We start from the raw sequence: 64,528 nt of genomic DNA on the forward strand, positions 1-64,528 counted from the left end.
AGTGTTTTCATCTAACATTTTCTTTTCTAATTTTACCCCTACTTGTATTTCACACTAACGTTCTATTGTTTTTTTTTTTTTCTCTTCTTTTGCTGACTATTTTTTTGGTCTTTTTACATTTCTAACGTCAACCTTGTCTACTCATTTCTTTCCAATCTTCTCCCTGATTTTATAAGGGAATTCAACCATTTTTGTTTCTCATTTTCCTTTGCCACCCAGCTATTATTGTATTTTTACATTTATAAAGATATCGCTTCCACCGATTGAAAATATCGACCTTAATATTATCATTCACTTCTGCTCTTCTTTATTCCTAACTTTTTCACACAAAATTGTTCGTGCCTTTCCAATTGCTCTTTAGGTTTCTCAATCTACGCATTCCCTAGGTATGCTTTCCATTATTTCTTCTGTTAGCCCAACATCTGTGAATTTTTACACTATCATCAGATACATCATATGCATATAGACGAGAGGAAAGAAAATTTACCCAAATAGTGTTAAATACATGTGGGTTGTCGTGGGTATAATCAGTAGGGTAGATCTTCACTTGTATTAAACATTGTTTGGATAAATTTTATTTCCTCTCGTCTATATGTTCTGTTCAGTGAACAAAATCTTCTGATTTTCATAACTTCAGTAAGCAAATCGCGCTCATATACATAAATTATGTGTACATATGTAAAGAAAATTTCCCTCTACAGACAGAGAACTCTAGACAAAGCGCCTCAATAGACAGAGAACAGAGAAGAGATTAGAATTTTTTGGAGTTAGATCTACATTAATAGATCCAAACATTCTATAAAACCTCAAAATATACGAAAAAGTTGAAAAAAATCTCACCTTTGGGAAGATCTGTAACACCCGGGTCCAGAAGCCGTTTTCTAAAATTTTTGTTTTTGAATTTATATGTGAAGAGCCCAATTAATTTTCGAGTATTATTTTTGTATATTGGTGGTGGGTCCAAATTGTATCTTGGTGGATAACAAAATTTTTTTTAAAATGGGCTTGCAATTTTAGTAATGTCCTTCAATATTTTTAGGTTGAATGAAAAATCTTTTTATGGATCAAGGATTTTATGCAATAAATATATTTTTTAAAAGATAAGTCAAGGCTCAAGACAAAAAAAAAAAAACCGATTTATTAATAGTTTATTTTTTTCACTGCGAAACATGCGTCAAATATTTAAAATGGCCAGTGTATTTATCAAGCCGAAGCCCGTGAGAATGCCATGACTCCATGCCAAATGCCATGCACGTCTCGATTTTCCTACTACAACACTCAGCATGCACATTCCCGCACGTCCCCGCGTGTCCAAGAAACAAGCACGGCAGCAAACTTGCCACTGCCTCGATCTTGCCACCGCCTAGATTTGTTTTGGGTGAAACAATTTATGCATGTTGTTAACCAGCCAACACCGAGGCCAAACAAAATAAATTGCACCGAACGCCATCCTCCGCACCGTAGCATCACCAAACTCATGCACGTTCATCCTTCCTCCGCTAACACCTCCATAAGCCAACCACCATAGCCCAGTGACCAGCAACCATTTCTCCTAGCGTTAACCACGAGACCACCGTGAACGACCCATGCTGTCCCAGCTCCACCACAGCCCGGTTTCCATTCACTCGGAGACAAGAATAAAGTTCTCCACCACACGGTCCCTGCACCACCAGCTGACACACACAGCCTCTGTTGAGGATCATGAGGATTCTCTGCCTTAATCTAAGGCTTACCATCTATGTATTCATTGACCCGTAATTATAGTAGCTCAATATTCTTTTCATTTATTTGTAAACATTCCATACATGTAATTACCATCTACGAATATGTAATTTCTCCTATAAATGAAACGTTTCACTACTGAAACAAGTGGTGGTTTTCAAATACTTACATGGTATCAAGAGCCCGAGTGGATTAACCTCCCACGATCCCACCTCCCTTCCCATGGCTGCCGAACCATCCTCCATTCTTCTCCCCTTCAATACTCTCATCCACATGGTTACAATCAAACTTTCCTCCTCCAATTATCTCCTATGGACGAGCCAATTGCTTCCTCTCTTAGAGAGTCAAGAATTAATTGGTTATGTGGATGGAACTCTTGAGCCCCCACCCCATTTCACCCCTGCGGATTCTCAGACACCAAATATCAAACACATGGCATGGAAACAGACCGATCAACGCCTCCTTAGCCTATTGTTGTCCTCCCTCACCGAGGAGGCTATGGCTGAAGTTGTGGGACTCTCCACCTCACGCAAGATTTGGATTGCTCTGGAGAACACCTTCAGCCATCGCTCCAAGGCCCGAGAAATTTGACTCAAAGATGACTTGCAACTGATGAAACGCGGCTCTAGAATTGTTTCGGAGTACGCCCGCGCCTTCAAGGCCATCTGTGATCAACTTCATGCAATCGAAAGGGTTGTTGATGGCACTGACAAAGTGCACTGGTTTCTCCGAGGCCTCGGCTCTAATTTCTCGACCTTCTCCACGGCTCAAATGGCCCTCACCCCTTTACCCTGTTTTGCAGATCTAGTGACCAAAGCAGAGAGCTTTGAGCTCTTCCAAAAATCATTGGAGCCTGCTGTGCCGTCCGTTGCAGCGTTCGTTGCTTCCAGTCGCACCTATTCAAAACCGAATCAACGGAATGGTTCCACACGCCACTCTCAAGGTCGCGCTGGTGGCCACAACAGAGGAAATGGACGCTCCATTGGTAGACATCCCCCGCGTTGCCAGATATGCCGTGTGGAAGGCCACTATGCGGATCGCTGTAGGCAACGGTATGATCGCCATGGTCATGCCCCTAAAGCTCAGCTTGCCGAAGCCCTCACTTCTTCTTGTTCTATTTCTGGAAATGAGGCATCTGATTGGTATTTAGATACAGGGGCTTTGGCCCCATCTAATTTCGATCAGTGCACTTCCTATACGGGTAAGGATTGTGTTATTGTCGAAAATGGTGCGTCCCTACCCATTACTCACACTGGTACCACTTCCCCTTCCCCTGATATTAAATTATTAGATGTTTTAGTTGTTCCTCATATCACTAAAAATATTTTGTCCATTAGTAAATTAACGGCTGATTTTCTGGTCTCCGTTACATTTACTAATAATTTTTTTACTGTTCAGAATTGCCAAACAGGAAAGGTGGTGGCAACCGGTAAACGAGATGGCAGCTTATATGTGCTAGAACGCGGAAACTCTGCTTTTGTCTCTGTCCTAAAAAATAAATCGCTTTATGCTTCGTATGATTTATGGTATGCTCGCCTTGGACATGTGAATCATGCTATTATCTCTTTTTTGAATAAACAAGGACAACTTGATCTTACCTCTTTATTGTCATCTCATGTGTTATGTAGTACATGTCAAATTGCAAAGAATCACCATTTGCCTTATACTCGTAATCACCATCGATCCTCTAAAGTGTTAGATCTTATTCATTGCGATATATGGGGCCCTTCCCCTGTCAAGTCAAATTTAAGTTTTGCATACTATGTTTTATTTGTTGATGATTATTCCCGCTTCACTTGGCTTTATCCATTGAAATTGAAATCTGAATTCTTTACTATTTTTCTTCAATTTCAAAACTTTGTGGAAAATCAACATTCTGCTCGCATAAAACTTTTTCAAAGTGACGGTGGTGCAGAATTCACTAGCAATTGTTTTCAAGCACATCTTCGTGCCTCTGGCATTCATCATCAACTCTCTTGTCCCTATACACCTGCACAAAATAGTCACACCGAAAGGAAACATCGTCATGTAACTGAAACAGGTCTGGCTCTCCTTTTTCATTCTCACATTCCCACTCACTTCTGGGTTGATGCTTTTAGCACTGCGGCTTACATCATCAACCGTTTGCCCACACCGCTTCTCCGAGGTAAGTCTCATTTTGAGCTTCTCTATGGCTCCTCTCCAAATTATGAAAATTTTCATCCTTTTGGTTATCGTATTTATCCTTGTTTACATGATTACATGACTAACAAATTTTCTCCTCATAGTATTCATTGCATTTTTATGGGTTACAGTTCCTCTTATAAAGGCTTTCGTTGTCTTGACCCCACCACCTCTCGCACTTATATCACTCGCCATGCTCAATTTGATGAGCACCACTTTCCCTTCCATAATACTTCCCAGGCTCAACCCATGTCCTCCCTTCAAATCTCAAATTTTCTGGAATCGAGTCTCCCCCACACAGATATGTCCCTGCCTTCTCCTGCACCCCATTCTCGACACATGCCTCAATCCGGATCCACCCCGTGTATTATTTGTACTAATCTTGTGGATAAGTCTGTGCAGGCCACTACTTCTCATGCAGGTCCATCTCTGCCATACTCGGACTCCAATCCGTCTTCTCCTGAGCCCATCACTGAGTTGCCTATCACTGCTCGCACTCCTATTTCTGCTGCTCTGCTAGGCTCTCATCCTATGCTCACACGAGCCAAGGCTGGTATTTTCAAAACTCGCCACCCGGCGCATCTCGACCTTGTAGGATCCTCTGGACTTCTTTCTGCTCTTCTTGCATCCACTGAGCCAAAAGGATTCAAAACTGGTGCTAAGAATCCTGCATGGCTTGCTGCCATGGATGAAGAAGTTCAAGCCTTGCAAAGTAATCATACCTGGATTTTGGTTCCTCGACCTACCAACACCAACATTGTGGGTTCCAAATGGGTGTTTCGAACCAAATACTTGACTGATGGTTCTATCGAGCGTCTCAAAGCCCGTCTTGTTGCCAAGGACTACACACAGGTACCTGGTCTTGACTACACTGACACTTTCAGTCCTGTCATCAAGGCTACCACTGTCCGTGTTGTTCTCTCTCTTGCTGTGACCAATAAATGGCCTCTTCGCCAACTTGATGTCAAAAATGCGTTCCTCAACGGGCATCCCACTGAACATGTTTATATGGAACAACCTCCTGGATATATTGATCCTCACTTTCCTGATCATGTTTGTCATTTGCAAAAAGCTCTCTACGGCCTAAAGCAAGCCCCTCGTGCTTGGTTTCAATGTTTCAGCTCCTTTCTCCTTCAACTTGATTTTTATTGCAGTCGTGCTGACACATCCCTTTTTGTCTTCCATAAGAACTCTGATCTGATCTATTTGCTTCTCTATGTTGATGATATCATTATTACAGGCAACAACTCCTCTCTTCTTGACAGTTTCACCTGCAAGCTCAATTCTGAGTTTACCACTAAGGATTTGGGTTCACTTAGTTACTTTCTTGGTCTTGAAGCAACACCCACCAGTGATGGCCTTTTTATCAGTCAGCTAAAATATGCCCGTGGCATCCTCACACGCGCTCAGTTACTTGATAGCAAACCAGTCCACACTCCCATAGTTGTTTCTCAGCACCTGTCTGCTGATGGTCCTCTGTTCTCAGACCTCACGCTTACAGGTCTCTTGTTGGTGCTCTCCAATATTTGACTATTACACGACCTGATATTGCTCATGCTGTTAACTCTGTCAATCAATTCTTACATTCTCCGACTGACAACCACTTTCTTGCTGTTAAACGCATTCTTCACTATGTTAAGGGCACATTGCATTTTGGTCTTACTTTTCATCCATCTATTGCTCCGGATGCTTTAGTTGCTTACTTGGATGCTGACTGGGCTGGATGTCCTGATACTCGCCATTCTACCTCTGGTTACTCTATTTATCTTGGTGACTATTTCATTTCTTGGAGTGCTAAGAAACAACCTACTGTTTCTTGCTCCAGTTGTGAATCTGAGTATCGTGCTTTGGCTCTCACTGCTACCGAAATTCTTTGGCTCGCGCATCTTCTTCGTGACCTCAAAGTTTCTCATTCACAACGGCCTCTACTACTATGTGACAACAAGAGTGCAATTTTCTTGAGCTCCAATCTCGTCTCTCACAAACGGGCAAAGCATGTTGAGCTCGACTACCACTTTCTTCGTGAACTTGTTCTTGCTGGCAAGCTTCGCACCCAGTACGTGCCTTCTCATCTGCAAGTTGCCGACATTTTCACCAAAAGTGTGTCACAACCTCTCTTGGAATTCTTCCGCTCCAAGCTTCACGTTCGCTCAAATCCTACTCTCAGCTTGCGGGGGGGTGTTGAGGATCATGAGGATCCTCTGCCTTAATCTAAGGCTTACCATCTATGTATTCATTGACCCGTAATTATAGTAGCTCAATATTCTTTTCATTTATTTGTAAACATTCCATACATGTGATTACCATCTACGAATATGTAATTTCTCCTATAAATGAAACGTCTCACTACTGAAACAAGTAGTGGTTTTCAAATACTTATAGCCTCCACTTCACGGCACAACAGCCCCCAACAACGTGACGAGATCTCCCTCGCAAGACAGAAGCCTCAAGGCCACTGCCTTAAACCTTCACCTCCCACCACCGCCGCCCAACCTAGCATTGCACATCCAAGTGGCCTCTGTTTTTACTCCTCAAAACAGAGGAAATTATTGCTTCCACCGAGTGCTACAAACCAACCATCCCACGCCGCCAACTCCCACCTCCACGTCGCCACCGTACTTCTCGGCCGCCACCTCAAGCAATTGCTCTCTCTTTCTCTCAGTAACATCTTCTTCCTCATGCCGTGATCACTCTCTCTCCGTTCTCCCATCACTTTCTCTCTCTTTCAGTGCGCCGCCGTCGGGTCAGCCACCACTTTGACGTTCGCTGCCTCTCGCTCTCTCTCGGTAAAATTTCTTCTTCCTCCTGAAGTCCAGCTTTGTTCTCTGGTTTCTTATTTCCTTAGAAACGCGTAGGAGTCTTTGACTTTTGTAACATAACTTTTAATTTTTTTTCAAGTCTGATAAACATGGCCTCCCTAATATTTACAAAGACTGCCATTAAGCTTTTTGTGAAGTGATTTTCCGTAAAGCAATCAAGATTTCTTTTGAATGATTTTAAGTTGGAAAATGAAAGGATTCCATTGGAGGATTCTGCTGATGACCCGCTCAATTTTTTTTTAAAAGAAATTTTTTACATAATAATTAAGAAAATATTATTTAATAATATTATAAATTTTTTATTTTTTTAAAAATATTTAAAAGTTTTAAAAAATTGATGTGAGAAAAATAGTTTTAAATATTTTTTATTTTTTTCACATCATTTTTTTTATCAATTTTAAATATTTTTTTAAAAAAGTAAAAAAATTTATAACATTATTAAATAATATTTTTTTAATCACTATGTTAAAAAAAAGTAAGAAAAAAAATTGAACGGATCCCTAACATTGTCCTCTTACGTTATTGACCTTAATAGAAGTCTTGGCAGAATAGTTATTTGATTGCGATGGGCGTGACCTTTAAAATTTGCACAAGTATTTTTAAGTTGGGCTTGTGTACGTACTGGTCTCATTGTTTTTTGAGTGGATTGGGTTTGATTTTCTGGTATGAATTGTGATTGAGTTGAAATTAGAATTAAGTAAATTTAATAGATATTGATGGATTCGAGAAATGATGGTATTTTAGAATAATGAGAAGTTTTGTACTTTGAGAAATTAAAAAAGGACAAATTTTTTTAAACAATTCGGCTTTAGATATTGAAATACCTTAATTGGAAATTTATGGAAGTTACGTGACTGTTTATCTTTTTTGTACAAAATGAAGACGAACCGACAGACAAAAAACTGGAGAGAAACCAGTTGAGGAGAGCAGAATAGGCACGGGGAGATCTTTTGCTCGTGGTGTGTTCATTTGACTGTCTGGGGAGAGAAATTGAGACAAACGGAGACAAAATTAGAGAGAAATCAAGATAAATGTCGAAGATGAAGTGAGAGAGAGAGAGAGAGATAGAGAGAGAAAGAGAGAGCTTTTTGATAAACTGAAGATGATGATGTCAGAGCAAAACTAAAGAAGGAGATGCAAGAAATGGGAAAAAAAGTAGGGTTTAAAAAGGGAATAAATCTTCACAACATCCTCACACTCCACACTCCACACTTCATATTTTTTTTATTTTTTATTATTTTTTCTTTTATCAAATATTTATTATATGAATAATAACTAGAAAATTTGAAATAATTTAAAAAGAATAAACTCAAAAAAAAATTAAAAATTTAAAAATTTTAAAAAATGTGAAGTGTAGAGTGTAGAGTGTGGTGGAAGTTGTGTAGCAAAACCCTTAAAAAAGTAGTGGAATTCGTGGGTTGAACTTGAGTGCTTCTTTTGGGTTCTATAGACCAATACATTTTAGGAAGTAGTCTAATTTTTTGTTAATTAAATCTAATATAAATAAAATCTTAAAAGAAGAAAATAATGTTGTACAACATTTTATTTGCTTTTCTTTTCTTTTTCTTATATGTTTTACTAAAAACAGTATTAATAACAAATTTCATTTATTGCATTATTTCTTTCCTTCCAATTTTTTTCCCTATAAATACCGAATTTATTTATTTCATCTGTTATTATTGTTAATATATTAATATAGTCCTATTTAACAAATATAACTATACAATTTTTCTGTTTATTTTTTCTAATGTATTTGTTTTCACATATTTGCTGCTTTTGTTCTTACTTTACTGTTCTTCAATTTGGTTATTGTCAATTTCTTCTATTTTCACTGTTCATTTACTTGTCGTCTACTTTTTGCTACGTTCTCTTCTATATCATCTGAGAAAATATTATTCAATTTGAATAGATTCTTTATATTCTAAGATGTACTCTCTCATTTGGTTCATTTAATATAAATTGTATGAAATTATTTAGAATTAAACAAATAAAACTATACAATTTTTCTGTTTATTTTTTCTAATTTATATATTTTTTTTTTACAGATTTGCAACTTTTGTTCTTACTTTATTGTTCTTCAATCTGGTTCTTGTCAATTTCCTCTATTTTCACTATTCTTTTATTTGTCGTCTACTTTCTGGTACGTTCTCTTCTATATCATCTGGGAAAATGTTATTCAATTTTAATAGATTCGTTCTATTCTAAGATATACTATCTCATTTGGTTCATTTAATATAATCTGTATGAAATTATTTAGAAGTAATTGTTTTCTTCTTTTGCTTTAGCTATATGTATCATATTCCCTATATATACATATCTACTTACATCTTTGATATGTTCTCAAATGTTGTTTAGATTACATTCTGAAATCGACGTAGAATTTATAACCATCCATAACTTTATACCGATTGGTAAGACGACATTATGAAAGGCAGAAATACATTTAAACATTATTAACGCCAATTCTTTTCATTTTTATCAAACTTCTTCTATAAATAAATCTTGAAGAGCGTGAAAATATCTAGTAATAACAAATTGGTATGCTGCTCAATCATATCAGAAAAAGGAAGAGATATGCTAAGTTGAAAAATCCTCCAAATAATAAAATTCGAATGCAAACACAGTCTCAGCATACTATCTCTTCTCGTTTAAACAACAATGAGGTCAACTGTATAAGAGAAATTAGATCGTCTTCGAATGTTAATTCTTCTGACATTAATGTCTGTAATGATGCTTCCGCTTTAGCAAAGATAACACTTCTTACTTCCAATAATATCATTGAAACTTCAACGCTTCATCAAAAGATTGGAAAATAAAGATGCTCGTTGTAGAAAAATATCAAAACGAATGGCACAGAACTCGCCAACAAAATATCAAAACTTCACACAGATAGATCCTCAGGTATTAATCATTTTGTATTTGTTATATTTTATACATTTCGTTCTATAAATATTTTATTCTATTGTATTTGTGTAATTCAATAATTTGTGCTCTCGCGAGCTAGCTCATGAATATATATATATATATATATATATATATATATATATTGTGGATTGTGGTTATGCGTATTAATATTGTTGTAGCTAGGTAGCTAGGTTTTGCCTTCAAACTGGAAATTAACCCGAGGTCAGGTCGGTTGAATCAAGAGATCATATATAACAGTGCACATGCACACACACTGATATATAATCTCATGAAGTACATGGGCTATGCATGCATGCATGCTCCATGACCATAGTCTGGATCCCTCAATCTTTGCCACGTACTATGAAATCTTTTGTTCATCGACACAATTGCATCATTCACATGGTTGCATTGTTTATTTTCTTGCAGGGAAATCAATTGTAGGCAGTAATATTTGATAAAGATATTGATCTACGCGATGATGCATTGCATGTTTATCAATCTTATTATATAGGCAATACATATGTAAAAGCAATATATTCAAGACATAAGATAGAAGCACATGAATATCAGTAGATAATTAATTTGAGGACTTGTTGAAGATTTTGAAGATGACGAAGCAGCGTTAAAACCTCCAGAATACAAGATCATCTCTTTCAATAAACTTGATGATTATAAAGATACTGATTTGAGATAGGTAAGTATTATATATGTTTATATGCTCTTCTTTTCTTATAAACTAACAACAAATATTTTTATAAAATAGATATTTTAATTTTTGTAATCCAAATGACGACATCAAAAGAAGTCAACACTATGTATGAAAAAACAACAGTTCAAGGTATGCATGTTATCGATGAAAGGTTTAAACACATCACCAATTACATTTATAGCAGTTTTTATTTAATATTTTATGATACTTTTACTATTATAAATTTAATTATATTTCCAATTTGTATAGCAAGCCTTTACACCTAACAATGTGGGCTCAATTTGTTCATGACGAGTATAAACAAATTTCAAACATTATTACAGCAAAACCCATAATATTATTTTTAATTATATTAATAATAATTAATTCTATTACAAATTTAATTCTATTTTCAACTTGCAATAATTAAGATTAATATTATTTTAAATGAGAAGTATTATAATAACCAACTTTAATTCATATTCAAAAAAAATGTTAGGTGAAAATATTATTCATCTAACATTTGCGTTTATATATATAATATATATATATATATATGTGTGTGTGCGCGCGCGCGTTTTGTGTGTAAAATGATTTACAAAGTATTTTTCATGTAATATTATTTTATAATAAAATTCTATTTTATATATAATATAATTATGAAATATGTCTAGTGGTATCATTACTCTTCTGTAAGCATTTCTCGAATTGAAAATATTTGTTAAAACGATCTCCCCCGGCCCGTGCCGTGTGTCGCATGTGAATGTCACGTTTTTGGCCGAAAGAAAACAAAAGGCGTTGATGTCACAACATTATCATTTTGAGAAGTTTTAAACACCAAGTTTTGTCATTTGCCGTTTGGTTATATGCAGAAGGCACGAGCTTGAGGTGCGACGTGTCTATAGATATGGATCAACATGCATACAGTTGCTCATGGGATAGGAGATGATGCATGCCCAATCCAGACTGCAAAATCTAGGTGATGATGGAAACATCATACAGAGCAGAATAACTGACTTTGAAAGGGATAAAATATATAAACAGTGCCTTTTTCTTATGGTTAAAAGTGCCTTTATTTTAAAGTAGCGTTATTGGATTAGCTAAAATTAAAGGATAATTTTGATAAATATAAGATAAATTTAATTTTTTACTATTCCATCCATATTAATCTCTACATTGAAATAGCTATTTTTTCATTATATAATAATAAAATAATATAAGATGAATTTGATTTTAATTATTTACATTAAATCTTCACATTAGATTATACATTTATTCATTATATGGTAATGAATAACTAATAATTTCAAAAATATTTAATTTTTTTAATTATTAATTTATTTAATTTTATCATTTTTTACTATTCTACTTATTATATATTAATTAATAATCATGTTCTTATTAAATTAATATATCACTAAGTCAAATTAATATATTAATTGTGATAAAATATGTGATAGAAAGAAAGAGAGAGAAATAATTAATAAAATATGTATTTGATGTATGTACAGTAACCTTCAAATTTGGAAAAACTTTTGAAAGTCACTGTAGCTAAATTCCAAATATTTAGAATTTGACTAATCCAATGTGAGTATATTTTACTCTTTAATAGCTAAATACTCATTGAATTTAATTTTTAGCTAATCCAATGAGAGTGCTCTAATGAAACAATCTGTGCAATTATTCGATTGATACTCACTCGGATAAGTTCGGATCAAGCTCAACTGGTAGAAAAAAAACTTGATCATAAAAGTAGAAACTTGTTCAATTGGTAAATCATACATATTTGATTAAACTTGACTCAACTGAATTAATTCTTTTTAACGTCCGCTCATTTATGCTCAACTCGATTAGAGCTTGTTTATATATCTATATATATAAATATTAAATTTAATAATATAAGTGTAGGATTAACGTTTATAATTAAATATGTAACATGTAGCCCAGTTGTAAGGGGATTTTCTCCTCAACCAAAAGGCCCAATTAAGCTCGACCTCGAGCAAAAAGTCATTAACCCGAGCCACTAGGAGGCTCCTCCGTACACGACCTGTTGGAGGAATGGTGCTGTAAAGGATGAGACTCGTCGATCTGAGGACCCCTCGGATAGTGTCCAGTCCTCGAGTGCCCGCCCACACAACAGACATGATATACGGGGAACCGTTGATCTACTGGCAGAGAAGGCATGAACGGACCAAAAGAGAGATAGATTGAGAGAAAGAAGTCGGATAACCACTTCGCATTAATGACTCACCACCCGGACAACACACCACATTCAATGATGCAGCCACAGAGCCACATCATATTAATGACATCGTCGCAGAGCTACGGCACACTTAAAAACGGTGACACAATGAACAGTACGAGGAACACAGACGTCATGGTAGCAGGCACTGTTTGCTCCTCAGGCCTGTAGAACAAATAGCAGATTCGAGGTACGAAAATATATTTCTGATCCCTAGACTCTCTTATTTATTTACTATACTCTAAGAATATTTACTAACTTTGACATTGGAAGTTAGCTAGCCCCGAGACCATCATCTCAAAGCCATACTTTTTTCTATCTTGTGTAGGACCTGTTTTTAAAGATCTGAGTTGTCAAAACTTGACTTAAAGGCATGCGAAACACGACATTAACACCAGTTATTTATCCCAATCATTTGTGTCTACATATTAAATATAGTCCATAATTAAAAGTCAGTTAGTTAAGTACGTAAGCAATTAAATTATAGTTATACCTATTTTATAGTATGCATAATAGTTAGTATGCATGACTAAGTAGTTTTAATGTTTTTATAATCTTATAGTTCAATATAAGTCTATATATTAGAAGTAGAATTTTCATTAAATTTAATACTTTTTTGTAATTTTATATTCGTATTTATTCAATTTCATTGAAAAATAAATAATTCCTTCTAAGAGGAAGATCAGAGCTCAAGAGTAATTCAATTCGACTCGAGCACGTTAAAGAGCACGACTAGAGACTAGAAATAAGTTGAATCGGTTCCTACTTATTTGTTTCTTCATTTGATCAGGTCTTTATGGGTTTAATGGGGTTGGTTTGGCACTTGGCAGTAACATCAAGCATCAATGAACCTCAGTAAATCTCAATAAATATTAGAAAGAGCAGATTACCACATTTAAACCCGAGATATACGCGCCTTTGCAAGCCAGGGCAGCTGGCCTTTAAGATCAAGGCATTAAGGCCTTTACCGTATGCCCCTGAGTAATAAAAGCCCTGCGGCCCTGCCTGAGAAAAAAAAAAAGAGAGTAATGAAAAGCCCTTATAAAAGTGGTATTAAAAGGTTTCAAAGGAAATAAATGACCCTAAAATATAGTACGAGGCCTGCCTCAAAAGTTAGTGACTTTTAACGAGTACAGTAAAATGTCATGAGTTCTTGCTCCAATTTTAAGATTTAGAGAAACGAGAAATGTAGATATATAAATTAGATTCTATAGAATTATAGCTTTTTTTAGTAAAATTTATCTAATATATTAAATGTTGAATAAATATAAATATATATCACTGTAGGCGTATAGTTAAGATAAAAACTCTAATGAATGCAATTTCCGCAAAGGAAGTGAATTTAATAACCAAATGAAAGTTTATTTTATTTATAATTGATTTGCTAAATAAGTTTAAAAACTAAATTTTTTATAAATCAAATCTCCTCATGTAAGGGTCTAGATTTGCATTTATCCTTATCAAGGAGTTAGCCGAAGTGGTGAGATGGATGCAAATAATCACCAAAGGCCTTTAGCCTGATTGGTATAATTTCTGTCTCCAAAATGAAGGTTTAGAATTCAAAATCCCTCTCACCAAATATATATAAAAAAAAAAAAAAAATTCATCCACACTGACCTACAAATAAATTAACTTAGAGGAATTTGTATCAAGAGAACCGTATAAAGAATTTAATCACCTGATCCATTAAAGTATTGCATGGCAGATGCAAAACCTGCATGGTATTAGTATCCCAGCAACGAGCCATAACCACTTTGAAGTCTGATGAGAGCCTTAAATTAGCAAGCAAGGCTGCATGCTGCAAGCTCATCCTCAGCTGTCCTGATAATGACAAGATTACACTGGCAGGGCCTCTGATCAATGAATAAGCAACCAGAAAATAAATGATCATGCCTTGTTTTTCAACAGTCATTAACTAGAATGGTCCACCCCTAGCTAGCAAGGAACCTGGCTTAATCAGAACAATTAGAACCAACATGGTTTATGCTATATATATGACCCCCCATGCATCCTTTTCCTTGTGCATTCATTGATTACTAATTAGTATTTGTATCATTTTATAATGTTTTAAGAGTAGTGCCAGATCTTGATGTGGCAAAATCCCAACCATTTTGTTTAAAAACAGTATTTGAAAATTTAAGGGATGTTCATCATGTAGTTGGTGAAGTTGATGGATACTCAAAAAGTCTATGCAATATGAACTATATAAGTACAAGAGAAATCTTGTTTTAAAATGCTTTTGTTTCACCATATCTAATCGCCCTAAATGAACTTTGTACTTATTTAGGGGGACTCTTAAATATATAAAATGTTGGGAAGTTTTTTTTATAAATAGTATAGAAATATTGGAGGAGAGATGAAAGTTTTATAGGTTTTTGTGAAAATATGGATGCTACCTTAAAATATATCTTCCCCACCATTCTATATATGCACTGATTCATTTTACCAGCACATCTTAATTGAAACATTTTTATAGTTTTTTTTGTAGTAAATATGGTTAACTGTTCTTTATGTTTAATTTTAGGGATTTACTATGCATCAACTACTATTCAGTCTCACACCCCCCACACCTTTATTTTTTTCATAGGGTGTGTGAGTGTTATATTTATAAGAGTTATTTTATTATCAAGCAGGTTTGTAAAGTACACTATCAATATCACTTAAATCGTAAGATTTGATTTATAAGATTCAAATTTTAAAATTTCTCTTCTAAATCAAATTATACTATGTAAGTACTTTACTATGTGTGCTCTACATACCAACACTGACTTGAAAATGGAGTTTTTCTATCTGTAATATGAGCTACGTACTTAAAATATGTCACCTCAGTACATATATTACTTAAGATGACAAAATTTAAGATGAAAAGTAACATTAATGTTACAACTTTATAAACATTGAAAGCTTAGGTAGAGAAGAAGAAAAAAATAGTTATGAAAAACAAACACAACATATATTACAACCTTATAAAGTCTTATTCAAGTGAAACAAATTAGAAATGACAGCCTTCATTGGCAACGAGAGCATGCAGGCAAGCTCATCCTCTGGTCTGGTGATCATGTAAATGGTACAGTTTTAAAGTCAAGGAATAAACTAGCACTGAGAAGTACATGACATAATCATCCTTAATTTTTCAACAATTTCACAAATGGTCCTTAATTAATTCCCTCGTAGCCCTATATATATAGAATAACTAGAGAAAAGCTAGAATTTGACATGTCACGCATGAGTCATTATAGCAAGACTATGTATGTGGTATGTCCCAATCATTTGTGTCTTGCAAAAGGGACCTTTTTTGGGGTTGGTTAATTGTATCCACCTTTTTAAAGTTGATGAGATTTCGACCTTAATAATCACTAAAATCAGCCCCTAAACATATTTAAAAACTGTCCAAATTTGGCGCCAATATTCACCAAATTGTATTATAAGTCCTATCTTTGTATTATTCCAATGGCTGATTTGGTTACACAAAACTAAACTATCTTATCTCATCTTATCTAATCATTACAAATTTTTCGAATCTAAAAAATAAAAATTATATTAAAAAATTATATTATAACAATATTTTTTTCAACTTTCAATAAAATATTTCATCTCATCTCATCTGCTTAACCAAACGAGGCCTATAGTTGGGTCTTGTAATTGGTGGAAGTTCATAGATCTTCAAAGTTTATGTAAATATGCACATAAAAGATCTTGTTCTAAAAGGCTCTTGTTTCACCTTCTTTAATTGGATTCACCCTATTGATTTCACTAAAATAGGCTTACAACTGCGTTCAGAACTCTAGCTTCTGACTTGAAGTTGAAGTCAATTTTGAGCTTGAACTTTGAGTTAGAGCTAATTTCAGCTTGCATGATCTCTCCATATGCATGTTGTCAAGATAGTCAATGTCACTATAGACTAGATGGAGATAAATAATGAGATGGCTACTAGAAAGGACTGCTCCATTGAGCTGCCCTTTGCCAAGGCCAAGACTCGAAAGCTTGCAGCACTCTGATCCATAGAAGCAATCTTCAACAAGTTAAGGACTTGCGCATGCACCGCCGCAAGTAAAACCTAGAAGCTTAATTTGTGAGAGCTAGCTAGCTAGCTCGTACATGAAGGAGATTTGGAAGTCATATCATGCATGCAAAGCTTTTATTGGCAATTCTTCCCCATCATTCCATGCATGAGCTAGCCCATGATCTTGCGAGCAAATCCTATCATTTGTGCAGTACAAATTCCGGTCCGCACGAGTTGACGAAACGAATCATGAGAAGCATTTTGATCATTTTCTTGCGCTCACTCTTTGTCCTTTGGTTCTATAGTGGAAAGAGTTTCCCAACCCCTTTTTGTTTTTAGATCTATGCATGCATGCACTCCCTTATTTAAAAGTTGTAATCTAGACCTCAATAGTCAATAAATCACCAACTTAATATAGTACAGTACTATTCAAATCTGTCGACATTTAGCGCCAAAGGAGTGAAACGGTTCAAGTTTTTACTATAAGAAAAATAAATATTTATGACAGATTATTTATAATGATAATAATTAATTACGGTAAAAATAGATTATTTTTAACAAAAAAAAAATCATTTTTATAAAAAATATTACCATCCCATCAATTGATACTTATTTGGGGTTTGTATGTGCTCTTTTTTGCTGTTTTGCTAAGGATTAATAAAGCTGATTGCGTCGGTTAACCGACAAAAAGAAATTTGGATTTCCAAAAGGCTAGTAAGGATTATTGTAAATGTCAGTTCGCGTGCACGTTTTTTTATTAGGGGGGGGTGGTTTGTTTGATACTCTTTGATTTGAGTGTTGTTTTTATTACTGCAAGGCTGTGTGTGTTGTGGGTGGTGGTTGGTGGGCAAGAAGATGGTCTTGGCTATGATTTCTATAGGGCCAACGTGTTGCTGTGTTAAATCTGGTTTTCGTGACATTAATTTATTCTAATTCAACTCATTTGATTAATAAAGTTCAATTTTAAAAGGTTTCAAAGGAAATAAATGACCCTAAAATATAGTACGAGGCCTGCCCCAAAAGTTAGTGACTTTTAACGAGTACAGTAAAATGTCATGAGTCCTTGCTCCAATTTTAAGATTTTGAGAAACGAGAAATGTAGATATATAAAGTAGATTCTATAGAATTATAGCTTTTTTTAGTAAAATTTATCTAATATATTAAATGTTGAATATATATTGTGAGATCCAATAAATATAAATATATATCACTGTAGGCGTATAGCTTAGATAAAAACTCTAATGAATGCAATTTCCGCAAAGGAAGTGAATTTAATAACCAAATGAAAGTTTATTTTATTTATAATTGATTTGCTAAATAAGTTTAAAAACTAAATTTTATATAAATCAAATCTCCTTGTGTAATGGTCTAGATGTGCAGTTTTCCTTCTCAAGGGTTAGCCGAAGTGGTGAGGTGGATGCAAATAATCGCCAAAGGCCTTTAGCCTGATTGGTATAATTTCTGCCTCCAAAATGAAGGTTTAGAGTTCGAAATTCCTCTCTCTAAATGCATAAAAAAAAATAAAAAATAAAAAAATCCTACATGCCGACTTACGAATAAATTAACTTAGAGGAATTTGTATCAAGAGAACCGTATAAAGAATTTAATCACCTGATCCATTAAAGTATTGCATGGCAGAAGCAAAACCTGCATAGTATTAGTATCCCAGCAACGAGCCATAACCACTTTGAAGTTTGATGAGAGCCTTAAATTAGCAAGCAAGGCTGCATGCTGCAAGCTCATCCTCAGCTGTCCTGATAATGACAAGATTACACTGGCAGGGCCTCTGATGAATGAATGAATAAGCAACCAGAAAATAAATGGTCATGCCTTGTTTTTCAACAGAGTCATTAACTAGAATGGTCCACCCCTAGCTAGATAGGAACCTGGCTTAATCAGAACAATTAGAACCAACATGGTTTATGCTATATATATGACCCCATGTATCATTTTCCTTGTGCATTCATTAATTACTAATTAGTATTTGTATCATTTTATAATGTTTTAAGAGTAGTGCCAGATCTTGATGTGGCAAAATCCCAACCATTTTGTTTAAAAACAGTAGTTGAAAATTTAAGGGATGTTCATCATGTAGTTGGTGAAGTTGATGGATACTCAAAAAGTCTATGCAATATGAACTATGTACAAGAGAAATCTTGTTTTAAAATGATTTTTGTTTCACCATATCGAATCGCCCTAAATGAGTTTTGTGTAACTTATTTAGGGGATGCTTAAATAAGTAAAAAGAAAACGCTTGTTGCAGGCGATCTGCGCAGGCGATTGCGCACCACCTATCCAACGTGGCCAATGAAACGGTGTGGTTTAGATAAGTTTAATGAAACGAACCGTTAAGGCTGAAGGAATTGGGCGAGAATGAATTTAAGTTAAAAGTGTTGTCAAAACGGTGAGTTTTGTAGCTATAGGCACCTTCTTCTTCTCTGGTTTGAGCCCCGAAGTGCCCTTCTCTCTTCTCTGGTTTGAGCTCCGATGCACAGCAGTCTGCTTCTCTTCTCCAGGCCGTCGGTTCTCTTCTCTCTTCAAGCCGCGAAAGCTCCCATTTTTCATGCCTAATCTCTTCTCTGGTTTAACCCTCATTTTTTGGTCCGAGCCCTAATATTCTCCGTGTGACTTCGTTGCGCCTCTTCCCCACGAACACAGCTACGGCCACCGGTTCTCTCTCTCTCTCTCTGTAACAAATAAATGCAGTTGATTAATTTTGTGTTGTGCATATATTTTTATTTTGTGGTTCTGAATTTAGGTTGAGTTTAGGTTTTTACATTCTCTATTAATAAAAAGGGTAAGAATCTATTGTTTGAAACCTAAGCTTCCGAGTTCTTAGGTAATAAAATTCAGGAGAAAAAGATATGAAAAAAAAATGTTGTTGGTTGGTTTATTGAGGGAAAATTTATATTAATTTTGAATTCTTGTTTTTGGTTTGTTGAGCATGCTTAAGGAAAGAGCATTTGACCAACAAGGTTCCTCCAAGCTGTCATTCATTTTACAGATGCTACCTTCTAAAGTGGCACACAATGTAAATGCGTGAGTGGAGTACTCTCAGATGCCTTGGATTTATTTGAGATTGATTGCTGAGTTAACTCTTTTTTATTTATAAGGCTTTAAAAGATTTTAAAAAGTGGGGTTGATAGATAGAAAGCCTACAGATGAGTCGTGCATTTATGTGGAACTCCCATATGATCATGCCCCTTTCTGACTCTGTGTGTGTGTGTGAGTGAGAGAGAGAGAGAGAGAGTTGTGTGCTTAACAATCCAAAATCCTGACCAGAAGTTCTTAATGTTTCAAGTTTTCAACCATATTAGGCCAAGCCCCCCCCCCCCAAAACTGTTCCTTGACAGAAATTCACAAATACTTCCAAATTCTTTTCTTTCCACCAACAGAATGTTTATCATCATGTTATAATGTTTTTATCAAACAGAAATTAAAGCACCTGACAAAGTAAAACCTACAGAATAAAACCAAAAATTTGCCCCACTTTCTCATCTTAAATAGGAATGGTATTCTTTTCTTTGTGGGTTTAACTGTATGCATATATTCTGCTATCAGATGGCAATCTAAATGGTAAGAGTAAACATGTTGATGCGTGTGATATGCTTGTACATGGAGGACAAGCATATTTTCTTTTATTTGATCCAATGGTTGTTCTCTGTAGGAACTTTCAGACTTGGTATAGGTATACTCAAGGTCCTCAACTTGTGTTGCAGTGAATCACATGTGTAGGGCAAGTAGAAACAAAATAGAGAGGAAAAAGTGCAGCTAATTAAGATATCATATATAAAGTGATTGTTTTGTCGTGTGCATGCAAATTGGTAACTTGCAAAGTTTTGGTAATATAGAATTAAGCTATTATTCAAAGTTTTGCAAAGTTTTTGTAATGTGCAAAGTTTTGGTAAACTTATAGAAGAGTAGTGATATCTTGTGTTAATAGATTCCGCTTCACATGCACCATGCTGCATCAAACTCTGATTTTAATTGCCTTATGTTCTCCATTTTTTTTTTCCTTTCCAAAGCAAAGTTAGGCCTTATGAGCATGTGCACATACGTTTGGGAGTGCATGTGCATGTTTTGTTCAGCAGAAAATTTAGAAACAGGAGCAGCATGGTATCATATATAAAGTGCAGCTATCAAGTTGGGCTCTTTTCATTATATCTTATCTACTTGATTGTCTCTATTATTTTGCTTGTGATATGCAAAGTTTTGGTAATGTGCACAGTTTTTGTATTCTTTGGTTGATTTGTTGAAATTGTCTTCATTAGGATGTCATCCTCAGCTTCTTCATGGATTTCGACGAACAACCCAATGTGCATTTGTGGGAAGCCCGCAAAACTTAAAACATCGAATACGCCAAAAAATCTGGGCCGATCATGTTTTGGGTGTCCAAACTACAATACAGCGGTAGAAATGTTTTAGTATAACTTTGACGTGCATTTGAGTTTCTACAAAACTTTGATATTTTACGTTTTTTCTTTATAATTAGAGATTACCACACTGCAACTATTTCAAATGGGCAAATCACAGTGAGAAAAGAGAAAAAAAACTTATGAAGATATAAATTGAGTTGTTAAGGAATAAGAAAGAGCTTCGAAGAAGAGATGAAAAGATTGTGAAGTATAAGTTGGGAATCCACAATGACCAACTTGATATTCAAAGGCAACAAGCAGACATCAGGCGTGAACGCACACTAATTCGTGTCTGTTGGATTATTTTTATATTAATTTCATTGTATTGTGTCTGTAAACAATGAAACCATATTACTAGATGGAACTTTGTATATACTTTTGTAGTCTTTGTTGTGTATAACCTTAAGCAACTAGTTGAGAAATTGAGATGTAAACGATGCATCAACATCAATGTTCTTGTATATAACTTATCTATGTATGAAGTTGGGAAGTGTGATATTGGCGTTATTTGTTCCCATGAAAGTATATACAAACAGGTTGATACCAGATATTGTCCTAATATATCAGTAGATATCAGTGTACAGATCATGGCTCATTGGTTGGCAAAAAGAAACATGTTGAGGGAAAATTTAGTTGATTGGCATATTCTTGTGAAAACCTGTGTAAAATTGAGTTGTAACAAGGGTTCAAGCGGTGTAACATGAAAAAGATTGAAGTGTGCTCAACACTGCTCGACTGGCTCTCGAGCGGAACCTTCCAGAGAGGTTCGCTCGATGTGCGCTCGACTCAGTGCTCAAGTGGAACCCATACAGAGAGGTTCGCTGGAAGTGCGCTCGATGTGGCGCTCGATCAGAACTCTTCTAGAGAGGTTCACTCGATGTGCGGAACCCATACAGAGAGGTTCGCTTGAAATGCGCTCGACGTAACGCTCGAGTAGAACTCTTCCAGAGAGGTTTGCTCGACTTGCGCTCGACATCTCGCTTGAGCTAATGTTCAAGACAACGTGCGCTCGACACCTCGCTCGAGCCAATATTCAAGACAACTTAAAATTCAGGATTTTGAGTGCCGTGATTTGTTAAGACTATATATAGAACATCTTATTTCTGTTTTTTGGTGTGGAGAAACGGAGCGAAAACCCTAAATGCTTCAAGAGCCGTAGAGAGAAACATTTCCTCACCTTGTGAATCTCTCTTGGAAAAACACATCTCCACCACACAACACTCAAGATCAAATCTTATTCAAAGTCCATTGAAGTGGACGTGTTGATTGTCCGGAAGGTTTCTGGAGCTGCTGTTGATGTAGAGATCGAGAGGTTCTCGTGGGAAGCTATAGAAGGTCGGAGTTCCGACACTACATGCGTGTAGAGATCGAGTGGGTCACTTGTGGTGTTGCAAGTCAAGTTTAAAAACTACAAAGGTTTTGTGAGTGTCTCTATATTAGTTGTAACAAACTTTTTTTCTATAGTGGATTTTAAATGGTGGCTTACACTTAGAGTGGTTTTAGAATTTGAAGACGTTCTTCGAATGAGTTTCCACTTCGTGACCAAATCTCTGTGTTGATTATTTGTATGATTTGTTTCATCTTTTAATTGCTTACTTGTCTTATATTTTATTGGACCAGAAAATTTGAACTGCACCTATTCACCCTCCCTCTAGCTGTTTTATGTGATAGAACCACTGATTTTTCAAAACCAAACAACTATTCACAAATTATATGAAAAATTCCACAACTCTGTAGCATAACTTCAAGTCCTTGAATACACTTTAACAAAATATAACTTCATTGGTGTCCCTGATTTCACTTTAATAATATATAACTTCATCATTATATACAATATTTCATTGCATATGCATGTAACATACCACCTACTTCTGCATGTTCCAATTAACATGTACAACTCAAAATCTCAACCTCCCATAATTACACCAAATGAGTCCTAACATAAACAAATTCCAACCATGGAATGAAATACACCAACAAAATTAATTACAAATAAAAGTATTGCAACATTTTCAGTCATGCACGTGTCCACGATCTTGAGTCTCCCATCTAGAGCTTTATGAAGTTCTGAAAGTTCTGGTCGTTTCTCATCCCCAAGTTGGGTTTCACTAAAGTCCAACATTTCGGTAGTGTTTTGAGGAGGCTAGCAATAGATAAAAAAGTAAAAAAGTCATAATCATATTACCAAACATTGCAAAAAGTAAGAATAAAAAAGTAAGACAATAGAATCATGAGTTACCTGAATGACAATACTTTCTTGAGTCCCAACAACTGTTTGCCCAAATAAATTCCTGCACGTGTCAACCCTATCGATATTTTTTCCATGTGGCTACAAATCAATAAAAACCAGATTATGTCTAACAATCAAATACACAAGATAAAAATTATAAATATTCATAATGGAACACAGAGTTGACCTGTTTATGTTTTCCCTTCTGAGTAGTCTTTTTCGTCGTGAGTTTGACTCTCTCGATCATTGATTTTTTTTCTGAGGCATGGCGGTCTTCCTTTGTCTCTAACTACAAGGGGATTTAGGACTTTCTTTGAACTCCCAATTGTACTTGCATTAATAGTTGTATCTGCAACATATTCCAAGGGTCGTTGGGGCGACTTCTTGGTGCGATAAACAATGTTCATTGCATGTAACTTATCTATCATATCATCAGTATGTTCATCACATGACGCTACATTTGTGGCAACGTCATAGCATACCTATTCAAAATTTTTTCTTTTTGTTAAGTTCAAAAAAAAATAAGAATTTCACAATCCGACCATGTAACAAACCACAACCAACAAAATAAGAATAAAAATAAGAAAATAGCATACCTTCAATATACGCAAATATCTGCACACTTCTGGCCTTGCATCAACTGAGTCATAAGTACTACGTATGAGAGTGTATGTCCTTTCTCCATCGATCTAATATATACTTTTCTGGCACTTTTTTCACTTTGTTAACTCTCATAATGGCTAATGCATGTCTACACAATATCCCTCTCATTTCGAACAGTGAGCATGAACGCTTCACATCAACTTCGGCCTCATTAAAGTACACTGTTTGGGTCACCTCCTTGATGAAATCATCAACTTCTATTTCATCTTCTACATGGTACGTTGCAATTACACCATCTTTTCGGTGTAGAGTTGGAAGAACACCAAGCATTCCCACTACTTCTTTTTAAATTTCTCTAAATTTAAAGTTAGTATATGTGACTTGAAATATCTTCTCAAGTGGAAAAATAGAGACGGCAAGAATTGTGACATTGAATGAGTGAAAGTCAGCTGCATTTTCATTCTCAATCTTCTTTCTCAACGCATTATCGAATTGATTAACAAACTCTTTTAAGTTTATCCTAGCATGAACGTACCCGTCAGAGAAAGCATTCATGCTTTCGCTTCGTTGGGTTGTGCTCAGTCTAGCCCAAAAAATTTCTTTTAGGAATACCGGTGCCTAATAGGTACGCTCAGCGTATAAAGTTTGCAAGCAAGCATTTTCCTGCAAATTGTATGTTGTAATCATCACTTCCCAACAACTCTCAAACTCATCTATTGTTTGAGAGTCATACACACACTTAAGCAATTGACTTTTCAACCCATCTTTATATGCACCATGTGAACCGAGTTTTTCAGGTAATTTCTTCAGTATGTGCCATAAGCAAAATCGGTGTCGGGTATTCGGAAATACAAACGCAATCGCATTTTTCATGGCTCTATCTTGATCTATGATAATAGCCTTTGGAGTTTCACCATCCATACAGTTCAACCAACTCTGAAACAACCATGTGAACGTTTCTGTATCCTCATTAGAAATCAATCCTGCCCCTAAAAGGATTGACTGTCCATGGTGGTTTACACCAACAAACGGTGCAAACGACATCCCATACCTATTTATCAGATATGTAGTGTCGAACATGACAACATCACCAAAATATTTGTATGATGCTCTACTTCGTGAATCTGCCGAAAAGACATTTTTCAACCTCTCATCATCATCCATGTCCATTAGGGAAAAGAATCCATTATTCTTGTATTACATCCTAGCGAAATACTCATGGAGGGCTCCAGCGCCACCTTTCTCAAGTCTAAGGTGGCGTGCCTTGTCAATATAGTTACAACAATCTTTTTCATTGAATGGTAAGTTCTCAAACCCACCTACTTCTTGCACAAGAGCAGTGACGCTTTTGTTCATTCTGATATCAGCCTGATCATTTGTATCTAGCATTCTCTTAAGAGACAAACTTAATTCTCTATTGCACCGAAAGAACCTCGCCTTTTTGTGGACTTAGCCCGTGATTGTGGGTATTGTGAACAGTCAACAACTTCAACATCCCTTCAGAAAACGTAGCATTTATCCTTGCATTACAGCCTGTCTTTGATGTCGGACGTGGTCGAGCGACATTTGTGGTCCGATTCTGTGCCTTCCCGCCATGAGCACAACCCAATGTGATATATCTAAGCCTCCCATTCTCAAACCTATGGCTCATTTGTGTCATTATCTCAAAGTCGCATTGTTTTCCATAACTTTTATAGTAAGAAATTAACTCTTCTTCAGATTTAAATATCATCCCCAACTTCGGCTCCTCAATGATTTTAGCCTCCTCAGTATGCATGGTTGTCCCTTCTTCAGAAAACGTGACCTTCGTTTTTTATCTTAAATTTTATTATTTTTAATTATATTTGTAAGAGTTATTTTATTATTAAGCAGGTTTGTAGAGTATACTATCTATATCATCATTTAAATCGTAAGATTCAAATTTTAAAATTTCTCTTCTAAAGTAAATTATATTATGTAAGTATTTTATTATGTGTGCTCTACATACCGACACTGACTTGAAAATAGAGTTTTTCTATCAATAATATGATAATATATAAAGCTACGTACTTAAAATATGTCACCTCAGTACATATATTAGTTAAGATGACAAAATTTAAGATGAAAAGTAACATTAATGTTACAACTTTATAAACATTGAAAGCTTAGCTCGAGAAGAAGAAAAAAATAGTTATGAAAAACAAACACAACATATATTATAACCTTATAAAGTCTTATTCAAGTTAAACAAATTAGAAATGACAGCCTTCATTGGCAACGCGCGCATGCATGCAAGCTCATCCTCTGGTCTGGTGATCATGTAAATGGTACAGTTTTAAAGTCAAGGAATAAACTAGCACTGAGAAGTACATGACATAATCATCCTTAATTTTTCAACAATTTCACAAATGGTCCTTAATTAATTCCCTCGTAGCCCTATATATATAGAATAACTAGATCAGAAAAGCTAGAATTTGACATGTCACGCATGAGTCATTATAGCAAGACTATGTATGTGGTATGTCCCAATCATTTGTGTCTTGCAAAAGGGACCTTTTTTGGGGTTGGTTAATTGTATCGACCTTTTTAAAGTTGATGAGATTTCGACCTTAATAATCACTAAAATCAGCCCCTTAAACAGATTTAAAAACTGTCCAAATTTGGCGCCAATATTCACCAAATTGTATTATAAGTCCTATCTTTGTATTATTCCAATGGCTGATTTGGTTACACAAAACTAAACTATCTTATCTCATCTTATCTAATCATTACAAATTTTTCGAATCTAAAAAATAAAAATTATATTAAAAAATTATATTATAACAATATTTTTTTCAACTTTCAACAAAATATTTTATCTCATCTTATCTGTTTAACCAAACATGGCCTATAGTTGGAGGGTCATGTAATTGGGGGAAGTTCATAGATCTTCAAAGTTTATGTAGATGAACTATATATGCACATGAAAGATCTTGTTCTAAAAGGCTCTTGTTTCACCTTCTTTAATTGGATTCACCCTATTGATTTCACTAAAATAGGCTTACAACTGCGTTCAGAACTCTAGCTTCTGACTTGAAGTTGAAGTCAATTTTGAGCTTGAACTTTGAGTTAGAGCTAATTTCAGATTGCATGATCTCTCCATATGCATGTTGTCAAGATAGTCAATGTCACTATAGACTAGATGGAGATAAATAATGAGATGGCTACTAGAAAGGACTGCTCCATTGAGCTGCCCTTTGCCAAGGCCAAGACTCGAAAGCTTGCAGCACTCTGATCCATAGAAGCAATCTTCAACAAGTTAAGGACTTGCGCATGCACCGCCGCAAGTCAAACCTAGAAGCTTAATTTGTGAGAGCTAGCTAGCTAGCTCGTACATGAAGGAGATTTGGAAGTCATATCATGCATGCAAAGCTTTTATTGGCAATTCTTCCCCATCATTCCATGCATGAGCTAGCCCACGATCTTGCGAGCAAATCCTATCATTTGTGCAGTACATGCAAATTCCGGTCCGCACGAGTTGACGAAACGAATCATATACCCTTTGGTCATGAGAAGCATTTTTATCATTTTCTTGCGCTCACTCTTTGTCCTTTGGTTCTATAGTGGAAAGAGTTTCCCAACCCCTCTTTGTTTTTAGATCTATGCATGCATGCACTTCCTTATTTAAAAGTTGTAATCTAGACCTCAATTGTCAATAAATCACCAACTTAATATAATACAGTTCTATTCAAATCTACTGACATTCAACACAAAAGAAGTGAAACGGTTAAAGTCCTTGCTACAAGAAAAATAAATATTTATAACAAATTATTTATAATTAATTGCGTAAAAATAGACTATTTTTAACAAAAAAAAAATCATTTTTATAAAAAATATTACCATATATCCCATCAATTGATACTTATTTGGGGTTTGTATGTGCTCTTTTTTGCTGTTTTGCTAAGGATTAATAAAGCTGATTGCGTCGGTTAACCGACAAAAAGAAATTTGGATTTCCAAAAGGCTAGTAAGGATTATTGTAAATGTCAGTTCGCGTGCACGTTTTTTTATTAGGGGGGGGGGGTTTGTTTGATACTCTTTGATTTGAGTGTTGTTTTTATTACTGCAAGGCTCTGTGTGTTGTGGGTGGTGGTTGGTGGGCAAGAAGATGGTCTTGGCTATGATTTCATAGGGCCAACGTGTTGCTGTGTTAAATCTGGTTTTCGTCACATTAATTTATTTTAAGGGGACGTTTGGATTCGAAAATGATTTAAGATGAGTTGAGATGGATTGTGAATAATAATGAGATGAGTTGTGAATAATAATAAGATTTGTGAGTTAAAATTACTGAATAGTAATGAATAATAATAAGATGAGTTGAGATGAGTTGAGATGAACTGAAATGCTCTGAGATATATAAAGAATAATTCTATGCATAAGTTATTATTTACTTTCATATCTCATAATTATAGTTTTTCTTTTTTTATAAAATATGTAGATATTTTTTATAAATTGTGCAGCATAAAATGGTAAATAATATCTTATGAAAAATAAATCATATATAAAATAGTGAAACAATTAGTGGAGAAAAAAGAAGGTTGAAACTAAACTGTAGAAGTCCCATTGACATGAAACAAATCAATTGACAGCCTTAATTGGCAATGCATGCAAGCTCATTCATTCTCTGGTATGGTGATTATGGTAAAAAAAGAAAAAAAAAATGGTACACTTGTCAAGTCAATGAATAAAATAAGCAGTGAGAAGTACATGCTAATTCTTCATTTTTCAACAGGTTCATGGATGTGGTTCATCCACAAGAATGGATTTGACATGTAATTATAGCAACAGTAAGCATGTGATTTATACCAATCATTTGTGTTTTGCAAAAAGGGACCCCTTGTTAAAGTTGATGAGATTTTTAGGCCTCTAAAATCACACAACATATTCAAAAACTGTCCATATTTAGCGCCAATATGCACCCCATTACAGGACATCTTTTCGCATCATTCTAATTAATAGCTTGAGTGAGAACCACCTTTCTTTTTTTGGGTCCCACTTGGTTGATTTTAACTTCAATCTTGTGGTGGGTTGCTTTTTCAAATTAACTCCCCCCGGATTTTAGCTTGTGTCCTTTTCCTTGACAAGTTAGATTTCATCAAGGTTAAAAGAATGTTTAGCCAAACACACACCCTTTTCCCTCCCCAACCTTTTCAATTGTCATTTTGACCAATCAACTCGGCAAGAAAAAGATAAAAGGATAAAGTTGTATAACAGCGACATCTAGTCAGAATAATGGGGAAGAGAGAATAAAGTTGCCAAAAGAAAACTTCAAAATAAAAATATAAAATAAAAAACGTGTCCAAGAAGAAGAATAAGAAAGAACCAAAACAAAGAAAGAAACAATGGGATTGTGACTAATTCGCATAAGAAAGCACAGCCGACATATGAGTGAATAGTTTGTGGATATGAAACTAAATCCCTAAGATTCAATGGAATGGATCTACATATCTTCAATTTCATATTTAAGTTGTATGAAAAATTTTGGAAAAAAGCTCACAGCTGGTCGAATGAGTTCACCATTTTTACACCAACCAGTAAGGATTTGCCACGCAAGAGACTTAGCAAAGTATACTTTACACCAACATTCAGTAGATTATATTTTTCGATCTTTTCCACCCTCTTTCTCTCTCTCCCTACCCCCACCCCCGTTGCCTGCAAGTCCTCCCTCTCTCTCTCTCTCTAAAATTCGGACAATGTCAAGCACCTCTGACCATCAGAACTTGTAGAACATAATGAAACAAGGGATTGAAGGCCCATATAATTAGAAAATCCTCTCCCGACATTGCTATAATCCCCATATTCATCGGTGTTAATTTGGTCTTCGTCCTAACAGATGAATCGATGATTTTGTAATCCAAGCATAATCCATCAGAGTAGTGGAAAGGCATATGGGGTTTAGACTCTTCTAATGGAGGTGGGGTAGGTGATCCATTGTTAGAGAAAGAATTAGGGGTAGGCAGTGGGGGCGGGGGCGGGGGCGGGATGGGGTGGAACCCTGCCTCGTATATACCCCGCCCCGCTCTGTTTGTAATATATATATATATATATATTAATTATATATATATTATATGTAATACGTATTACATAAAAAGAAATACCCAGGCATAGGTTAACGTCGTTTTGTGTCTGAGTATTTCTTTTAATACCCTTGCCCATAATAAAAACGATGGCATTTTGATTATGGGTTAATACCAGGTTGAAGAGTCCCCCCAGCCCCTGTTTCTCTTCTTCCTCGCGATGCATATTTTCCTCTCTCTCTCTCTCTCTCTCTCTCTACGATTCTTGAGTCATTGTTTGCCTCACTAATGACCAATCACCATCGTCATCTCGAGTCGCCGTAGCCGTCGCAGATTTCCATCGCCGTCTCAATCTCAGTATTGGGCGAATGTAAGTAGGGCTCAATGGCTCACTCTCGAATCTCTTCGTCAATCACCCCATATTTTTTTTTTTTAATTTGTGGATGGAGATTGGAGGATGGGATTAAAGGAGAATGAGATTGTGAATTGTAGAGGATTTGATTGTGCATGTAGTTTTGTGAATTGCTTGATTGTGCTCAATGAATGTGTTGTCAAATTGTGAATCACTAAATTGTAATTTGTTGTGGAGATTGGAGGGGCAGGGGGCAGGGCCCGGGGGAAAAATCCCAACCCCTGCCCATGTGGGGGCGGGGGGCAAGATAGGGGGGGCCCCACTCCGTAGGGGGCCGGTAGCACCCCTAGAAAGAATTTCTGCCAGAGCATAAGGTTGAGGAAGAGCCATCTGAATGCAAAGACAGCCCACTAATAGGAGATGATGCACATGTATGCTTATAATGCCATGAAGGGTCGTCATAACACATACCATACATGCCCTGAGTTTTATAACTTACCAAAGGCCCATGAACAAGGATGACACAATGAGTTTCGTTACATTGTTGATGCAGATGATGATTATGATGGATATTGCATGATGTTGCATAACGGATCTCGTCCAAAAACGTTTCGAGCTCTTCATCATTCTTCATGTTTTCTCCAATCTCAACTATTTCAAACTTCAAACATCAAACAAGAAACAAACAACAAGAAGCGACAACAACAAAAATAGAAACATGCACAGTAGAGAACGAGACCACAAACCAATCAAACCCTTCAATCCCCGAAATCAAAAAACCCACACCAGACAGTGATTCACAAACGCTAAATACCAAATACTCTGAAGAGATTACCAATTTCTATTGTTAATGCCTTAATTTGCACAACAGACCAGAAGAGAGGAAAGAATCATCTCCGGCCATGAGATAATTCAGGTTTCGATATGATGTTCTTCGCGTTTATCTATAAAATATGTAATAAATAAACTAAATAAAAATAAATATAGAGAGACATATAGATTTACGTGGCTCGGCATAATGCCTATGTTCACGGGTTGTTTGGGAGAGAAATCAACTATGATAGGTGAGTTTACAATCTCTTATGACCTCAAATATCGCTCAATACAATGGAGAAATTTAGGAAAGATCATTTGGAGTCGCTCTGTGTGGTAGAGTTTGGTATATGAAGTTTTTGCAGAGATATTTTATGTAGAGAGCTTGTCGAGAGTCTGTCAGATTTGTAGAGAATCTCCTCATATATATAAAAGTCTCTTTTTTTTTTGAGTGATTGCCTTGTGAACCTTTTTTTATTTTAAGAGTTTGAGTCCATTTTCTTTTAGGAGTCTGTTAGGAGTCTGTGTGTCTTTCCTCTTAGAAGTCTGAGTTAACTTGTCTTATCTCTTCTTGAATTTATCTCTTAACTTGATATTCGGCCTTATTTCGAGACTAAATTATAGGCTGCTGATTTGACTCATATATCTATCATTTGTGGTTTTTGTTTATGATGTTGTGAGAAACATTTCGATAAAAATCATCTCATTTGGGTCTTTGGTTTTCTTCGAGACGAGTTGGTGAAGCACGTAAAGATTGAGTGTACTTTTGGAAATTAAATTAAACTCAACTCATCTCAATTCATCATTATAATTTTTTTAAATTTTAACATAAAATATAATAAATAATTTAACTTTTTTAAATCTTAAAATAATAATAAAATTTAAAAATAATATTTTAATAATATTTTATCATCTCAAGTCAATTTAATTTAATTCAATTTAACATCCAGACACTTCTTAAAAATGTTACATACGGTTTACCAAGGGATTGTAGGGCAAGAGACGCTATATGGCCCCCAATAGACACTGGGAACAGGCCTACGGGGGTGGGGGAGGAGAAACAGTGTTTCGCAGCGACTTTTTATTCTGCACGAGTGAGAGTAAATTTTATTCGTGGGTCAGTGGGAGGATATACACTCCCTAGTAATGTAATAGAATTTGATTTGTGAAAAAGAATTATAAATATAAATTTTATAAATTAAATCGTATCATATTAATAATGCAAATAATGTATTTTGTTACCTTGTGTCGTAAATAAAATGTCTCCTATATCTCAATTCAGAAAGACAAAATCTAACATAATTCTTTTTTTATAAAATCTAAGTTATCAATTATTTGACATATATAATATTAACGAGTAATGTTTTTTATAGTTATTGAATGCGTAAGTGTCATGTAATTATTTTTAAAAAATATAAAATTTATTAATAAAAAATTATTATTTTTATATAAATTTTATATATATTTATTTTTTTAAAATAATTATTTAATATTTATATATTTACGATTGTAATTATTATTTTTTAATATTAAATAATATAAAGTCAATTTATCACTTTGAATCTGAAGGGTTGTCTAATGGTCTATACCATTAGACCAAGATCTAATCCACGAGTCAGAAATTATTAATTAAAAAATAATCATGTAGTTAACTAACATTAAAAAAAATTAGAGCATTGATTACTCTCTGTCACGGACATAAAAATAAAAAAGGAAAATAAATAAAGAAAAAAAAAAGATTAATTAAAAACAGAGCAAAGATAAGATCACACAGGGCTCAATGATTCGACTCATCACATCTCATATGTGGTTAAAAAGTTGACCAGAGATGAGGTCCCACCACCATATGCCGCTTCGAAAAGCGTTTATTCAAAGGGTTTTGAGGACAGAGAGAGTGTGAAAGATTTGCGAAAATCTCTGTTGCCTCCGCTTGACTCTGTGTTTGTGTTTGTGGGTCTCTGAACAAAGTCCAAAAACACCAACGTAACTGCTTGCTGCAGGCGCGACGTATGGCGATCCCTCTCTCCTCTTCAAATGGCATCTCTGCCAACATACGCTCCTTGTGCGCAGACCCTTTAGTGGGGTTCAATCAGAGCTTGTAAATTTTTCATTTTTTTTGTGTTTTTTGTTTTCCCCGAGATCCATCGTTGCTGTCCATGGCTGAATCCGCTTTCCTGTTCTGTGTGCTGGTCCTCTGCGCTTGCGCACCCTTATTATCGTCCGCAGAGCGCAGTGCCGAAACCATGGCGGAAGTCCAAGCCTTGACGTCTTTCAAACTCAATGTGCATGACCCACTTGGAGCGCTCTCCGGCTGGGATTCTTCCACTCCTTCTGCTCCCTGCGACTGGCGCGGAGTCGGCTGCGAGAACAACAGAGTTACGGAGCTCCGCCTGCCTCGCCTCCAACTCGGTGGCCGACTCAGCGACCGCCTTGCTGACCTGCGCATGTTGCAGAAGCTGAGCCTACGGTCCAACTCCTTCAATGGGACCATACCTTCTTCTCTCTCCAAATGCACGCTCCTACGCTCTGTATTCTTGCAGTACAACTCGCTCTCCGGAAAGCTCCCGCCTGAGATCGGCAACCTCACCGGCCTCCGAATCCTCAATCTCGCGCAGAATCACCTTTCCGGTGATATCTCCGGCGATCTCCCTCCGGCACTCAAATATCTTGATCTCTCCTCAAATGCCTTCTCCGGCGAGATTCCAAGGAGCGTCTCGAACTTAACTGAGCTCCAGCTCATTAACCTCTCGTACAACCAGTTTGGAGGAGAGATTCCGGCGAGCTTCGGAGAGCTCCAACAGCTTCAGTACCTCTGGCTCGATCACAATCTCTTGGAAGGAACTCTTCCCTCAGCAATAGCCAATTGCTCGTCGCTTGTGCACCTAAGCGCCGAAGGCAATTCGCTTGGAGGTGTCGTTCCCGCTGCACTGGGAGCTCTTCCAAAGCTTCAGGTGCTCACGCTCTCGCAGAACAATCTCTCTGGTTCGGTCCCTACGTCGATGATCTGCAACGTCTCGGTCCATGCCCCGTCACTTCGATTTGTTCAGCTGGGATTCAATGCGTTCACGGATATGGTGAGGCCCGAGACGTCAACGTGTTTCAGTGTTCTTCAGGTTCTGAATATTCAACACAATCGGATTCACGGTGTGTTTCCCTCGGTGTTAACACTTATATCCACCTTAAAAACAGTTGATCTTTCCGACAATTTGTTCTCTGGTGTGCTTCCCGCTGAGATTGGAAACCTGGTAAGGTTGGAGGAGTTAAACTTGGCGAACAACTCGTTTAGTGGTGTGATTCCAATGGAGATCAAGAAATGCACGTCATTAAGCATTCTTGATTTCGAGGGAAACCACTTTGCGGGAGAGATTCCCGAATTTTTAGGCGATATCAAGGGTTTGAAGGTGTTATCCCTCGGAGGAAATTCGTTTATGGGTTCAGTTCCGGCGAGTTTTCGCAATCTTTTGGTGCTCGAGACTTTGAACCTGAGAGCTAACAGACTGAATGGAACTCTGCTGGAGGACCTAATGGGATTAAGCAATTTGACCACACTGGACCTCAGTGGTAATGGTTTTTCTGGTGAAATTCCCCCGAGCATTGGTAATCTGAGTCGGTTAATGGTATTGAATCTGAGTGATAATGGGTTTTTCGGGAGGGTTCCGCCGAGCATGGGAAATCTTTTCAGGCTGGCGAGTCTGGATTTGAGCAAACAGAATCTCTCTGGGGAGCTACCCTTTGAGCTTTCGGGTTTGCCAAATCTGCAAGTGATTGCTCTGCAGCAGAACTCCTTTTCAGGGGATGTTCCTGAAGGGTTTAGTAGTTTGATGGGTTTACGCTATTTGAACCTAAGTTCCAATGCCTTCTCCAGTCACATTTCGGGAAATTACGGTTTTCTTCGGTCACTGGTGGCGCTGTCATTGTCGAATAATCATGTTTCCGGACCTATTCCACCGGAGCTCGGTAACTGCACTGATATGGAGGTTCTCGAGCTCCGGTCAAACTCTCTAATGGGCCACATTCCTGCGGATCTGTCTCGACTTTCGCATTTGGAAGTGCTTGATTTGGGTGGAAACAATCTGACAGGTGACATTCCAGAGGAGATTTCCAAGTGCTCGTCTTTGACAGCTTTATTACTGGACTCGAATAATCTTTCAGGGGGCATTCCGGTCTCATTATCCCAGCTATCAAATTTGAGAAAGTTGGACCTTTCTAGTAACAACCTAAGTGGGGTAATTCCACCTAATCTTACAATGATTTCCAGCTTGGTAAGCTTCAATGTGTCGAGTAATAACCTCCAAGGCGAGATCCCTGCAATGCTGGGTACTCGATTCAATGATCCATCAGCCTTTTCAGGTAATCAGAACTTATGCGGGAAGCCAATGGATCGAAATTGTCAGGGGATGACTGATGGGGATAGGAAGAGGAGGCTGATTTTGTTAATTGTTGTTGCTGCAAGTGGGGCTTGCCTATTGGCATTGTGTTGCTGTTTCTACATTTTCAGCCTCTTGAGGTGGCGGAAGCGGCTCAAAGAAGGGGCATCTGGGGAGAAGAAACGAAGTCCCGGGAGGGCTAGCTCGGGGGCAAGCGGAGGCCGCGGAAGTAGCACCGATAACGGTGGCGTGGGGCCGAAGCTGGTGATGTTCAATAACAAGATCACACTAGCAGAGACAATTGAGGCAACCAGGCAGTTCGACGAAGAGAACGTACTAAGCAGGACGAGATATGGGTTGGTTTTCAAAGCAAGCTACAACGATGGAATGGTGCTATCCATCCGCAGACTCCCAGACGGTTCTCTCGACGAGAACATGTTCAGAAAAGAAGCAGAATCGCTAGGTAAAGTGAAGCACCGAAACTTGACTGTCCTGCGTGGATATTATGCCGGCGCACCCGATTTGAGGCTCCTTGCCTACGACTACATGCCCAATGGAAACCTTGCCAGTTTGCTCCAAGAAGCATCCCACCAAGACGGCCATGTCCTCAATTGGCCAATGCGCCACCTCATTGCGCTCGGGATCGCCCGCGGCTTGGCCTTCCTACACAGTTCCTCCATGGTGCATGGCGATGTCAAGCCTCAAAGCGTTCTTTTCGACGCTGATTTCGAAGCCCATTTGTCTGATTTCGGTCTGGACCGCCTCACAGTAGCAACCCCAGCCGAAGCCTCAACTTCAACGACTTCGATCGGCACAATAGGCTATATATCGCCAGAAGCAGTCCTAACAGGGGAAGCCACAAAAGAATCAGATGTCTACAGCTTCGGCATTGTCCTGCTCGAACTTTTAACCGGGAAGAGACCCGTGATGTTCACGCAGCAGGACGAAGACATTGTCAAGTGGGTGAAGAAACAATTGCAAAAGGGTCAAATTACAGAGTTGCTAGAGCCGGGCTTGCTGGAGCTCGACCCCGAATCATCAGAATGGGAAGAGTTCTTGCTTGGAGTCAAAGTCGGGTTGCTCTGCACAGCACCGGACCCCCTCGACCGACCAACCATGTCCGACATCGTCTTCATGCTGGAGGGTTGCCGGGTCGGGCCCGATATTCCTTCATCCGCCGATCCAACCTCACAACATTCTCCGGCATAAGCCGAGACCCTTTCTATTTTCGGAACCTTGACCATTTTTGTTTTTTGCCCAGTAGTTGAATTTTTAGATTCTCTCTGATTTCTTTTTTATTTTTATTTTTTTTCTCGATTTGAAAGAAAAGATTGCTATCAACGTAAGTCACGCTTTTTTTCTTTTTATTTTAGCCACTGCTTGTCTGCATGCCAATTGAATCGATTGATGCCGGCCTGCGTAGCATCAGCAAGGTGGGTCCACCAAAGCTTAAATATTTTCTTCAATGGAGCCCACTGCTTTCCCGCCAAAAGGCCCAGTGCGTACGGGAAGTCACGTGGCTTTTTCTTGGGTGAAGGCGAAGGGATCTCGGTTATTGTAGCGAGTAAAAAATGTAGCCGTTAGTGGCGGGCGGGGTCCCGAGGTTATACACCCTGGCAAAAAGACTGTCGTTTCCCGAAGACGACAGGTCGGTTCAGTTGTTTTAATTAGGATGCAGGGGGGAGTAGGAAGAAGAAGACAACGTTTTACAGGTCCCACTAGGAAGGCTCCGTAAAGCTGTTCAAAGAGCGAGGGAAAGGAAATAAAAATAGTGGGTCACCAAACTTTTCTTTTCTTTTCTTTTGTGGGGACCCCTAAATCCTAATTTCGTTTCTTTTAATAGAAATGAAAATTTATCATTGTTTCTGTTTTTGTCCAAATGTACACTGTACTGACGATAGTACAAAGATGTTCCAAAATGCTTGTTTGAAAATAAATATTATCTTAAAATTTTTATTTCATATCATCTTATTTATTTTTTAAATATAATTTAAATATAAATATTTTTAAATTAATGATTACATTTAAATTAATTATTATAATTTTTTCAAAATTTTAAATAAAAGGTAAAAAATAATTGAATTTTTTTAAATTTACAAACAAAAATTATATTATAAAATTATTTTTTAACAATATTTTAATTTTATAATATTTTTTATTTTATTTTTTCTCTTTTTCTAAAATTTAAAAAATATTTCATTGATGCTATCTTACTATTATTTATAAATTATTTTATTATTCACAAAATTCTCATGAACTCTTATGTTTTTATTTTGTTGGAACTGGGAAGAACTAGGCATGGTGAAGTCAGAGTATTCTTATCCGGTCCCTATAAAATTTCTTTAATTTTAACTAAAGAGTAGTGCTACCCATAAGCCTTACATCCTACACACCCATTTAAAAACATGTTATTTTACCGTTTTATCCTATTTTACTTACAAACATGTCTGAAATCATTTTCATTATATGGATAAAAAAGTAAAATCACATATTTTTAAGTAGGTGTGCAGGGTGTGAGGCTTATGTCTAGAATTTTTCTTAACTAAAATATATCATTCTTGAAATTTCATCTTAAATTTTACTAATTTTTTAAAAATCTCTTACATCTCCTTTCTTTCTTTCTTTCTTTATTCTATTAAAATAATCTTTATATATTCTTTCTTTATTATTTTTTTTTCTTTTACTTACATTTACAATTTTAACTAAACATGAAGTTTATTTTTTTTATCCCGATATGAAAATAGTTTTGAAATTATTACAATTTTACAAATAATAAATATTTCATATTTTCTAACGATATTTTTTTGTAACGGATAAATATCCTGTCAAATCTAACGGTGATTGAAATGATCTAGGTTTAGGAACACTCAAGGAAATGAATAGATAAATATACTTTTTTGTCACATGTTAAGAAAAATTACACACTTGATAAATTGCAAATTCATTTTCAATAATTGAAATACAAAATTGAAAAGAGCTAAAATATATTCATAATATTTTATCAATTCTATGTACAAGTACTACTATTGCCCATTCACACTAGCCCCAAAACATAAATTTAATGTGCGAACAATAAAACTGTATTATAATTACAGTTATTAAAAATGCCCATACACCGAGCCCAAAAGTCTAGTACAAGTCGCCATAAGATTACTCAAAATTTTTCAAAATAAATTGCCAAAACAAATAACCACGACATCGAAATCAGAATAATCAAATTAGTTTTCTCCAATTTTCTCTTACGCCTCTCTAAATCAATTTCTATTGGTTTGGATGTCAATTGAGGCTTGTATCTTACGAAATTCGATTTTTATTCAATTAATGATCTTTTGGCCATATGATGGTATTTCTAGATTACACCAACAGAAAAACCTGCAAGCCTGCACAATTGACAAGTATTGAAATCTGTAAGCACAATAGTACCACAACAATTTAGCAAATAAGACCACAAACAATGCAAAATTACCTCATAGTTTTGGCAACCGAGAAATCGGCGCCTCTCATTATCCTCAGTATGAGCAGTTTGTCGACATGCTTTAATACCATAGTAACATACATGGTATTCATTTTTACTATAGTTTGCTGAGTGTAAGATATTACTAGTGCTACTACTTGACCCAGGCATTGGGTAGTGTTATCTTTTATTTTGCTTCAATTTTGTAGACAAACAGTTAGCATTTGCATTGTCGAGACTCAACTTTCCCTTATGAAGTCCCCAAAGATACCCAAACCATTAACCCATACAAAGTGGCTCCGGAAAGGAAAGGTAACACAGGAAAAAGCAACATACTCAAATGGCTACAACAATCAGTTACCTTTGTGATTGGCCGGCCGGGTTACAATGACAAGCAGTATGTTAGAACTTTTCCATGTTTCCACTCAACTTTGTAATCATCACAGCCAAGGGGGATACACAACCAACCCCGAATGCACAACCAAAATCATACCAAACAAGAAAAGCATCCAAAGAAAATATAACTCTTTAACTGAACAATAAACTCATCAAAGTAATCTAACTAAATAAGAGCATTATCATCCGGTTCCATAAAGAATGTGTGTTTTATGGAGCTCAAAATGGTTTTTTTATTTAAAGCATGCGTAAGACAGGAGCCCAACCTTGAATAACTGCAAAACCTTAAACCTTGGTTGCTTTTTGTGAAAACTATCACAAAATACTTGGTGGCCATCAGGGTTAGGATTACCCTACAATATCGATCGAGCCCCATTAACATTTGTGAATTAACCTCCTTCCAAATACAAATTAGAACCATCATCACAATCTTACACTAGACATGCAGCCCCCTCCCCCCTCCCCGATAAACAATTATTGATCAATTCTAAACGCTGCAAAGGACCCAATAGAGGAAGAACCAAACACAAGGGAATGAGAGAAGCAATAATTATTGAGAAAGAAAACAACAAAGCAAAGGACGTGGAAATAAGCATGAAAAGAAAGATACAATTGATAACTGCGACATGCTCTAAATGATAAAGGTGGAAATCAACATGAAAAGAAAGATAAAGGTGATAAAGAACATGGAAAATTAGCATGAAACATGTTCTATGGAGAATTCAATTATATAACATGCTCACTAGAATGGCTGCCAACAAGATTCCCAGGGATTGAAACCATAAAGAAATATAATCAAAGCATGTTCTAATGAATTCAATTATAAAACAGAACATTTCTTCCCTAAATGAATAAATGAAGGAGAACCGCACTGCTCACAGTTAACACCAGCCTTCCAAAACCACCAAAAACCAAAATATAACAAAGCTTGGACAATAGCAAAACCATATATGCTAAGCAAAATATAACAAAACCATATGGCTAAGCAAAACTATGTAACAAAACTTGGATAACAGCAAAAGAGCACAAGTCAAAAAACTGTCATCAGAACATGGTGTAATCCTTTAAAAAAAACACAAGTTGCAAGCCTCATTATTTTGGTAACCAAAGTAGCAATTTCAGTGCAAAAACATATCTCAGTGCACAATTTCAGAAATAATGCAGAACCAGAAATAGTGCAATCCACAATTAACAAATGCTAATGTAGAAAAAATGCAAGTTACAAAGATTCTAATGCAAAAAAAGCTACAGATGACAAAGTTACAAATAACAAAAACACAGAGAAACCATAGCTTACAGAGATCAGAGAAACCCACAAATAACAAAGCATAAATAACAGCAAAACCATATAACAAAGCTTGGGTAATAACAAAAAAGCACAAGTCAAAAAATTGTCATCAGAACAGGATGTAATCCTCTAAGAAAAGCACAAGTTGCAAGCCTCATTGTTTTGGCCACTAGCACAGCAATAGCAATTTAAGTGCAAAAACAGATTTCAATGCAAAAAAAAAAATCTCAGTGTACAATAGCAATTTTAGTACCAAAACAAATCTCAATCAAGTTCATCGTCTAGGGGCTTAAACTAAATGAGATGTAAGCCTACCTCCATTCAATGAAAATAAAGGGAAATGGTAATGGATAGATGTTTGGATGTCATTTCCATATTTTATTTTATTTTTTTTTAAGTTGGAGGTTAAAGACTTTGCATTACCAGTTGAATATTATTAATCAATCAGATAGAAAAGTAAAATATAATAGCAATAACATTGCAAACCAATAATTGAAATTTCTCTCATCAGTGCACAATTTCAAAAATAATGCAAAGCTAGAAATAGTGCAACCCACAAATAACAAATGTTGCTATAGAAAAAATGCAGCTTTCAAAGATCTCAGTGCAAAAAAAGCTACGGAACGATAAAGAACAAAGAAACTCACAAAGATAAAAGTTAATTAAAAAATAACAAATAACAAATAAACCCTAGCTTACAAAAATAAGAGAAACCCACAAATAAACAAAGATACATACAACCAGCAATAGCAATCTCAAAATACATACCCTTGTAAAAAAAAAAAAAAAAAAATCTCAAATACATACAACCCAGAGCAGATCTCAGATGAAAGCATACAAATTACTTTGAGTGTGTGTTGGATTCCAGCTATGAAGGATCCTGAAAATGAAATGTGATAGAGAAGCTAAGTGGCCAGCCATGGAGGATCCTGATTCTCACTAAGTCTAGCCATGGTGGAAGTCGAAACATAATGGAATGTGCAAGAGAGAAGGTGGGAAACCAGCCATGGAGGAAACCGAGAGTCAGGGATATGAGGACTAACAAAAATTGTCGATGGAGAGGCTGTCGTTGATGGTGGTGGCGTTGCGAGGGAGGGGTGATAGAGGGCACCCAACCGTCGAGAGAGAAGAAGTCGCAGGACCAACGATGGGCAAGGAACCAAAATCACGATTGAGGATGTACAGTGGTTCCGCATATTTGGAGAACCACTGTAGCATCCGAAAATCTCATCCCTGATTTAGGGATCCAGATGGAGGGAGGTTTTCAATGCAAACCCTAAACTTTCTCTCAAAATATAAAGATAAAGGGCAGATGCAGAACCGGATGGGAATGCTCTTAAATCCAACAATATTTTCCTTTTACATTATATTATTCTCAATATATGGACTAATATTTTTATTAGTCAAACATTTATATGAGATTTTATTTAAAATATATAACATGTGATTAAGAATGCTGTATTTAAAATACATTTAATCCTGCTTGCATTGGACAAAGAAAAGGAAAATAAAAAATTACAAAAGTAAAATATTCAAAGTGACCATTGAGTGTCCTTCTCCCAATCGTTTAACCCTTCGTATTAATTTCTGGGTCGGTCAGTGAGGCACACCACACCACGACAATAGATGTGTTGTAGCCCAAGTAGGAAATGGAGCATTATTCTAAAGCCCAATTCCAATGAAAGCCCCTCGAAACTTCTTCCATGTTAGGGAAAAGAGAATTCCAAGCTACAAGTAGGGGTGAAAACTGATGGAATTTTGAGATGTTTAGGAACGGTCGATTAGGAGGAGAAATCGATTAGGGGGAGAAAATTGACAATCTCGATATCAGGCATGAGTTTGTACGATTCTTTGGTTTGCTGTTGATGTCGTTCTAAAAGATGGGGGAGCGGCGGGCTGTGCCATCAGTGGCACCACTTCTGAAAGAAGAAGTAGACGGAAGAAGAAGAAAGTGGGGGTTTATTAATCCCAGGTCAAAACGGCGCCACACCGCTTAGTTTCACCTAATTTCTTTTTAAAAGTCAGCGAAACGGTGTCATTTTATATACGTATAATATATATATATATATATATATAATTGGCCGGTTCGGTGGTTTAATATTGGTTCAAACCGGAACCGAACTGGTTGACGTCAATTTTGAATTATTTCTACTGTTGGCCCACCGGTTTCATATTCTCTAGCAGCCAATTTGCATAGTGACGATCGATTTCCTTGATTTTTTATACAGCCCTAACTACAAGTTGAAACACCCCGCTCTCCCCGTGGGTGTATTTGAATGCAAATAATATTTTTTATCTTGAATTTTCTCATTTCTAACCCTATACAGACTTTTTTTTTTTTTTTTTTGAAAAGAACAATCAGTGTATTATATTCATGAATCAACAGAATTACAAAGTTTATCAATTTCCACAAGTTTCTTAATCTCATGAGGATAGTCCTCCATCCACACTATCTCTTCATTTACATGTAAAGCACTTTTAGCAAGACTATGTGCTACACTATTACAAATCCTATTCACGTACCCAACCCGCCAATGTCTTCTATTAGTCAAAACCACCTTCAATTCTTCTATCATTTGGCCATGCCACAGCCACGAGGCTTCATCCTTGTTGACAGCTTGAATCACAATTAAGGCATCACCTTCCAACTGCACCTTTACAAAATTTAATTCATTGCACAACTTCATAGCCCTTCAAAGGGCATAGATTTCTGCCATAATAGGATCAACAACATTTAGCTTTGTACAACACAAAGTAACTAATACTTCTCCACAATTATCCCTGATAATCACCCCAATCTCACCTCTGTTCTCATCGCTCTTCAGGGCTGCATCCTAGTTGACCTTGACTGATTCCCCAACAGGTAGTTTCCAACGGGTAATCCTACTGCCTTGAGTCCCAGGCCTCTGGCCACTTCCATGCTTGCTCTGAGCTTGTTGAAAGTCACGCAACATCTTTGTTGCTAGATTAAAAACTTTATTTGGACTCTCAAACTTGTTCTCAAAAACCACACCATTCCTTCTTAGCCACACTCTTATCAGAACCACGACTATCACCTCTAATTGGTCTTGAGAAAGCTTTGAGGTCCATTATGTCCATAGATCAAACATATCCATTTCAGAACTAGACCACTTCTGCACTGGACTCCTCTCACAAGCCCACACATCACTAACCCTACTGCAACTCCACAAGGCATGACAAACTGATTCCTCAGTCAACTTACACACTGGGCATAAGGCTTCTCTTAGAACCTTCCTCCTCATCAGATTTCTATTTGTTGGAAGGCAATTCGTAATGGCTTTCCAAACAAAAACTTTTGCAACCCCTGGAATATTCAGCTTCAATAATTTCCTCCAAGCCTTCTCTACCTCTTATGATGCCTCCCCTTTATCCCTTCTTCTTTTGCTCATTTCAGCATGATAGGCAGATTTCACACTAAACAAACCATCCTTTGAATAGGCCCATATTTGCTTATCTGAGAGCCCATCAATACTAACTGGTAATCTGCAAATTAAATTTGCTTCAGCAACATTAAAAACTTGCCTCACTAACTCTTCATTCCACCATTTCTTCTCAATAATCAGATCCTCCACTCTTGCCTCAGCATTTAGGATACTCACAGGAGATTGAACTTTAAAAGTTACTGCCTTAGGAATCCACTTTTCTTCCCAAACTTTGATATTCTTCCCATCCCCAACTCTCCAAACCAAACCACCCTTCAATAAATCCATAGCACCCCATAGACTTCTCCAAATAGCAGAAGGCTTAGACCCCAAAGAAGCTTTCAAGATCATTGAATTTCGAAAATACTTATCCTTTAGAACTACTGCAGCCATAGATTGAGGGTTTAACAGCACCCTCCAGCACTGCTTTGCAAGTAGGGCCTTATTAAAAGCATCTAATTCCCTGAACCCCAAACCTCCAGCAGCTTTTGACAATCTCATTTTTGCCCAACTCCTCAACTGGATTCTATTATCCCTTTGCTTAAAACCCCACCAGAACTTAGCCATTTGTGATGCTATCTCTTGACACAGCTTCAAAGGCAACTTAAAAACACTCATGTAATACGTGGGAATAGTTTGGATGACTACCTTGAGAAAAACTTCTTTACTTGAGAGTGTCAAAAACTGATTCTTCCAGTTACTCAACTTTTTCCATACTCTATCTTTAATGTTACTAAAAGATTGATATTTAGCTTTACCAACCATAATTGGCAACCATAAATATTTCTCACAATTGCTTTGCACTTTTGCCCCACAATCCTTCACTATATCTGCTCTTACCTCAGAAGCAACAGTAGGACTAAACAAGATAGTTGTCTTATGCTTATTCAAGCTTTGCCCTGATGCCTTCTCATACATTCCCAGTATCCCACTGATTTTTATCCATTCATTCCATGAAACTTTTCCAAAAATCAGACAGTCATCAGCAAATAGGAGATGAGTCAATTTCAACCCCCCTCGAGCCATTGAAACCCCTTTAATCTCACCTCTCCTCTTAGCCTGTTCCAACAAAGCACTTAACCCCTCTGCACAAATCAAAAAAAGATAGGGAGGTAATGGATCTCCTTATCTTAATCCTCTAGTTGGATTAATAGAATCTCCTGGCTTTCCATTTACAAGAATAGCATATGAAATTGATGAAATGCACCTCATAATCAACCCAATCCACCTATCACCAAAACCTAATTTTTCCATAACAGCCTTCAGATACCCCCATTCCACCCTATCATAGGCCTTTGAAATCTCAAGTTTTACTGCCATGCTTCCCACTCTTCCTCTTTGTCTACATTTCATCGAATGCAACATCTCATATGTTGCAATTACATTGTCGAAGATCAACCTCCCAGGAATAAATGCACTCTGGCATTTAGAAATAACCTCATCTAGCACATTTTTCAGTCTACTAGCTAAAGTCTTTGCAATTATTTTATAAATAACATTGCAAAGACTTATAGGCTTATATTCATTCACACTTGCAGGCTCACTTACTTTAGGAATCAGAGCTACAAAGGCTTTATTAATGGCATCAAGCAAATCACCACCATTTAGAAAGCCCAACACTGCTTTACATACATCATCCCCTACTATATGCCAGAAGGATTGGAAGAAACATGCTCCATAACCATCAGGTCCCAGGGCCTTCAAAGCACCCATCATTTTCAAAGCCTCCTCTACCTCTTCTCTTTGAAACTCATTCTCTAGAAACTCATTCATTGACACTGTTACCCTTGGCTCCACAACATCAGTACACTCCTGAATGGCTTAACAAGAAGGATTGGCACTAGTGTAAATCACAGAGAAATGATTTCTGAAAGCAGCAGTAATATCTTCCTCATTCTCCTGTAGTATCCCTGCCCATCCCTAATAGCCACAATCTTATTCGTTTTCCTCCTTTGATTTGCACACTCATGAAAATATCTAGTGTTTTTGTCCCCAGAGTTATACTAGTTTCTCTTCGCACGTTGCCTCCACATCACATCTTCTTGCTCCAACAAAACTCCAACCTTGTCTTGCAAAGCCTTCAGCTCCTCCATATTTTCCTGACATAGATTTTCTTGAATTGTTTTTATTCTGCATGATATCTACTAAATCTCTCTCCCTCTCCCATTATCCCTTCCTTTAAAGATTGAAGACAAAGAACCACTGCAGGTCTTGAGTTTGGACTGAACACTTTGAAAAGATTTTGCACTAGGCTGCCCCTTCCCCCATCCTCTTCTAATAGCATCTTCACACTCCTATTTAATCCAACAAGCTTCAAATCTAAAAGGAAAAAGTTTTTTCAACCTTCTTTGCTCACCTTCATCCATAGATAACAGTATGGGCAAATGGTCTGAACACCTTCCACTCAAAGCCTCAACTCTCATTTCTTTGAAGAGAAATCTACATTTGTCATTTACCACAAATCTGTCCAACCTCTCTTTTGTGAAAGACTGGTTAGAATGCTTATTAGACCAAGTTAAACCATTGCCAAAACATCCAAGGTCCCCAAGTCCACAATCCTCCAACACCTCTCTAAACAGATTTATTTGACTCTCAGCCCTTCTCTTTCCCCCCTTCTTTTCCTCCTCCCTCAATATTTCATTAAAATCCCCCCTACACACCAGGCAACATCATTTGAGGGCTTTAACATCCTCAACAAATCCCAAGAAATATATCTCCTACTTGTCTCAGGATTACCATAAAAACCAGTAAAGATCCAATCTCCTTCCCTTTTATCCCTTCTAACAAGAACACGAATATGCCACTTCGAGTAATTAATCACCTCTACTCCACTCCCCTCTTTCCAGAACATCACAAGACCTCATTTCCTCCCAACAGAATCCACAACCAGGCAGCCCTCCATATCTAATCTTCTCTGCAATCCTGCAATTTTATGAGCTTTAGCCTTAATTTCACAAACAAAAACCAGAGCAAGCCTCTTCTCCTTAACCATATGGCTAAGGTCCTTCACTGTCCGAGGGTTACCAAGCCCTCGGCAGTTCCAACGTAAGGTTTTCATAATGCCATGTGGTGCTGGTCAGCAGCCACCACCTCTAGCATGCCCTTATCACAGACCAAAAAATCATTACCTCTCATCCTTTTCCCATCCATCATCATTTTTAGAATGAGTTGATGTAGCCAATTACTTCAAATATAATACAAAAAGTTTTATGACAGTATTTTTATTCAAAGAATCCAACGCATTCAGTGAAAGAGATGTCAAATGACGGGGCGTGATCAAATCTTTTGTAAATTCAACTAGGAAGTCCTTATGTTTCGGTAAAATCCAAACCAACTCTCCAGTTGAATAGCTGAAAAAGGGCAACACTCGAGTGAGCTTGTCTATGCTTTTCAACACAGAGAAATTCTATTTACAGTCCTGAGTAGGGACTATACACACAGTCTCTTTAATGAATGTGATAAAAGGAGAAAAAAATATCATTTTAAAAAGGATTTTATTGTAATTTTTAATTTTTTTTAAATATAATTATATGAGCTTACATGAGTAATCCTCATTTAAAGACTGTATGTAAACTAACTCTAACAAATAGGCTATTCTTAATTCAGGCCCAATATTGCCAAGGTCCCTTGGACTAATTGACAATTCAGGCCCAATACTCATGCGTAAATTCATAAAGAAAAATTCTTTTTAGTATAAAGAATTTATAAAAGTAAGTTCACAAACTGACATGATTTAATGTAGTATGGATATTATAAAATTATTTTTATTATAAAATAAATCTAACGTATAACATAAAAATATGTGATTTTACTTTTATAAAATTTCTTTATACCTATAAGAGTTCTCTTCATAAAATGAGAAAATGGGTGTCGAATGGCTCATAGAGTTCCAACTCTCGTCCTAGGAATTCCCAAATGAAGAAGGGACCAAGTGCAGGATACCCTGAAAATAACATAATCTTTTAACACAGACTACGCAAGTAATTCTCTTGGATCACCTTCAAGAACACCATAGCAACTAGGAATATAACCAGATCCGTTTAGAATATATATATTTTTTTAATAATTGAACTGGTATATAACGATTTTGAAAATTTAAAAACTGATATCATATCTATTCATCACTGAAACTGAAACTTTCGATTTTTTCGATTTCGGTCCGATTCAATCCGATTTTTCCGGTTTTATGAATTATCTATTTAGTAATGTTATAATGTTTACATATATTAAACTATTAGTCTATTTATATTATAGTATAAATATATTATTTTATAATAATTAACACATACTAGGATAGTATTAAATTTAACTATAGTCTATATAAATTCTAGACTTTTTATACGAATATATATAATCAAATGTGTAAAACTATTTTACAAAAAGAATATATATTATAATTTATTATGCTAAAAATGTATTTAATCTTGATATATATCGAAAGTAAATTTATATTAATAACTTAATATTAATGGTCATGTTTAAGATTAAAATTTATATGTTATATTAAAAATTATAAGATTAATTTTATGTTATAAGATTAATATGCATGAATAATAAGATTACAATTTTATTTTATATTAATTAACAATTTAACATATAATATCTATAATATAATATAAAAACTTATATATAATATAAAAAAGAAAAATTTTAAATATAAACCTCATATTCTACACACCCATTTAAAAATGTCATTTTACTTTTTTACCCACACAATAAAAATGATTACAAACATGTTTGTAAGTAAAATATGATAAAAAAATAAAATAACATTTTTAAGTAGATGTGCAGGATGTGAGACTTATGGGTAACACTGCTCTATAAAAAATATCTTATATATAGAAACTGGTCGGAATCGGTTCAAACCGATTTTCAAAATGTGAAAATTGATACGGGACCGGTTTCCAGCTGGGTTTTGTTTTTAGAAACCAGAACGGTCGGACCGGGCTTCCGGTTTATTTACGGCCCTAGCAGCAACCAACAAATGCTTACAACAAAGGCATCTATATCAAGCACACAGGCGTGCATGCACACAGGAAAAGAAAAAACGTTCAAGAAAAAAGATTACAAGTCAATACAGAGCGGACCGACAAACGGAATCAATTACTACAACGTTGAAGAAATATGATTTAGCTGGCATTATGATCATCAGAAATGTATAAGAATGTTTGAGATGGCTGTGCTACAACAATGGCTGTTCAAGAAACTATCATCTAAAACACAGCAAAAGATGGAGCAACAGATTATTATGCTTCATTCCAAAGGAAACTTGGCTCCAAATTAGCATAGAAACTCTTAACAATGTAATTGAAAGGCCATAATGAAAATGAATAACCTGAAGCAATCCCTACAACACCAACAATAGCAACCTTTCCTTTCTCTAATCTGATCTCGATTGGCCAGCTCGAGAAGAAAGGATAATACCAACAATGAGGCCATACAAGGCCAAGGCTTCGGCAAAGATGAGAATGAGAATCATTCCAACAAAAAGCTTCGGCTGCTGTGCATTTGCTCTGTACAAATACAATCAAAGTCCATCAAAAACAAGCTTTGAAGTGAACAAGAACAAAAACAAAAACAAAGGCAAGTCTGGTGGCTTGGTTATAGCAAGTTCACATGACCACAACAAAAAATTGAACAAATTAAGGAACCAAAAACGCAACTGAACAAGATTGTTGCATCCTGAGTCAAAACCTTGAAAGATTCAAAATGTAGAGGGAGTACTCTTAATTCATGGTAAGATTGAGTGGTTACAATGTCCGATTCAATAATATAATATTATTCCCAAAGAAAAATAGAGCCCATGTCACCACATTCACCATAACCATCCACACGATTCCAGACTAAAACGTATCATATATATAAACAAACGATGATATATACGACGGAGAGAAAGAGAGTACCTGACACCGGCATCACCGACGATACCGATAGCCATACCGGCGGAAAGACCAGCAAGACCACAAGCGAGACCGGAGGAGAGGTGGGCGTAACCGTCGAAAAGGTAATACGATTTGGCCTTTGGGTTAATCCCCGTACTGATAATAACCGCAATGATCAAACCGTAGATACCTAACACTCCAGCCATAACGACGGGAACGATCGATTTCATCACAAGCTCCGGCCGCATGACTCCCATGGAGGCGACGCCTACGCCGCTCTTTGCTGTGCCATATGCCGCTCCCATACCTAAAAACAAAACAATCAAACCTCAAATTGTTTTGGAAAGGCCAAAGTTAAAGGGAAGATAAATAATAGGTGGCCGAGAAAATAAAGAATTTTACGCCATGATTTTCTCGACAACCAAACGGAGGGTAAGGGCTTGCAGTGTGCTTACATGAGAAAACCAGGGCAGCCGCGGCGCCGAGGAAGCCAAAAAACGGAGCGGTTTCGTCGCCGCCGAATGTGGACATTTTTCCAGGATTTGATCGGATTTGGGAGAGATTTTTGGAAATTGATTGTAAATTGAAGGGGGACGGGGGCGGTACTTGAAGGAAGCTTCGCCTCTTCGGTGTGGGTCACTACAGGCCGTACAATCTTTTACGGTCAGTCACTTCTAGGATCTCCGGTGTCGGTAACTAAGCAGATTAAGCTAAAGCATGGGCTGACAATTTCAGTATGGGCCGTACTCCGTCTCGGGCCCAGATCCTACACAGCTAGGACAGTCGACCCAGCTCAATTAACGGGCTAGGCTTAACCATGGGCTTATCAGTGTGCTCAAGCCCATCCAATAATATTAAGAGTAATATTGCACACAATCATGAATTGTATAAGTATCGCGCAATTCTTTTAAAAAATAGTAGGTCTATTATTAAAAAATTAATTTTTTTTATATAAGTCTTATATTTACTCGCGTTTTTCAAATAAATTGAGCGGCATTTGCACACTCCACAACTCTAAATATTATTTCTCTAATACAAATGTTAAAAAAATAGATGATATTTGTAATCATAGAGTGTGCAAATACAGTGCACTCTTTTAAAAAAAAGTAAGTAAATGGAAGACCCACATGAAAAAAAATGAGTAATGTTAGATATAATCATGGGTTATGCAAACGTCGCGCACACCTTTTGAAAAAGAGTGGGTCTACATTATAAAATTATATTTTTTTTTATATGGATCTCATATTCATTTACTTTTTTTTTTCAAAATGAGTGCACGACGCTTGCGTACTCTATGATTATAAATATCATTTTTTCTTAAGAATTTAATTTTTTAATGGTGGATCTCATTTTTTTAAAAAAAAAAGAGTGTAGCTTTTACACAACCCATAATTGTATATAGTATTATTCATCTTAAAAATCATTCGGTTATGCGCTAGGTTAAGAATATTAAAGAGCAATGCAATTTCATCTTAAATTCTGTTATTCTCAACCATATTTATAGTTTTATATAAATGAAAATATAAATGAGGTCATATGGAGCTTTTGCTTCAACAACTATGTTACAAGTAGCGGAAGACTTGTTGCGGCGATAAGATCACCTCAAAAGAACTTACGAACTAAAGAAAATAAGCTGAGTTTGGGAAAACTAATTTTAAACTGAATCTAACATTCAAACACTCAATTCTTAAATTACTAAACTCATCTCAACTTAAAATTTTCTTACACGTAGGACCTAAACTTTTTTCACTTAAAACGTCTTTATACATAGAACCTACAACATTTTTCAATTTTTTATAAAAAATATTAAACTTATTTTAACATCTAAACACATTTTAAATTCAATTTAGATGGACCTCACATTACTCTCAACTATTTAATTCACTATTATTTATAAAGAACTCAACTCAACTGATCAGTTCAACATCCAAAGGCAACTTAATTTAGATGTTAAAATGAGTTTCTACATTTTAACATTAATGGTAGTGAGCTTTTACCATTAATTTGTTAAAGTGTAGCCTTTTGAGACGACATTAGGAATCTATTAAGAGGAATTATCGCCGTAACAGCCACCAAGAAAGTAACTTCAATGTCTCTTTATAAAGCATTGTACAGTTTCAGCGGCCTCCTCAGAGAGAGGTTCCCCTGCTATTCCAGCAGAAGCCAATCCTCCGAGCTAAGAAATCATCTTGTCAATTTCTATATAATAGTATTCAGTTTTTGCATCTTCTGCACACTTTCTTCATCGTTTATTGTGCCCCTCCAAAGTCAGTACTGCTAGCTGGGTCTTCTGATAGTGCAGAGTAAGGGAAATGCATGTATCATTCGTTAAAATAATGGGTATTAATTTAGGCTGTTCTTACTTTCTTTTCAACAATTTTATCCGATTTTTAGACGAGTAAGTGGTGGGTTAAGCTTGAACCATAGCCATGATGCGCATAAGTAACAATTATAGCCTTTTTTTTCCATCTTCATGCTGCATGATCTTCAGTGTTCTCTACTTACAGAGCATAAATGCCATAAGAATGGACATTAATTATGACCATTTTGATGGACTAGATGAACGTGCTAATGCTTAAATTTTAATACATTTTGATTAAGCTTTACACTAGAAGAAGAAGACGAAGAAGAAGAAGAAAAAAAAAAAGAGATTCAAATGATATTGATCTTGCTTTCATCATTTCTATTATCTGCTATAAATTTTAGTGCAAAAATGCGGTCTTTCCAATTCCCAACGCCCCTAAAAGTTGACTTTTAGCATTTCCTGATCATTGATTATATATGCTTATTGGGGATTGTTATAATGAATACAAAGATGATTAGCTTTACATTACATTCAGGGTGTTGGACATATAATATATTACACCTGCAAAGTGCAGGTATTGGCCGCCACACGTTCATTTCAGATATGGAAAATGGGGCCAATCCATTGATAGGAATATGAGAAGGAAACCCTTTGGAAAGCATTTACTTTGATAGATATTATTACCAGTTTGTTATCTGGACATTCTGATGCAAAGTGCAATCGTTTCTGCATGATCATGCTTTCCATTACTTTATAAGGTGATCGATGAACCCTCACCCATTTTCTGCACTACTTGAATTAATAGCCTTAATTTCCAGATGGAATATGGAAGAAGAATGGAATATTTGTGCTTTCAAATATTGCTTATTGGGCGAGAAAAAATGAAAATTCCAGGCCATTTCCAAATACCTTTTTTTTTTTATTCAATTCTGCTGGACCTATAATTCACAGATACATGTTTCTGGAGATCATGTTAACCTAATATCCAAACACCACCCATATCAGCTCTAGCAATTGGTAATTGGGCCATAGTTGGAACCAGGCAAATGAATGGCATGAGATGCACAAGCATTAATACTAGCTAGCATGTGGTGGCCAGCAATATCCGCACTAAATATCAGCTCCCTGCACCTTCCTCTAATAATCATGAAAACCGAATTTCGATTGCATTCAGGATCTCAAATACAGGTAGGCCATGCACAGATAGCGAGTCTGCATAATACGATTGATTGTACAGTACGATCCAGCAGGATGGATAATACCAGTTTACTAAGAAAGTTGATTGAACTAGAAACATCGACCCAGAAAAAGGAGGAAGAAACAGACAGCATTAAACAAGTACCATATTGCTGCTTTTTGACTAACTAGCTAGCACAAACCAAAACGACAATTTGTTTCCAATGAAAAACAAAAATAGTCACTTCTTCAAGAAAACTGCTTACTTATGACATAATTATTTCTTGCAAAAATAATTATTTCATGCCAAAATAAGTTTATTTTCGTCGTAAATAGTCATTCTCATCATAAATAATCCATCATAAATACTCTTTTTCTTGTAGTGAGTAGCTAGAACTAATTAGAACTAAAAGTGGCAGGTCTACAAAATACAAGCAAGATCATTGAGATCTTAAGCCCAGCACGTTTGTAATTGATTGAAACTGGACCCTCCACTGCCGGCACCTTAGAAATATCTAATCAACATTAAGGGGTGGAATCGGAGCCAACCCAATGGAAACACATGGAGCATCCATGCCGAGGTGCAGGACCCCTCAGCTCACCTGGGGCCATCATGGCATCTATCCCCTCCAGCCCCAAATTCTTTCTCAATCCATGACCCATCTTCGCCCACACCTTATGCCTAGAGAGTTCCTGTTCGACTGAAGCACCCATCCATCTATTTCGCTGATCACTCATTTCTCTGCCATTCTTTCCCAAAAGGTTTGAGACAACACACCAATTAAAATATAACACATGAAAAGCATATATATAATATACCTAGCTACCTGTTGGGAGAACATTTTTTGCTTTGAATCACACGTTACAGATCAGAAAACACATCATTTAATTTAAAGTTTAAACCTAGCTAGCTATAAGATTAGTACTTCAGTGTTAGAGGTACGTACTAAGATGATCAAGGTCCTCTTAAATTCTTATCCAAATTTAAAAACCTCAATAGGAGAGAGATCATGAATATATGAAATAAGTATTACGACATCTATTGTATATTTAGTGCTGCATGCCTGAAAAAGAACTTTAGAATAGTATAGATCAGTTATTCTACCTAGAAATATAGAGTTATTCATATATATTTCTATCTCGCTTCAAATGATCTTCAAGTTTGGAAAAGAATTTGATCATCAGGAGATTTTTCGCCACCAAGCAACCATTTTGCTTGTTATGTATATATATATATATATAGTCGCGTCTTTCATTGCATCTTCAATTCGATTTTTATTTCCCTTTTGTTTTTATGTTTTCTTCCCCGTACTTGATTTCCATACTCCATTGTTATATGAGAAATGAAAGTTGCAATCGTGAGTGTGCTAGTATTACACAATTACTTTGAAAAAAGAGAATAAATACGGGACTTACATAAAAAAAAAAATTAATTTTTTAATAATAGACCCCACTCTTTTTTAAAATGACTACACGACGCTTACACATTTCACGACTATATGTAACATTACTTTTGTTATATTAGCCCGACATGGCTAGCTGTTAATTGATACATACATCAATATGGCTACTAATATTTAAGCTCCAATTTCAAATACTATTGCAATCAACTATCATATATATGAAGTACTCATTCATTAATAGTGTAAGTATATATATATATATATATATATATATATATATATTAATTAGCCACAGGAACGCCACTCTAATTATTCACATTATGATCAATCATCACCTTATAGACTAGAATGAGATCGAAGAGATTTCTAGTAACTTATCCTCGATCCCCAGCCCTCTGATCCCCTCCCCTAGGATACGTACAAATTAATGTCGGAAAGGTTAATTCAAGCAAATGGGTGTAGAAAATTTGGCTAGCTTATAATCATATATAGACTACTGATCTTGAGTGAAATTTTAGGGGTCTAGAAAGTAATATATATATTTAATTTCCATTAATTTTCAATGAAATGTTAGAATTAGTACGTACCTTCAAGCTGCTGGGGCGCAATGATTGTTCATTGTCCCTTGAATTAAGAAGCTTGTGTTCCACACCTTAGTACAAAGATAGTGAAGTAGGTAGGTAGTTCAAGAGACGGGTCCAAAAAAAAAAAAGACAAAAGAAAATCCTAATTAATATATATTTGATTCAGCATGAAATTCCCAGTGATTTATGATCTCCACCAACCACCTGCCGTTTACCATAAATTAAAATTCCTTAACTAGCATTACATATAAGTTCCTGAAGGGTACGTAAGGTGTTATTCTTGGATACAAAGACAGACAGAAAGTGACAATTAATATATATGAGAGAAAGTTTGGAGATGGGTCGATGTCAAAAGGGTTAAGATCCTGTAGGACCCCCGCATGGATCTCCTTTTGTTCGTTACGCAAACCCAATATTCACATTTTTCATTTCTTTTCTTACTTTGTATATATATATTTTAATTAATATCTATTAATGAAAGATTCATTTGTAGTGGTGTCAAATGATGCACCAAGCATACTACTAATGTGATCGGAGTAATGCAGCTAGTCTAATTCCTCTTATATTAATTTATCATCTCCAATCCCACATTTTCATATTGTACATTTTAAGTGGCTTCATATATAAACCGTTTAAAAGGTAACTATTAAGATATAAAATAAATAATAAAATATATATCTTCTTATTAAGTTAAGATTTTGGAACAAGTGATCATTTTCACGTGCTATCGGAACAGAGGTTTTAAGTTCGAACTATGACTCTGTACTCTATTTCATCTAATTAAATATTCTACTTGTTAGGTCACTCGTTAAGGAATAGTCTGGTCCACACGTGAGGGAAAATATTAAAATATAAAATAAATAATAAAATCTACATCTTCTCATTAACTTAAAATTTTGAAACAAATGATAATTTTCACAATAACCATTTTAAATATGTCGTCTAGCAAATGTGTTAGGAATGTCAAAATTTAGGAAGGAAAAAAAAAATATCTATAATGTGAAAGTCGATAAGCAGTAGTACTAACATATTTGTATTTTGGATTTTGAATTTTCTTTTTCTTTTTTTTTTTATTTTTTGGTTTTACTAACGCATATATACCTATAACAAGTGGTACCAATTAACGTACATACTTGTAAGTGGCAGAATTCATTAATATATATGCATGTGAACCAAGTTTTGAAAGTCCTTATTAATTTTCTATGGAACAATGGAGGTTCCTTCAGCTTTAAGAGGTAGGAGTTACGAACATCAATGAATATATATAATCTCTTTCTTTCTTTCTTTCTTTTTTCTTTTTTTTTTTTTTTGCCTTAATTTCTTTCCCACGACGACTAGCACGCGAAAGACAAACAAAAATTGTCATTTAATTTGATCAATTTCGGAACTCAACATGATGATCTCGTAGCTCGTGATGTTTCTCGATTAAATTAGATGAGAAGTGGTTCATGATCAACGTGTGGAACCATGCACATATTGGATTACTCCAGCAAAGAGACCAGAAGGCCATAAGGGAGAATTATTAATAAAAAATAATTTATATATAATATTTTATATAATTATATTTTAAATGGAGAATATTTTTATAAAATATTTTATAAAAATATTTTTATTTTATAATATATTATATAATATATTGTGTATATATTATACTCATTACTAATTGGTTGCTTAATTAGAACATGACCGGAGGGAGATCAGCAGGAGTAGTAGTGGGGCCACGTGGGGGCGTGTTTATGGTGGGAACCACGGGAGGGAAGAGTCTCATGAGTTCAATGATGTGGTCCGCCGCATGATTGGCTACCACGGCCGACCACAACCGTCCTACGTGGACTTCAACGTCCACATCATGTATTATTATTATTATAGCAGCCTGCCTTCCACCCAGCATTTAGCATTACGAAAAAAGCTCTCTCTTTCCGGTTCTTTATTTATTTATTTTATTTTTTAAATTTTATGAATCCCCCAACTCATTCTGGCCTTTTATATTAATTCCACATGTATCCCACTGTGGCCTTGAGGTTCGTTGGTTTGCTGAATTAGTACGTCCCTGATCATGCGTTCCTCGTTCATTATAAGAAAAATAGGTATCTGTGACGATAATAATTTTATTTTAATAAAAAATAATTATTTTTTATAAAAAATAACTGATTATAAATAAATAATTTTCTTATAATAATTATATAAATTTTTAATTTTTACAATTAACAATTAGGACCACGTAGATAGGGAACAATACGGAATTTGAATATGATTGCCCAATATCATCACCACGTGTCTTATTAATTATGGATTTTCTTTTTGTCCTCACAGGCTTTGCTTTATCCCAAGGCCTTTCTTTCTTTCTTTCTTCAATAAGATTAATTAATTGCTCTTTTTTATGAAATTATAATTTTAATTTATGCCTTCAAATTAATTATCAACTTTTCTTAATACAATTACTAAATTATCATCAATACTGTCGTAATTTTAGTACCCTTAAACTACTTATAACACGTACTAATTTCCTGATCATATATAATTTGTCGAGTCTTTTGACATTTATTTGATAATATCGTGTAAGTATATATAGTACTCCTAATTATATAAGTTGGTCAAGGTAACTTAAGGAATAATGTACAAAAAACGTACGCGGGTAATCTATAATATTTGTTCGAGAGATTATCTGATATTGTTTAATTAAATCGCGTTAAGAGTAATAACATTCACACTGCATTTAATAACACACTACTTCTCAATAGTACATGTACATGTTATAAAATAAGAGAAGTATTTTATAAAATTAATTTTTTTTTAAATAATTATTCTTTTAAAATATTATTAAAAAAAATGAGGTATGTTTATATTTTTTTTATCGGAGACAAAATGGTTTCAGCGTGAAGTGACACAATGGGGTGTAGGACAAGGCCGTGACAATCATGACCAACATGCCTCTCAATTATACCGAGGAAACATCCCATCAAAAAGAAAAATGAGTTTACCCCAAAAAATAAATCCCTTTTGTTTTTTCTTTGTTTTTTGGCTTCTCAGTTAGAATAATAATTTGATTCAAAGTCACAGCTTCATGATTTGTAGTGATCTACAGATGAGTTTCGTCGAATTACCGTAGAGATGGCCTTGAGAAAGTAATTTGCCAGCAGATAGGTTTATAACGTCCATGATGCATGCAGCTTAATATATGCTTCCTTTGCACATTATATTTTTTAAAATTTTTAAATTTTTTAATATTTATTAAAAAAAAATTTAATTTATTCTTTTTAAATTAATTTAATTTTTTTATTCATTATTTATATATTAAATATTTGATAAAAGAAAATAATAATAAAAATTAAAAAAAAGATGATGTGTAGAGATTGTGTAGATTTTTTCTTAATATATTATCATTGCACAATAAGAAACTATTTATTTATAATTAAATATTTGTAATAAAAACAACTATTTATTATGAAAATAAGTAATTTATTAAAAAATGGTCGTTTCTATTGTAAATACATGGTCACGAATAAAGTTTTTTGTCAATATTTTAATTATGATAAATGTTGTAGCTACAAAGAGATTTCTTAAAAATAAATTTATAAACTGAATACTTTGCTTAATTGATATGGTATATTAGATTGTAAATTAAGCTACTTTTATTATAAATTAGATCTAATATTTCATATAAAATAATATCAATTTATAAATTTATTTTTACGGGATATGATCTTTATAGTTGTAGTAGTACTTCTCTTTAATTATTATTTTCTTTATCGTCCCAATTAGGTGGAAGTAACACAAAAAAGTATCTCAAACTTTTTGTAAATAATTCTTGATCTTCCTGATTCCATATGGGTGAATGGGTACGTTGTCTAGTTTAAACTAACACGGGCCTTAAATTGTTTATAATGCTTCGAATACTGTCCTTATATTATATAGAATATATAGCTATAATAGCCACAGTAGTCATATATATGTATCTAGAAACTAAGCTCACTACAAGAAAAAAGGGTTTTACCGGCGATTTTTCTAGTGTTGCAATATAGAACGCCGCATTAGAGTGTTTATTGCGGCGATTTTTTAATCGACGCTGAATTCCGTTGTGAAAACTGATGATTGAAGTTACTTATCGAGTTGCAGCGAAAATAGTATTTTTAACAGCGATTTTTTTCGCCGGCAAATGAAAAAACCTGTTGCAACGCTCGATTTCGCTGTAATATAGTAAGTGGCGCCATTCCCCTAAAGATATTTTGTTTTTCCCCCCCCCGATTTCTTTCCCCCTCCACTTCTCTCTGTTCTTCCCCAATATTCCATCTCCAGCTTGCCTTTCCGAGAGATTTCATCTTCACCCACGTCCCCCGAACGATTTCATCTTCACTTTCGCCCGACCACCCAAAGCTTGCTCCTTTACCACATTTTCCTCCCGCGGAAGCTACGGTCGAGATAGTATCCTCGAAGCTGATTAGGAGCCGTGCGATTTCGTCTCTTTGAACCTGTGGGATTTGGGTCAGCTGCTTCCAACTGAGCTTGGTCGAGATTCAATTGAGGGATAGCATGGGTCCTTCTGTCACCACAGGTATGGCTGCAACTCAGTTGGAGTTTGGTAATGAATCGATTTTGCCGCGGGTTTCTTTACAAAATTAGGAGTTCTTTGTTGCTAGACTAATTTCTATCTGTGCAGTTGTGAAATGTACCAGTAATTAGGGTTTCTTTTCACGAATTTTGTGTTCAATATCTGCATTTTGTGTTTCACAGAACTCATGTCCGTGGCTCGAACATTGAATGACCCAGTAAAATATTGCTATTTTGCCAATACATCTTATACTAATTAGTTGTTACTAAATTATAGATAATCTCAAGTTTATAGTCCTACTTGTTTTGAGCTATGAACCTGTTCTCATAACAGAATGTACAGATATTAATCAATTAGTGTTTCGGTAATTAGTAGGAAATCTGTATTCTTCTGGGACTATTCCCCGGTGCAGTCACCAAGAGAGTGACATTAGAGTAAAATTTATTTGCATTGCATAATAATTTATTGGGACATCTCATGACAAAATAGTATTGAAGTGTGGCTGAGCCTAAAAGAAAATAGTGGTTTCAGAAACTTCATGTGATTTATGGTACGGTTACATTTATATGAAAAACATGTGCTACGTTCTTTTTATGGAATTAATCGTGGGATATGATATATGAGTCTTATATTAGTATGGAACCATTACTATGTTATATTTGAAATGATAACGATACAAGAGGATACGTAAAATGTGTAAACCCTAAACATTTTTAGTAAATGGGAAGGATAATTATACCAAATAACATTGAGAAAGTGTAGATTTCAAATAGAGAAGAGTTTGTGGGAATGACAGCTATCCTTGAAGGGAAAGTTCCCTTCAATGTTATTAAATTTTTTGAAGTGCTTCCCTACATAGTACAAGATTTTTAATTTACATTTAATACTATGATTTTAGTTTTCGTTTTTATTTTAATCTTATTTTTTATTTAATAAATGAGGCTCATATATTACACCCAGTTTAATCAATCATACTTATCGAGTCGTGGACTTACCTTCCACCTGTAAAATTTCTTATTTTACAGATATTAAAGAGGAGCATGCAAATAAAGAGGACATATAGGAGGGTTAGAATGAGAGCTAGGAAATACGTGTCATCTATAAAATTGGGGCATGACAAAAATGCCTTCCATAGAATCTAAAATCATCTTACTTAACACCTCATTAAGGTACTGAAAAAAAAAAATGGTTCTAAGGTCAATCAAATTGCTTTGTCAAAATTGAGAATCAATATAGGTAAGCTAAAAAATATATCAATATGTATTTCTTAGGGTATTCCAAAATTAGTTTAGGATAATTTCGAAATAATTAGCCTATATATATACATGCCATGTACCATCAACATTCTAAGTCTGTTGTTTCCGATGCATTAAAGAATTTGCAATTTGGAGTTTTTTAGAAGAAGTTATGGCAAGTTTACAATAGGCCAGGTGCCTGAGATGGCAGAATGCTATGAAGTTTTATTATAGTTCATAAGTTTTATCATTTTTAAGGATAAGTGACAAGGCTTGAGGAAATTTTTCCTATTGCTATGATCCCCAAGCATGACCCTGTACGAATTTGGTTCTTTTTTGAGCAAGTTTCCAATTCTCATGAACTGATAAATGTTGTCTTGATAGACTGAACATATTCTCATTTTTCTGTGCTCTTGAAATTGGATTTGTGCTAGCTAGGGCCTTTTTTCTTTAATCCTCTTGGGCAAACTTTGATGCCCAAATGTAGATAGGAAATGCCTCATTTACCCACAACAGACTTCATATACATCTTGTGTGCTAGAATGAGTTATTTTTACTGGTTTGAGTGCATGTAGTCCTAAAAAAAATACTAATGATCAAGAACAGGGATACCAAGTGCTTGTTAAGATGTTATTTAATAAATTACACTATATATATTTCTAGCATTTGAGATATATCGTTCAGTTACTTATAAAAAAAAAAGCATTTGAGATATACCTAATTATTTCTAAATTAATCAGACCTATCTCATTTGTCAGCCTTAATTAAGTTTTATCAGATAATGAGACACTTTAACTAGGATTTTTGATTATAACTTTGATTAGTTCTTTTGGGCCAATCTAAGAATCTTGCTCACATTATCATTGCGCTGGATTAACCCTTTTTTCTTCTAGTGTAAAAAAGTTTGATACTGAGTACTGAACTATATGATGATGAAGGGGCACTTTTTTTAATGGGGGGTACAAACTCCTAATTCTGTTTTCCAAAGTATAATGGCTTTGGAAGATTAATGGATTGGATATATTTGATGTTTTGGAAACATGATGCTGAAATTAATAATATATATGTTTTTCGGGAGCTTTACTGCCTACTGCTCAATAACCAAGAGCACAATTAAAAGAGATTTTTCTTGTCTGCTTCTCCCTTAGTGGCTTCAAACGTGTAATCTAAGTGTCTTTCGTCCCTTCATATCTGATCTGTAATGTTTTATTAGCGTTGACTGTACGTACTGTTAACAAAGTGAGAGAACCACAAAATCTGGAAATGAAAACGCAGCCGGTGAAAATTATTAGAAATAATTAATTTAATTTTTTTGTCCAGCTTATTTTAGCTTTTTAATTAGCTGATCATGATGAACGAGTATAGACACTGATCTTCTCTCACTTTTGTTACAAAGTGCATGCTATTGTGGTGGTTTGGAAATATTGGATTCAAACTTCAGTTTGAATCAAGTTAGAAAACATAATGAGACACTTTGACCTTGGAACTCCAATTATAACTTTGACTAGTTCTTTTGGTATAACTAAGAAGCTCGCTCTTTTTCATGACTGAAGCAATCAGATTTTTCTTAAAATTAGAAATACATTATCTTGTCGAGAGTTTGATAAGTTGCTTACAATGACTTCTTTTTTGGAGAGAAATATCACCACAACAGATTTTTTCTTCCATTTGGGTATATGTATCAATTATATAGTACTCCCTAAATATTAATCAAGTCCATTCTTCAATATTAATTGAGCAATTATGTATCATTCCAATATGATCATGCTATTGGAGTATTTTTTTTCTTATTATTACTGTTTGTTCGAAATTTTGCCCCATTGTTTATGCATGATCTCTTACATGCATGATGATTGTTAGTCCACAGCCCTCTCATTTCTTTGTGTAGAAAGCTCATAATTCAATATTTTCCCCCGAATTACTTTCATATCGTTTCGAGTTAATTTATTTTCTGTTTTTCCTTCAATTATCGCAAATTTCTTTTGAGATTCATGATATACTAAGGGATAATATTGGGGATTATGGTGCTGGTATATATGGTGCTGGTATATATGGATTAAATGATCGAAATGCATGAAATATAATCACTATTGAATATATGGATTCTGTTTTCACGTTAATATTCTACTCCATCTAACTTCACATGATGAGTACTTGTGTAATACACATGTACATGATTAATTAAAAAATTCAGTAATTAACCCTCTAAATGATTGGAAATCATCCTCCTAATTAATTAGTACTAATGAAAAACAAATATTCAATTCATGAATTAATATATATATATATATATATTAATATTTGGTTGTACCCATATTCCCTTAAGATATTACTTAATAGACTGATTTCAGGTTCTTGACATCATGATCATGGACGATGTTCTTGTCAGTTTGGACTGGTATTTGTCCCATTTTCAGTAACATATATATAGAGACAAAGAGCCACTAGATTCCTTCCACGTAACAGCCACCATCCGAACCACTATATACTTGGGACCCACGTACAACTAGCGTTACTGTGTCCAATCCAGCATCATTTTGCTGGACATCTTCAGTACTCCAAAGAGTTCTCTCTCCCCTCTCTCTTGGTACATAGGGTGATCCAATTAATAATCATTTGGATGTGATTCCCTAACTTTGTCACCGACTTATAAGACTAGTTAGTCATGTTATTCATGAAATATTAAATCATGATTACATCTTCAAGCTTTTTTGTGTAGTTCATCTCATTATATAGGCTTGGTAGACCCCCCCATATATGTTGGGTTCATATCAGCTCACTCAATTATAGAGTCTATATTCATATATATATATATATATATATATATATATATATAGACTTTATATATATATGGACATTGGTCCTATGCTCAATTGGTAAGAGAGCAGATTAATTTAAGGATATTTTCATGTTTATATGGCCCCCATATTTTAATTATAATTTATTCAGTATTATCATTTATTTTTTTGGCTTCCTTTTTCTCCCCTACAACCAATCATTAGGAGGTAATGATTGATCGATGTTGGGAAATGGATATGGCAATTTCTGGTTTCCTTGATTTTTGGTGTAGAAGAGGGAAAAGATAGACACGTAAGATAAATTGTATATCTATTTCTTTCCCGATCTTCAAATTTAGATAAAAACAATAAAAGATCTTGATATGTATCATGTACTCGATTAGCTAGGTGCTTGTGAAATATATAGGTGTTGCTAGTTGGTTTTGGTGTGTGTACTCTGTGTGATGCTGCTAATTTTGGGACCCTGATCTGCTGCTGGATATCTTGATCATGTGTATATTTCTGTTGCCTAATAGAGTACGTAACAAAAAGGTCTCGTCATACTATTTAATTTCCATTTATAATATTGTGCTGACCAAACGCGTACTATTTTTAAAAATGCAATTATAAATGTCTTCTGTTGAGCATATAAATTCCAGCTTTAGACTTTGCAGTAC

The 64,528-nt window shown here is 35.5% G+C and overlaps 2 protein-coding genes across 2 annotated transcripts; one reads left to right on the forward strand and one right to left on the reverse strand.

Annotated features, from left to right (window-relative positions):
* Nucleotides 1-32,875: 32,875 nt before the first annotated feature.
* Nucleotides 32,876-36,726, forward strand: LOC108992061 (probable LRR receptor-like serine/threonine-protein kinase At4g36180). Its single transcript, XM_018966511.2, has one exon. The coding sequence runs from the start codon at nt 33,149-33,151 to the stop codon at nt 36,566-36,568; it is 3,420 nt and encodes a 1,139-aa protein (XP_018822056.1). The 5' UTR covers nt 32,876-33,148; the 3' UTR covers nt 36,569-36,726.
* Nucleotides 36,727-49,043: 12,317 nt separating this feature from the next.
* Nucleotides 49,044-50,501, reverse strand: LOC108991995 (V-type proton ATPase subunit c1-like). Its single transcript, XM_018966429.2, has 3 exons — nt 50,278-50,501; nt 49,844-50,129; nt 49,044-49,453 (listed from the first exon to the last, which is right to left on the reverse strand). Exons 1-3 carry the CDS (start codon nt 50,351-50,353, stop codon nt 49,321-49,323), a joined length of 495 nt encoding a protein of 164 aa, XP_018821974.1. The 5' UTR covers nt 50,354-50,501; the 3' UTR covers nt 49,044-49,320.
* Between the last annotated feature and the right edge of the window lie 14,027 nt (nt 50,502-64,528).

Source organism: Juglans regia, chromosome 11, assembly GCF_001411555.2.
Source record: "Juglans regia cultivar Chandler chromosome 11, Walnut 2.0, whole genome shotgun sequence".
Lineage (NCBI taxonomy): Eukaryota > Viridiplantae > Streptophyta > Magnoliopsida > Fagales > Juglandaceae > Juglans > Juglans regia.

What these genes read in the sequence shown, in the direction of transcription:
- LOC108992061 (XM_018966511.2), top strand. Translation starts at nt 33,149, where the DNA reads ATGGCTGAATCCGCTTTCCTGTTCTGTGTGCTGGTCCTCTGCGCTTGC.
- LOC108991995 (XM_018966429.2), bottom strand. Translation starts at nt 50,353, where the DNA reads ATGTCCACATTCGGCGGCGACGAAACCGCTCCGTTTTTTGGCTTCCTC. An exon ending in GGCTGCCCTGGTTTTCTCAT is followed by an intron (nt 50,130 to 50,277) that starts GTAAGCACACTG and finishes TTTTGTTTTTAG; the next exon opens with GTATGGGAGCGGCATATGGC. An exon ending in GTCGGTGATGCCGGTGTCAG is followed by an intron (nt 49,454 to 49,843) that starts GTACTCTCTTTC and finishes GTATTTGTACAG; the next exon opens with AGCAAATGCACAGCAGCCGA.